Below are 70,594 nucleotides of genomic sequence, written 5' to 3' on the forward strand. Positions count from 1 at the left end.
GACAAGATCATTAATTAGCTCTATTTTACGGACAAGAAAAGCAAATGACAAATCTGGTCCTGAACATGTTCGGTCAAAGGTCTCAAGCTCTAGTCTTTAGACAGAAGTCATTCCCCCAGTCCAGTTCCCACGGTCCCCTCCAGTCCCAAGCTAACTTGCAAACTCGCAGCGGGAGCCAGAGCCCGCTTCCACGTACGGCGTCGTCACGTGCCTGCGCGGGGGCGGAGCCCGCGTACGGACGCTGCGCGCCTGCGCGCCTGGGGCCTCCGCCGCTGAACCCACTGTGGCGGAGAGGTTGCCCGCTTCCGCCGCGTCTTCTTCGGGCCCCGTCACCTGCCGGGGCTCGGGCTCGGGCTCGGGCCCGGGCCCCCGGGGCATGGCCCTCCGGAGTGCTCAGGGCGACGGTCCCACCTCCAGCCACTGGGCTGGCAGCGCGGAGAAAGCAGGTATGGAAGGCAGCCGGGGCTCCGGCGAGCCACGGGCGAGGACGCGCTGAGCGGCAAGGGGCAGCCGGTGGGGCCTGGGGACAGCTCAGGGAGGACCGGAGCCGAGGCGGTGATGGCGGAGGCAGGGGCGGGGAGGACAGGAGAGTTAAAGGCGGAAGGGTTCTGGGCAGGTCTGAGCGGGACGAGGCCGGAGTCGGGGGCAGAGGCGGAGGAGGCCGGACGAGCTGTGCTGGCGGAACTGCGTCCGGGACCCGGAGGGACGTGGCCGCTCCGGCGCTGACCCCGGACCCCGGGCTCCGGGCTGTTGGGCCACATCCGCCCACTCCTGATGCCTCGCCCTCGGACAGTCAGCTCTTACTCCAGGCACGAAACCTCATTCATTCACCGACTTCTGTCATCACGCCGTGTCCGTGTGCCCCTTATTTTTAAAACAAACAGATGCGATTCAAATGCTCCCAGACTCACCTGTCACAGTGTGCGATTTGGTGGTGGTTAGTACGGGCTCAGGGATGTGCCACCATTGTCACTGGCAATTCCAGGTCGTTTCCATCAGCCCCAAAGTGAAACTCGTTGGCACTTGACTCTCATCTCCCCTGCCCTCTATCCCCTCCGGCCACCAAGCTGCTTTCTGTTTCTGTCTTGTGTCGCTCATTTTCACAATTATTTGCTTCTCCGAAAAGTGATTAATTTTAGTTTCGTCCCGAGCACTGGATCTTATGCAATTATCATTTTTGCGCTGCACTGTCTTTTTCAATAGGGAGCGCTGGTGGTTTACTGGTAAGGAATTGGGCTGCTAACCTGAAAGTGCTTGGTTCGAATCCACCAGCTGCTCTGTGGGAGAAGGGAGGACAGTTTCTTCCTGTGCGGTTTACAGCCTCTGAAAGCCCGCTGGAGGGTCAGCTGTGGGTCAGTTCCCACTTGATGGTGCAACAGCAACATATTTTTAAGTGTCTTAACTACAGTATGTGGCAGTTAAAACTGTGACTGTTCTTCACTCCAACTAAATAATACCAACTAAAATAATCTTTTGTGCCCTAGGGGAAAATGTTCCCACTTCCAGGTCCTCTAGTGAATAGTGCTCATGATAGAATTAATCTTTGGATCCTATTTAGACTCATTTTCCTGTTCCTTTCCCTGCCTCTTCTGATCTCCGGAGGAAGTGAAACTGACTCGGCATATGACTTCTCTGGGCCTTTAGCATCATAACCCTTTGCTGGTGTTTGTGTGACATCTGGCCTCATAGAATAGTAGTGCTCAAGCAGGAAAGATCTTGTGACCTGTTGCAGTGCAGCTGTCCCTGGTCCTTTTGGGATGCAATACTTGATCCTTTAGCCCGTTTACTTTTGTTCCAGTGTGTGAATGGAAAGAATTTAGATGGGGAGTATTGCTGTTCTTATTTAGCTTTGGTTTTCATTTTTTTTTTTTTTTTAAAAAAGGAAAGAGTTCTGGCAAATTTGATCACTAGCTCTGCATTATGTTGCAGAAGCAAGGAGAGTAAGGTTTGTAAAAGTAATTGTGGTGACAGAAATTTTGTAACCTCAGGAACTACTGAAGTGGCCCATTCTGTCTTTCTCACCACTGGACCAATTGGCAGCATCATGATACATGGTGAAGAGATTGAGATTGTTGACAGCTTTAGTTTTCTTGGCCCTACAATCAACACACTTGGTCCCAGCAGCCAGGAAATTAAAAGATGAATTGCATTGGGACAGTCTGCTGTCAGAGACCTCTCCAAAGTACTGAGGAGTAGTGATGTCAGTCTAGAGACTGAGGTGTGCCTGATACAGGCCATGGTCTTTGCCATTACTTTGTGTGTTTCAGAGAGCTGAACAATGAGTAGGGATGATAGAAGGAGAATTGATGCCTATGAGCTTTGGTGCTGGAGAATAGTATTGACTATACCATGGACTACTAGGAGAACAAACAAGTTCGTCCTGGAGAGGGTGAAGCCAGGCTGCTCCTTGGAGGCAAGGATTCTAAAGCTCCGTCTGACATACTTTGGACATGTTGGAAGGGGGACCAGTCATTGGAGAGGGCCGTCATGCTTGGGAGGGTGGAGGGACAGCTCAGGACAGGAAGACCCTCAATGAGATGGATTGATTCTGTCACTGGGGTAATGGAGATAGGGGTGTCAGAGACAATATAAGATTGGCGAGAGATAAAGCAGGGTTTAGGGCTGTTGTACATAGGGTCGCTATGGGTCTCCAGCAGCACAACAGCACGTAACAACAACCACCATTCTATCTTAATACAATGTGTCTGTATCTCTAAGAATTCTTGGTAATTACTAGAAGCCCTCCTCTGTAGGGGTGTGTGTGTGTGTGTGTGTGTGTGTGTGGTCAAATTGGATCTAACTGGTACAGAAGGAGATTGCCCCTCCTTCTCCAGCCGAGCATCTGGTGGATTCAAACCACGTACCTTGGGGATTGCCGTGCTGCTTCTTGCCACTAGGCCACCAGAGCTTCCTTGTATATTTTTTAAATTTTATTTTATTATTTTTTGGTGTGTGTACCATTAAATTTGATTTGACTGGTACAGGAGGAGATTGCCCCTCCTTCTCCAGCAGTGTCTTTGTGGATTGAAGCTCAACATCAAGAAAACAAAGATTCTCACCACTGGGCCAATTGGCAGCATCAGTATGGATGGTGAAGAGACAGATAGTTAACAGTTTTAGTTTGCTTGGCTCCACAATCAACACTTTTGGTAACAGCAGCCAGGAAATCAGGAGACAAATTGCATTGGGAAAGTCAGCTGTAAGGGACCTCACAAGAGTACTGAAGAGCAGCGATGTCAGGCTAGAGACTAAGGTGCGCCTGATCCGGGCTATAGTCTTTGCATTTACGTGCTATGCATCAGAGAGTTGGACAGCGAATAGGTTTGATAGCAAGAGAATTGATGCCTTTGAGCTTTGGTGCTGGAGAAGAGTGTTGAATATACCATGGACTGCTAGGAGAACAAACAGGTTTATCCTGGAGAAGGTGAAGCCAGAATGCTCCTTGGAGTCAAGGATTCTGAAGCTTCGTCTGACATACTTTGGACATGTTGCAAGGAGGGACTTGTCCTTGGAGAGGGACATCATGTTTGGCAGAGTGGAGGGGCGGCGAAGGACAGGAAGACCTTCGATGAGATGGATCAATTCTGTGACTTGAGCGGTGGGAATAAGTGTGTTTGAGATGGCTAGGTTGGCACAGGATAGAACAGCGTTTAGAGCTCTTGTACATAGGGTCGCTATGAGTCGCAAACGACTCAGTGGCACATAACAACAACAATAAAATTTAAAGTGTTTTCCCCCCCATTTCTCCATTGTTGGGGTAAAACCTTTCTCTGTATGTTTATCTTTATATTTCAGGTAGTTCCTGAATTTCTGATAATATGGGCACGGTTTTATAGAAACTAGTTGTTAAATACAATTAAATTGGCTCCAATACCTGACAACTCAACGTGTACCAGAATGGAATCTAGTTTTGTGTCGTCTTCAGTGCTCAAGTCCATTGCGGCCATTGTATATTTTTAATATCTTCCAGCCTAGAGGTTCATCTTCCAGCCACCTTTTGAAGGCTGTTCTTTGTGATCCATGGGTTTTCATGGTCCTAATTTTCAGAAGTAGGTCACCAGGTATTTCTCCCTACTCGATTAGTCTGGAAGCTCCATGAAAACTTGTCCACTCTGAGTGACCTGCTAGCCCTTGAAATACCAGTGACATACTTCCAGCATCATAGCAACACGTAGTCCACAAAGTATGACAAACTGACAGGTGGTAGAGAAATTCTAACCTCCAAAAATAGAGACTACTTTGTTTAGTTTCATTTTAAAGTAGGAAATTCAACAAGGATAAGAGTAAGATTTTCCTCTTCACTGTCTGGCACAGATATAAAGTTCAAACCTAAATTTTTAGGTTATCCATTGTCAGAGTGAGTGGTTCAGGGGTGAGATAGGGTGTATCTGTCTTAGGGCATCAGTCATTCTTTCTCTTTCTGACTGACTCATTGTTTTGGTTAAGGTGAGCATTGTGCATTGCTTAGAGTTTAGCTTCTTTTTAAACTATAAAGCTTTCTTAATATCAGATTTAAACCAGATAATCAGAATGCAATTTTATACTCTCACATAAGATTCTATTATTAAAAGTAACTAATTTACTTGATCTGAGTCACTTTTTTCCTTTAAATGATAGAAAAATTTTTAGAGGTCATTTGTAATAATTTTGCTTGTCCTGTTTATTAAGTTCCTCAGGCTTGGTGGTTTTTTGGAGGGTACTTGTTGCTTGGAGAAGGCAGAAATCTTTATATTGATTGTGTAGCCAGACTTGTAGGAGATTGAAACTGTTAAAAACTGCAGTTTCAATATTGCTTATTAAAGTGATCATTTTAATTGAAACCAGGCCAAGGTAGTATTGATAGATTTCTTTCTTTCCTTTGTTGAATGAATTACTTTACATTCATTAGAGGATTTATAGCAGAATCTTGTATTTTACAGTCAGCTGTTGACAGAGCCATTGTTGTGAGCTTTAGATAAAGGATGTATTTTAAGTTAGTTTTTCACTTGAGGCTCTACTTTTTCTCTCTTTTGTACTCTCATAATTGATCCTGTTACTCTATAGTTAGTACATCTCTAGCTTACCTGAGTTACTGTTTTTTTTCTCTCATTTTTATGTCATATTAAAAGCCTGTACATTAAATGCTATAAAATATTTCCTGGGGCTTGGCCAAGGAGCTGATGGTCACATAGCAGTGCCTTCCATATTTACTATTAACATTTAATACAACAGTTCAGTTTATGTGAGGTTAAGGAAGATGGTATTCAGCTTGAATAGATAGTAGCTAAAAGAAATATTTGAATGCACACCCATGTTTATTGCAGCTTTGTTGACAATAGAAAAGAGTTGAAAACAACCCAAATGCTCATCAACAAACAAAATGGATAGAGAAGCTGTGTTGTATTCACACAGTGGAATACTACACTGCATTGAAAAGGAACTAATAAATTATTATACAACATAGATGACCCTTGAGGACATTATGCTGAGTGAAATATCTTGGTTACAGAGAGACAAATGCTGCATAATGCCAGTTTTGTAAAGCGGGACTGACATCGGTGTTGGGGGAGAATGAGAAAAGAGGGAATAAATTATGTATACTGTATTGAAACAGATGAGGGAGAGAACTGTTTAAAAGAGATATATGATTAGGTATTATTGTCATGACAGGAGTCCAGAATGAAGGCTGCACAGTGGAGTGGACCCGCGAGGAGGGATTATATAACAATGAAAGAATTTTTCTTTTACTTTTTAAAGAGAAGAGCAAATTGGGGGGAGGGGTTGGCAGGGTGAAAAGTGCAACAGTGAATGAATGGAAACCCAAAGTCTCTGTAAACTTTCATTAAAATTAATTAAAAAAATTAATGTTACAGAACAAATTTTTTTTTTTTTTTAAAAAAGGAATATTTGAGTTGTATTCTGCTTCTTGGGAATCACCACTAACTTTGGAAATAGGCTAAAGAGTATACACTTCTATTTAGGGTTTTGCATTAAACATTTTAAACAATAATATGGGAGAAATTATGTCATTGACTCCAAAATTTCCAGAGAAATAAGAGCTGTTTAAAAGAATTTCTTCTGTTCAACACACACTTCCTGAGTGTCCACCCATACCTACAACCACTGCCACGGATAGAATCAAGACTTCTAGGACAAAGGAGAACTGCCCTGTAAGATTTCCAAGGCTGGAGAGAGACTGGAGCAGCCGTAGATTCAAACTGCAGAACATTTTGGCAGCTGGGGCCTCAGCTGCCGTGTCACCAAGGCTCTGCTCAGTGCCCTCAGAGTGCCGAAATGAGAAGATTATAAACTTTGAGATGGGGAATTAAAAATACAAAGAAAAGAGAATTGTAACAGAAACTTATTGGAGCTGTGGTTTTGGTTTAGAGTTAGTTAACCTGGCAAATTGTCTGCCACAATCTAGTGGAAACCCGTGCTGATTGCTGCTTTTTCCCCCACCCACACCCACCAACGGGCAGGCGGTGACTTCCCTCTTCCCCAGATTCAGTGTGACACTACTTATTAGCTCACTTGGAAAGGCAGATGCAGTGAATAAATTCAGGGAAAATTTCCACATCTTAGTGAAAAAGCCTCACGGAACTTTGTAGTAGGATATTTCAGTATTATAAGTTTTCTTAATTTGTGATTTGTAGAAAATGAAGGGCAGTCTAAGTTATAAATCTGTGTAGGTTTCACCTTGCTGTCCCCCAGTTAAATTTTGGGTTTTGTTTGGGTTGGGTTTTCTTTTTATTTATTTTTTTTCTATATCATTGTAGCTTGGGTAGAAATCTGCAGAACAAAGTAGTTTCCCATTCAACAAGTTGTACACATTTTGTTCTATGACAAAAGTTGTAGTTGTTTAAATGTAACACCAAAAACCTGCTGGAGGGTCAGCTGTAAGTTGGAACTATGAATTGATTCTGACTTGATGATACACAACGTGTGACTCCAGACTTCTTTCTTCTGCTGAGTTCTCCATTTCCATTCCTCCTCCTTTCCAGCATTCCGAACTTTCTTTTTTGGCAAATGCTGACCTGTTAGTCTTGTGTAGTTGATTGTTCGTATTCTCACAGGCATTTTTGTTCACTTTATATGCCAGTCTGCTATTTGTCTCTTGGGAGTGAGCTCAGCTCCAGGTTTGAAGGGTGGCTAAGGGCCATAACTTCAGGAATTCCAACAGTTTCTGTCAGATCAGAAAGTTTCACCTTTTTATGATTTTTTAATTTTCTTCACCTTTCTTCCAGGCCAGGACCCTCATTGTGGTCCTGATCAGAGGTCAGTAGTATCAGCCAGGTACCGTTGAGTTCTGATCTCAGGATAGTGGAAGCTGTGGGACGTGTAGTCTGTTGTTCTTTGACTCATTGTGTCCTGGATTCTTTGACATCCTTCACTCTTCTTTGCTCTGAACAGGAGTGACTAATAGTTAAATCTTTGATGACCACTCACAAGCCATCTTTTAAGACTTTTTGCTACTTCTCAAAGTAGATAGAGACTTGTCTTATGGACAGTATATTCCAGTTTTGACCTACTTGTCCCCTCAGACTACGGTTCTAAGCTTTCAAGGCCAGTGACTCAGTCCCTCAAGGTGTTTGGTTATGCCACTTGTGTTCTTTACTCTTTACCTCGATATATTTATAACATATAAAATGTATGTCACTTTTTACACAACTCTGTATGCTCAAGGATATACTCACCTGCACCTGTCCCATGTAGGTGTACATTCTACATCTGGTCAGTTTACATATATATATATAATTATGTGTCCACTTATAGTTTATTATTACTGCAGGATTATGTGTGTGATAATACTTACCATTATTACCTTTTCCTCTTATATACGTCCCAGTGTCTTCCTTTGCCTTAGTCAGGTTGTGCTGACCTTCCCATATTGTGTATTGTCTTTTCCTTCACTCAGGTTAATACATCTCTACTATCTAGAAATTTCCCCTCTTCCCTTCCCATCCTTGATAACTATCAAAGAGTGCTTCTTTCTATGCATAGACCTTTTGACTTTTTATATAGTAGAAGTGTCATACAATATTTGCCCTGTTGTGATTGACTTAAATAACTTAGCATAACATTATCCCAGTTCCTTCATGCTGTCAGATATTTCATAGATTCATCATTATTCTTTAATGTTACATAGTATTCCATGTGTCTATTACAATAATTTGATTATTTCTTTATCCATTAATAGGCATTTAAATTGTTTTCCCCTTTTTGCTTGTAAATAAAACTGTGATGTACATGGGTGTGCATATTTGTGTCACAGTACTTATTTCCCTCGGCTATATGAAACTGAGGAGGACCTGAAGCACTTGCTGCAGAGAGTCAAGGACTGCACCCTTCAATATGGATTGAAGCTCAACATAAAGAAAACAAAGATTGTCACCACTGGGCCGATTGGCAGCATCATGATAGATAGTGAAGAGATTCAGATTGTTGACAGCTTCAGTTTACTTGACTCTACAATCAACACTCTTGGTCCCAGCAGCCAGGAAATTAAAAGATGCATTGTGATGGGAAAGGCTGCTGTTAGGGACGTCTCCAAGGTACTGAGGAACAATGATGTCAGTCTGAAGACTACGGTACTCCTGCTATAAGCCATGGTTTTTGCCATAATTTGCTATGCATCAGAGAGCTGGACAATGAGTAGGGATGATAGAAGGAGAATTGATGCCTATGAGCTTTGGTGCTGGAGAATAGTATTGACTATACCATGGACTACTAGGCGAACAAACAAGTTCGTCCTGGAGAGGGTGAAGCCAGGCTGCTCCTTGGAGGCAAGGATTCTAAAGCTCCGTCTGACATACTTTAGACATGTTGGAAGGGGGACCAGTCATTGGAGAGAGCCGTCATGCTTGGGAGGGTGGAGGGACAGCTCAGGACAGGAAGACCCTCAATGAGATGGATTGATTCTGTCACTGGGGTAATGGGGATAGATGTGTCAGAGACAATAAGGTTGGCAAGAGATAAAGCAGAATTTAGGGCTGTTGTACATAAGGTTGTTATGAGTTGCAAGTGACTCAACAGCATATAACAACAACAAGAACTGTTGTATATGTTTATACCTAGCAGTAGGATTGCTGACTGGTCACTTGTCTCTATTTCTGACTTTTTAAGGTTGTGCTATGCTATTTTACCATTTTCTGGTAGGTGTTTTGTTGTTAGAAATTAATAACAATTCTTGCTCATATTTTGTTTCATCCTGCATTGCTACCAACAAAGTGTTCTCTGTTTGCTGAGAACCTGTAACACTTCTTGGGAAAGATAAAGTCTAACTTCCTAAGGATGGTCTTAGGGCCAAAGTAAAATGCCTCCCTGACTTCACAGAATGTCAGTTTCTTGGATATGGTGCTTCTTTCCTGTGCCAAGGGCTTTCCACTAACTGTACCTTAAATGCTCCCTGGCTCCAGCTCTTTTCCACAGGGCAACATTTTCTTAAGGAATGTGCCAGAGGATGTTTTAAGTCTTTCCTTTTTGTAGTCATTTGTTCCTCTGGACTTTGACAGCTGCCCAGGTTTATATTTCTATAATTGTTTGTTTCCCGCCTGGCTGTGGACTTTTTAAGGAATAGGAACTGGATTAATCTTTTCATCCTCTATGTAGTATTTATTCTTAGTATACATTGTGTAAATAATGGACTAGTGTATAGAAGGATAGACTGATGGACAGTTGCACAGTTAGATGGACGGACATAACTTTATCAAGGGCTTGAGGCGTCTTGTAAATAAACATTGACTACAGGCAGTAGTTAACTGACACTTGATCTCTCACAGTTTGGGGTAAAGTAATCATCTATTTTCAGGGAACTCTGGTGACTTAGTGATAAGGACTTGTGCTGGCAACCCAAAAGTATATGGTTTGAATCTTCCAGCTGCTCCATGGGCGAAAAATGAGGCAGTCTCTAAGTGTGTGATTAACTGCCTCTGAAGGTCAGCTATTGGTCAGTTCCGAGACTGTGGTACACTTGACAACAATAGTAATCTATTTAATTTAGCATTCAGACTGGGATACTTTCGAGAGTATAGGATTGGAAAAGAAGGATTTGCTTTAATAATCACTTCAGAATTATTCACATAATTGTTGTTGTTGTTAAGTGCTGTCGAGTCGAATATGACTCATAGTGACCCTATGAACAAAAGACCTGCATCCTGTTCTATAACTTATCATTTCTCTATATTCATGGAGTTTCCAGAGGCATGTGGTTTAGGAAGTGGATGCCACTCCTGCTTCCAAACCTGAATCAACCTGGGAGCTCCACCAAACACTGTCCACGATGGGTAACCATTATGGCATTTGACACACCTGTGCACAGCGTTCAGCATCACATCAACCCCAAGTTACTTCAGTACAGCAAGTAAACAAGACCACTGCTGTACCACTTAGAAGAATGTTCATCCGAAACAAGCAATTATTAAAACATTTATAAGACAATTTACATTAAAGTGTTTTTTAAGTAAAAGAAATGTTAAAATTAAAATGATACCTAGGTAAGCTATAATAAAATTAGCATATATAGAGAACAAAACTAAAGTTCCAAGAGACCACTTATCTGCCTCTGATTTGATTCATATGAATGAATCCTTGATCCTGTCTTAATGTTACCATTTTACTTTCAGTTTCTAATATGTTCAAGAGTATGTTCAATTTTTTACAGATTTCTTCTTTTAAGTGGGCACATTATATTTAAGTGGTTAAATATTTAAGATAAATCTCAGTAATAGGACTCTCTTTAAAGTACAGCAGTACGCTGCTAGTTTGTCAGGGAGCTCTGGTGGCTTAGTGGTAAGAAGCTGCATTGCAATCCCAGAGGCACTCAGTTTGAATCCTCCAGCTGCACTGTGGGAGAAAGATGGGCAGTCTCCTGTGTGATTTCTGCCTCTGAAAACCGACTGGAGGCTATGGGTCAATTCCGACTTGATGGCACAGAACTACTAGGTTGTCAAGGAAAACTGCAACTGTCAAGCCAGGAGGACAAGTTTAACTGGGTGAGAAGTCACAAGTGTCAGTTATTTCCTGTCTACACTTCCTCTTCCATGTAATTCCAAACCACTTGGTGCCTCTGTTTATATGGGTTCTGCCACAGTTCTCATATATAGTTACCCAGAGTTTTAAGTGCCAACTTTTATGTTAATAATGTGTGGCTTCGTCATGGAAAAACTTTGTGGGTAGTATTACTAAGGAAAGCTGCTTAGTTTCTCTGTAAAGCCTGTTCCACCTTCCAGCATTATCTTCCACTGTACATTAACTTTGGTGCCTTGGCTTCATACTGTTGACGTGCACCATCATTTTGGAGCCAACCCATAGGGTTTCAGAGGCAGTTAAATCACATGGAAGGAGATTGCCCATCCTTCCCTGTGGAGCAGCTGGTAGATTCGAATTTGGTGGGGCATTTCATAGACACTACCTAAATAGTTTTGAGTCTTCATACTGTCAAATGAAAGCACTTTGTGTTCTCTCCTATCCTTTCTTCTGCCCCACCTCTGAGTCTCCCCACTTTTCAGGTGCACTTTTCTCAGGTTAGGCTGGCGCGCAGCCGACTCTTTGAGCTCTTGCCACGTGTTGTCTGCACAGACATTACTGGGCAGTTGGAACGCACTGCCTTATGACATTTCTATGTGTTGTGCAGTTTAACTTTTCTTGTCTTTATGGCTGCTTAATGCTGTAGGCAACCAGAAAGACTCTGAATCTAAGCATTCTCTGTTTAAGAAAAGTGAGTCATTCCTAAAATTAGACATTCTGCATGAAAACACTAATCAGGAGCCTGTGACCCGTTATTTTAAATAGAAAAACTCTAGCCTAGTGGCAAGGAGCTGCAACTACAATCCCAGAGGCTCACGGTTCAAATCCACCAGATGCTCTGCTGGGGAAGGAGGGACAATCTCCTCCTGTACCAGTCAGATCTGATTTGATGGTACACTCACACAAAAATAATAAAATTAAAAAAAAATTAAAAAAGAAAAACTCTATCGTGACATGTCAGCAACAAACCCCTAACCAGTTTCCTAAAGGTAATTTAAATAGCAAAGTGCTTGTGTAAATAACCGGTTATGACATAAAGATGTAAAACAATTAAAATATTACTTCCTGATCACTAGTAGTAAATTTATGTACTGTATTGTGGCTTCTCTTGCCATCAGCCAAACTGAAGACTTAAGTAACATCCTCTGCTTTTCAAAGTATCTCTTATACTGATACATCACCAGTTCTGTTGATATATGGTTTTCTTAAAAATGTAATACTGTATTTTGAGGATATGTACATGTTTTATACATAAACTATAGTGAAACATTATTGCACAGAGAGATGTATTTGCTCTTTGCAGTTTAGGTATTATAAAGGGAGAGGCATTCTGTTAGGAAAACACATTAGCTACTGGATGTGCTTGAATTTACTGAACATTTATTATAATTGTAGTTGTTACACATTGTGTCTCTAGTGTTTGGCACATTATATGCTAAGTATCTGTAGGTTGATTTAAAAAATCCGTTTTGTCTCAGAGAGAGGAAAACCAAGCCTAACTTGTTGCTGTCCAATTAATCCAAGTCTTGGGGACCCCTTGCATGACTGAGTAGAAGTATGTGCCAGGGAATTTTTCCGAAATAGATCTCCAGGCAGACATCTCTCAGGGAATTTAATCTATCCTGTCAGTTAGTAGATGTTTGTATTACTCAGGGATTACGTGGAGTAGTTGTTGCAAGTATCTATGTTAATGGATTTCAACACGTCCACTGCCCTCCCTCCATAATTAAGTGGTTTATTAAAGAAGTAACTTGGCACAACTTGTCATCTGGAGTAGGAGTCATGTAGGAAAAGTCTCGAAGGCTCCCTGAAGTGGAGACACATCCTTCTTCCTCTGCTCCTCTGCTCTCTCAGCTCCTCTTAGCAGTCCATGCAGGCACGCTGTACACACCACTCCCTGTTAGCTATGCAGGCCTCTCTGCTTGCAGCCTCCCTGCTTTAGGCCTCTCCATTACAGCACATGGCCTGGGCAGCAGTTTGCTCAGCTCTCTTAGCTACTTTCCTGGCCCTGGTTATCCGCTGTCATAGCTGGCTCTACCGCAGGGCCCCAGCCAGACCTGTCATTTCTTACTACCACCTTTGCTGTGAGGCCCTTCAGGGCTCCTTGTTGTCTTCAGACCTTGAGCCATGTTACAGCTTTTTTAGAAGGTTCTTCACCTCCTTCTTTCTGCCTAATCTCTCTTTTTGTCTCTAAAATTTTTGCAGCACATCCATTTTAAACTGCATGGGTTTTTTTTGAGAAAATCTTATTATTTCTAACATATGTCTCTGATATGTGTTTTAGAACTACAGAAAGGTTATCTTTTAAAAATAGTCTATTTAAAATTAATCTTACAATGAATTTTTTCTTATCTGGTGAAGTTCGGTGAACTGATCCTAAATTAATAGTGCGTCTTGGAGTTCTGGTGACCAGCTGGTAAGGAGCTACCCAAAGGCACATGGTTTGAATCCACCAGCTGCTCCAAGAGAGAAAGATGGGGAATCACCTCCCAAGCGATTTACTGCCCCTGAAAACCTTTGAGAGAGTCAGTTATGCATCAGTTCTGACTCAACAGCATGGAACAGCTAGCTGTAGAATTGTATGCAAACACAGAGCTGTCTGTCTGAAAGGTGACACCTGGTTTACCTTACACAGAATAAAGGTGTGTGTACCTGCTGAATCTGGGTCTAATGCCTTTCTCCACTTTGTTTTGCAGACTTTAGTGCCAAGAGGAAAAAGAAAGTGGCAGGTATATACCAGGCTCTAAACAGTGACCCCATTGATGTGGCTGCCCTTAGACGCATGGCCATCAGTGAAGGAGGGCTCCTGACTGACGAGATCCGGCGAAAAGTGTGGCCTAAGCTCCTCAACATCAACACCGATGACCCACCTCCTTTGTCGGGTAATATGGCCACTGTCAGAAGAGCTTGCCTAGGGAGCAGGGAGAACACCACTCCAGAATCCTTTATTTGATGCCCATCTCAAACCATATAGTTGAATAAAGTTAAAACAGTTGAGAATAAGCTTGGGTTCTCTCTATAAATAAGATCATACTGATAAATTTTATTTAGAAGTGAAGTAGACTTTTTATCAGGAATTAAGGTATTGACTAGGTAGGAGAAGTTATTTAAAATGTCTGTTCCAGCCTAGGTTGTCTTGATTGGGGGTGGTTTGTAGGAATCCACGTTATAATGAGCGCTCTAGCTGATTCTGATGCAGATGAGCTACAATTTGAGAAACTGGCATAAGGAGAGACAGAATGCCACTAAGGTTTTTAAAACCTAGTAAGAAAACCTTTTTGTTGGGGAATGCTGAGATCCTCTTCAATTCTTAAAATCTTTTATTTTATGAAAAGCTTAATATTCAAGGTCTTTGAAATACAGACTCCAGAGGAAGTGTTGGAGAACAGTGAATCCTGCTGTGTTGTTTGTTCATTCAGCAAACTTTTTGCATTCATGCTACATATGGCAAAATGCCAGGTGCTGGAGATTCAGTCATTTGGCAAATATTAGTTGTGCTCCTGTTGAGCACCAAGTACTGAAGATGATTGAAACGGAGCCTCTCCTGCTCGAAGGCTCTCAGTGACATGAACAGCCACATAAGGTGTTAAGTGGCAACTTGTTACCATCTTAGGAACTGGCTGCCTCAGAGCAGTGAGCTATTGTTTAGAAGGAAAAAGCATTGTCTTACACTCAAAAGCATGAGATGCTGTTTTTCTGTCAGATTCCAGATTTTTCATAAAATGAAGTTGGTGTGCAGAATTACTACACTGAATCTTCTGGTAGCTTTTAATTTGGATTCTAAGGGAATTCCAGATAATTGTTACATAACAGCTAACGACTGCTCCCTTACTTTCCACACTGTGTTGGACTTGTCAGCAGAAGATAGATGCTATTTCCTATATATCCTAAAGAGAGAAGCAATTAGGCTCATTATGTGGGTTTATCTTGAGACTTCTTTCTAAACAGCTCAGTGCTCACTAGATTCTATAGATGTTAGAATTTTCTCTGTGGTCTGTGGTTTTTACATCCGTGATTTTAATTTAGTCTTTTAGAGTAATGTAGGAGGAACTTAGAAAAGAGAGTATCACCATCTTACAGATGCAGACCCTGAAATTCAGTTCCCCAGTGTTGCTCAGTGGAACCCGATGCTGAACTGCTAGGCCCTTGAGTTTCTCTGCGGCCCACAAGCTCACCATCTTCCTTCCTGGGCAGTCCATATTTCCTCCTGTGTTCATTGTGACCTACATGACACAGCACATGTCTTGTCCTACTTAAGGAGAAAACCTGAGGTATGCCCTCCAGCCTTTGGTGTCGATCCAGTGTGCTTTGCTTCTGATTTGGTCTCCCTAAATTGCTGAAATAACAAGTTCCTTTTCCTCCAGTAGGGAAGAACCTAAGGCAAGTGAGCAAGGACTACCAACAAGTACTGTTGGACGTCAGACGGTCTTTACGGCGGTTCCCTCCTGGTAAGAAGCTTTTCAGTCCAACTATGATCCAGACAGATGTATCTTCCTCTCTCCCTTGTATTCACGTTCTTGTGTTGGTTCTTGCCAACTCAGAGAAGTTTAAGCTACTGAGCCATTGTTTGGTTGACTCAGGAGCCTTCAGACCTCTACTATGAAAGCCTGAGTCAAAGTAATTTCTCTGGGCCTCAAAGTAGCAAAGCAGGAGTGTTTTTACTTTTTTTTTTTCCCTTTCCTCTTCAGAACCACAGAAGAGACTTAGTGGGGATTCTTGTGTCACTGGTCTGGCTTAAATGAGCAGATTGGCTTAGAACTAGTAACTAATAGAAATTAATATCTTTAGTTGATGAGATTTGTAAATAGAGATAGCTTACATGTGTTTGTATTGGCCCTTAACTTGAAGGGAGGCTAGTCTTTGTGTGTTTTATTGAGTTTGTTCTTAAATGTCCTCTCTGTTCCCTGAAAGAAGAATGTCTGTTATCTCCATTTTTTCCATTGGAAGAAACTGAGCCACAATCCTCATGTTTTTGACCTATTTCTCTTCCTCTGGTAACTCCAGCTTTTGGACTGTGAAGAGGAGAATTACTAAGGGAACAATAGCCTCTAAACCCATTGCTTCCCTTTTCAAAATGAGACTGGCTCAGATTTTGTCTTTTAAAGGGCCTGCTTTCCTGACTGTATCCTTGCTCCCTAGAGATGTTTGTGTGAGTCCCATGTAGCCAGTACTTGGCCAAGTTGTTTTGGATAAAAGCATATGCCCGTGGTCCAGTCCCCTTTTCCTGTCCTGATAGTTTTGGATGAGACCACCCAGAACAGTTAGATGTACCCTTTTTTTCTCCACAGGTGACCTGTTTTCCACCTAAGCACCTTTTCCGCTTCTGTCTGTGTGAGGCATCTCTGGGTGGTACCAACACTGCATGCTCAGCCACTACTCAGAAAGTTGGAAGTTTGTGTCCACCTAAAGACACTTTGAAAGAAAGGCCTGATGACCTGCTCCCACAAAGCAGCCACTTCAAGCCTTTTGGAGTGCGTTTCTACTCCAGTGCACAGAGTTGCCAGCAGTCAGAGTCGCATCAGCATTTGCTTATGTTTCAGCTTCTGTAACGTCCCTGTTCGTCCTCTCTGCCTTCTGAATTTTGTGTAGGTTTTATGTTTATTTCCCATTTATGTTCTTCTGGACTTGCTGAACGCTCTTTACTGAAAATTTGAAGAGATTTCATTTTTTTCCTTTCACATTGTTTACCCTTAGTACCTTGGTTTGTTCGATTTTTTCTTATTTTATCCTTTTTAGAGGATGTCTTTCTGAGAAGTGTTGAATAAATAGGAGCAAGAGGGACAAGATTTGCTTTTACAAACTTAAACCCTTTTTTCTATCAGCTGCTTTGTTTCAGAGTATCTGTTTTAGCTGACAGAGTAGATCATACAGAAGCAGTGTCTTGAGTGCTAGCCTCCTAAAATGATAAAAACAGGACCAAAAGCTGTGTGAACTGAGAAGCCAGGCTGACCACAGGCAGAACTGACCCCATCTCTGGAAGAATTCCTAAGAGGGGCTCCCCTGTTTCCAGTTGCATGTTTGGGTCAAGAAAATCAATACTTCCTGTCAGATTTGCTTTGGTTTAGGGGAAAACATGCAGCTTTTAAAATTTATAGATCTTATATGAATTTGCAAAAATAGAACAAGGAATTGTCAAATACCTTTAAGCCAGATTTCCTTATATGTTACCATTTTACATTGGCTGTGCTACTGCTGTCTCTATCCTCCTGTAAGTACATGCAGACTTTTTTCTGAATCATTTAAGAGTAAATTGCATGAAAACAGCCTAAGTGCCTTTCAACAGATGAATGGATAGATAAATAAAAGGCAGTGTTAGGTGCCATTGAGTCAACTACAACTCATAGCAACCCCCTAAACAACATATCTGAACTTTGCCCTATCCTGGGCTAGCCTCATGATCTTTTAAAAATAATAATAATAAATTTTTTAAATTTTATCTGGTTTACTTAAAAAGTTTGTGTATATTGTTTTTCATACTGGATCTTTCCCATTTCCTTTACATACTCTTCATCCTCATGATCTTTGATAAGCTTAAGCCCATTGTTAAATTCTTTATGTCAGTCTATTTATTGAGTTTCTCTTCTACCTTTCTAGCATGATGTCTTTTTCCAAGGACTGGGGGCCTCCTGACACTGTGCCCAATGTATGTGAGACAAAATTTTACCATCTTTACTTCTGTGGTGCATCCTGGTTGCACTTCCTGCAAAGACACATTTGTTCTTTTGGTAATCCATGAGATATTTAGTGCTCTTCACCAAAACCACAATTTAAAGGCATCAGTTCTTTGGTCTTCCTTATTCATTGTCCAGCTTTTACATAAATATGAAGCAATTGAAAATGCCATGGCTTGAGTCAGGTACACCTTAGTCACTAACTTGATTTCCTCCTTACTTCAAGATGTCCTAGAAACAGATTTTCCCAGTATAACACGTCTTTTGATTTCTTGACTGTTGCTACTATAGATGTTGATTGTGGATTGTAGTAATGAAATGGTTGGAAACATCAATCTTTTCTCCATTTATCATAATATTTATTGCCTATTGCCTCAGTTGCGAGGATTTTTATTTTTGTAATATTGAGATGTAGTCCATATTTATTCCTGGGAAAATGCTGCTTTCTTGATCTTACAGAGTTGGGTTTGTTTAAGGAGGGCGTGTCTGGTTGGTATTCTTGTTCATTTATACACTTCTCTATTATTTGCCTCATGAGGCCTGATGGTGTAGTGAATAAGACATTGAGCTGCCAGTCAGAAAGTCAGCAGTTCACATCAACCAAGTGCTGTATGGGAGAAAGATGAACAGTCTCCCGCAAAGACTTACAGCTTTGGAAACTCACCATCAGTCAGAGTTGACGGCTTCAGACTTGACTGGTTTGTTTTGTCTTTCATTGTTATTTGGCTGAAGATTGAGCTATCAGGGTGAATTTTGTCCCAGGTTGAAAAAGTGACTGAGGGCTGTAGTCTTCCAGTCTCTTACCAGATTAGAGATTCTACCAGTCTCTTATCAGACTAGTAAGCCTATCATTTTTAGACTTTTCTATCCCTTTCACCAACTTGGTCCAGACCTTTGTACTGTGATTCGTTTTAGAGTGGACAGCATTGGTTCCCCGGCACCATTTAGTTCTGGTCTCATTGTCCTGGAGATTAAAGTTCATGTTCTCCCTCCTTTTCTATAGGCAGAGAGAAAACAGTAGTCCCTTAGATGTCTGCTTGCATGACTTTTTAAGATCCTAGCTGCTACTTGGTCAAAGTTGTTGTGTGCTGTCGAGTTAAAAACAATCCATAGTGGACCCCAGCAGGTTTTAAGAGGCAGTAAATCTCATCAGAAGAGATTGCCCATTCTCCTGCAGAGGAGCTGGTGGATTCCCACCTGTTAGCCCTACTGTGTACATGAGTACATTTATATGCTTTGCTAATATGAGTATAAAACTACCATCTACCAAATATGCATGATCGAAAGTGTAATCCTATTCACCTTCCATGACTGTTAGACTCGGCTGTCTGCCTGTCCACTTGTACATTGATGTTTATCATTGCTGATAATGTAGAGTTGTGCATATACTAGTGGTCACCTTTGTTAACTTTGTGTCTTGTGCATCTCTCCATGTCTTCCCTTTCTTTAGTGATCATTACTCATCATCTCTTTATTGTATATATTGCCTTTTCCTTCACCTGTTTCAGTATGTCCCTGTTACCTATTCCTTCATTCTTTTTCCCCACTCATCCCTCATAATCATCAGTGTTTCTTTCTGTGTATAAACCTTTCTTTAGTCTCTTAAAATAGTGGACCCATACAGTAGTTCTCCTTTTGTGACTATTTCCCTCAGTGTAATGCCCTCCAGATTGATCCACATTATATGGTTATTTGCAAATTCCTCATTATTTACTAGCAGTTCTTTAAGATATTATTGTTTAAAAACCCAACTGATGTTAGAAAAAAGGTAGGGAAAAGTAAACTGCCAACATAATACCCCCTAACCCTTAAATACATTAGTGTGTATTCCTGAAAACAAGGCTCCAGCATAACTGTAGAATAAATATTAGAATTTGTAACAACATTGATACTGTCATCTTTAGATTTTATGCTGATTTTACCAGTTATCTCAGGGAAAGGAAATACACATTTATTCATTTCCCGTTTGGTTGTCTTTTTAATCTCCTTTAATTAGAGAGCATTTCTATTTTATGACTTTTTTTAAAAGACTAAAAATCTTCAAAATTTTTGTTTTGACATTAGTTGGTTTGGACTAAAGTGACCCGGACGAGTCATAGTAGAGCTGTGCCCGGTGACTGATGGGTCAGCAGCTGTTCCGAACACTTTTCTCCCAGGTGCCTCAGGTGGCTTGGCCACCAGCCGCTCAGTTAGCAGTTCACACCTCTCAGGTGCTCCTTTTCTGAAGAATTAAAGAAGCAAGCCCAACCCATTACCGTGGAGTTGGGTCCAGCTCATGACAGTCCCATGTGCAACTGCTCCAGAGCGCTCTCTTGACTAATTCTTTTCAGAAGCAGATGGCCAGGCTGTGGTGCTGAAGGAGGATTGAAACGACTGTCTTTTCCCCCCCATATTATATATGTTGTTGTTGATTGCCATCAAGTTGAGAACGACTCCAGCAACTCTATGAACAAAAGGCCTGAAGTCCTTCTACAACTCTCGAGATTTATCGAAGTTTATAGAGTTTCCGGAGGCATATTATGTAGGAAGTAGATGCCACTCCTGCCTCCAAATATATGTGCGCGTGTGTGTGTGTATGTGTATATATATTGGTTTGGTTATTTAGTTCATTTGTGCTCTTGTGAAACCTAAACTTGGACTAGGAAGCAGCAGACAGAACCAGGCAAGGAAATACAGCATAGTTCAGGATCAAGAAAAATGTGCATCAAGGATATATCCAATCTCCATACCTTTTCAATCTATATGCAGAACGGATTATTCAGGAGGCTGGTCTTTTTGAGGAGGAATGTGGCATCATGATTGAAGGAAGACTCTTCAACAACCTGCGTTATGCAGATGACACGAACTTGCTGGCTGAAAATGAGGAGGACATGAAACGTTTGCTGCAGAAGGTCAAAGACGATAGTCTTCAATATGGATTAAAGCTCAACATGAAGAGAATGAAGATTCTCATTACTGGGCCAATTGGCAGCTTTGTGATAGATGGAGAAGAGATTGAGATTGTTAACAACTTCAGCTTGCTTGATTTCACAGTCAACACTCTTGGCATTAGCAGTCAGGAAATCAAAAGACAAATTGCATTGGAAAAGTCTGCTATCAGTGACCTCTCCAGACTACTGAAAAGAAACGATGTCGGTCTGGAGACTAAGGAGAACTAATTCAAGCCATGGTCTTCACAGTTACTTGCTATGCATCAGAGAGCTGGATTAAGGATGATAGAAGGATCGATGCCTTTGAATTGTGGTTTTGGAGAGGAGTTTTGAACATATCATGGACTGCCAGGAGAACAGATGGGTCTGTCTTGGAGAGGGGAGGTGAGGATTTTGAAGCTCCATCTCATATACTTTCGGCACATAGCCAGGAGGGACTAGTCCTTGGAGAAGGACATCATACTTGAAAGGGTAGAGGGATATAAGAGAGGAAGACCCAGGATGAGATGGATTGACTCAGTTACTAGAGAAATGGGAGTAAGTGTCAGAGACAATGAGGTTGGCTCAGGACAGGGGTAAGGTTCAGGGCTAATGTACACTACAAGTCACAGGTCACTCGATGGCACATAACATCAACAACATTGTGTTTCACACTATCCTTCATTCACATTGTGTTTCGTACAATCATCCCCATTCATTCTGTTTTATAAAATTAATCACCATTGAGCTTTGCCCACCATTACTGTCTTCCCAGATGCCCTCTGGATCTTTCCCATTTCCTTTATCTATGCCTTTATCCATCAAATTGTGCAACACTATGATTTCCCCCCTGCCTATTCTCATCCCTCTGCTCCTCCCCGCCTCCCCTTAGATCCTATACATGTTTTACTAGTTCTCTATTTCTGTCATTATGATCTTGTTCAGTATTTGTCCTTATGAGACTGAGTTGGTTCACTCAGCCTAATGCTCTCCCTCCCAAGTTACAGAGTAATTTTCAAAATCATTGTTCCTGAGTGCTGTGTAATATTCAATCATGTGAATGTACCACAGTTTCTCAATCCATTAATTTATAGTTGGACTTTGGGGCTGTTTCCATGTTCTTGTGATGGTGAGTAAGACTGCTGTGGACATTGGTGTACAGATCTCTGGTGAGTAAGACTGCTGTGAACATTGGCGTACAGATCTCTGTTTATGTTTCGGTTGTAATTTTCTCAGGGTGTGTTCCAAGCAGTGGAATAGCTGGGTCATAAGGAATTTCTATGTTTAGCATTTGAGAAAATGCCACACTGCCTTCTAGATTGGTGAACCTTTAGAGTAGTAGAACAACACAAACCATTTGCACCACCCAGGGATCTCACTTTGGTGAGTATAGGCCAGTTGTTCTATAAAATAGCCATCATTTTAGGATTATCTAGAATTTCCTCCTCATCAGATCAGGTTTGTACACATTAGATAGGAATCCAGTGAGTTCTTTTCAGTGTGTCACATCTAGAGAAGGTGCTGCAGGCCCGTTACTGGAAGGATTCAGTTTGATTGTATGATCATAGATTTAACCCCTTTCAGCTCTCATACCTGTTGGTCCTTGTTAAAATGGTGTTTGCCAGGTTTCCCCACCAGGAACTTACAAGTCCATGACTCTTCCTGTCTGCCAGGTGATGGCAGCGGTATGTGTATCTTCCTGTGTGCTGCCAAATTGTTAGTAACTCATTGTCTTTTTTTTTTTAAATTTATTTCTTTATTTTATGTGTGTACCATCAAATTGGATCTGACTGGTACAGGAGGCGATTGTTCCTCCTTCTTCAGCAGAGCATCTGGTGGATTTGAACCGCGTACCTCTGGGATTGCAGTGCAGTTTCCTGCCACTAGGCCACCAGAGTTCGCCAGTAACTCATTGTCTTTTATTGAACTCTCTTCAGATCCCTTGTTGGTTTTCCTCCTTACCACTAATTATGTACTGTGTACCCTCCCAGGGATGCCAGATGAACAGAGAGAAGGGCTCCAGGAAGAGCTTATTGACATCATCCTCCTCATCTTGGAGCGGAACCCTCAGCTGCATTACTACCAGGGCTACCATGACATCGTGGTCACATTTCTGCTGGTAGTAGGCGAGAAGCTGGCTGCATCCCTGGTGGAAAAACTGTCCACCCATCACCTCAGGTACCAACACAGGGACGTGAAATGATGGCTGTTGCTCGACAGGCTGCCCCAGGGGTAGCTCCTCAGCCCTTTTTCCGATCCTTTATTTTTTTTTAAATGATACACCCTTCATTCTTGATCTGACTTTTCTCTGATCTAACCAAGCTCTTTGAATTATCTCCCTCAGGGATTTCATGGACCCAACAATGGACAACACCAAGCATATATTAAACTATCTGATGCCCATCATTGACCAGGTGAATCCAGAACTCCATGACTTCATGCAGAGGTATATACATGTCTACATATGTGTTCACACGCACCTTACACACTGTCTTAGCCCTTATTCCTTCCTCTACAAGTCTGGTTCAATTCCATCTTCAATTTATGTTGTTCTATGTTAACATTTTTCTGAGTTGTGTATCCAGTTATAAGCATTCTAGACAATTCTGTTCTATACACAGTCTTGAGCACTCTTTTAGATGCTATTTTGCAAAGAGGAAGGGATACTGGAGATAATATGATCTGTGTCCTTGAAGAATTTCTGTTTGGGAGATGGAATAAGAAGCTGTGCCAAAGTAAACGTGAAGGTTAATGCCATGGAGGAGCACAGTGTCTTACAGGATCCAGGCGAGAAGGACTCTGATCTGTGGGTGCTTTTTTATTCCCCAAATACCCAGAAAGAGAAAGTATTTCTTGGCAAATGTCATAATGGCTTCATTTTTATCTCTGTTTAGTTGAAACTTTTCCTAAGCTAATGTCTCATTTTTTTAAAAAAAAAATGTTTATGTCTTAAGATGTTTCATTGTTTGTTGAAAAATTGTGTTTTTGAGCCTGAGAAAATTGACTTGTACCCTTTAAAAGGGTCTCTGAGAACATCCACTTCCTGTCCCTGTATTGACATTTGTTGACAGTTAGGAGAATACTCTTTTGTGGTATTAATGTCATGGTTTTGGGTGCATTTTAAAGATATTTAGTGCGAGGAGAAGCTGATTAACTCCAGGTGGCCAGATTTACAGAAGATATTTGCCACATACTTTATTCTTACCAGTGCTGAGACAGTAAAGCCCAGGGAGAGGCAAGGGGTGGCCCAGCAAGGAAACTAACATCTGGATTTCCTTTGATCCTAGTGCTGAAGTGGGGACCATCTTTGCCCTCAGCTGGCTCATCACCTGGTTTGGACATGTCCTGTCTGACTTCCGACACGTGGTGCGGTTATATGACTTCTTCCTGGCCTGTCACCCTCTGATGCCCATTTACTTTGCAGCTGTGGTAGGTACCTTGCACAGGCCTGTAGCTAGGATGGCGTCCATCATTTCTCTGAAAGGAATGCTGATGACTTGGGACGGATCTGAAGGACTGCAGCTTTTCCACTTCCCAGCCTGGTGTCCCTGGGCACCCCACTGCACAGTAGTCAGTGTGGTACTTGGAAAACAGATTCCTTGTACACAGAAGGTTGAGAAATGCAGCCTAAGTCAAGTTACACAGATTTCTTTATTGCATGGAACCTTTAAAATGCTAATACACATTGTGAATTATCTGGGTTTCTCTTGCCATCTTATGGGATGCTGCTCTCCTGTTGACCACAGTTAGGGAGGGAGACAGTGGTACAAACTCCCAACCCCAGGTTTAGGAAGAGAAGAGATCTGGAATGAAGATAGGAAATTGAAAGGACTGGTGGTAGAGGTGGGGTGTCAGTTATGAGAAAGGCCTGAATTGGGGTGAAGGGGACAGTGCGCAGGGACCTCTTAGTGCTCCCTGTGGAACGTGTGTGTTTGGGTATCGGTGGTCTGAAGAGGGATCTCTACGGGAGGAAGGAGCTATTTCTTCGCTGTTTTAAACTCTTTCTTCTGTACACGAGCTCCAGAGTCTCTTTAGACCCTTCCCACCCCCCTCATTGCTTTCTCCAAAAAGAATCTTCTTCATTTCATTCAAGGTTTTAAGAGACTCTAGTGCCAGCAGGTGGCTGGAATGACTAGAGTTTAATTTGATCAGCCTTTTGCATTATGGGTTGGAAGTTTCTTTCCAGCAGGAAGGGCACACCCAATCAGAAAAGCCTCCAGTCTGTCCACAGTATTGCCTTCTAGATGAATATAGGAACTTGCTAAAGATTGGAGTGAGTCCTGTCTGTGACCGTTTCAGTTCGTCTCAAAGGAGAATGAAATGCACGTGGCCACAGCCCTGTGTGCCTCTGCCTCTGATGCACGGTCTTGGTCTCTGCAGATCGTGTTACATCGTGAGCAGGAAGTCCTGGACTGTGACTGCGACATGGCCTCGGTCCACCACCTGTTGTCCCAGATCCCTCAGGACCTGCCCTATGAGACGCTGATCAGTAGAGCAGGAGACCTCTTTGTTCAGTTCCCCCCATCTGAACTTGCCCGGGAGGCAGCTGCCCAACAGGAAATGGAGAGGTGAGTGGGGCCACAGTGCAGCTGAGCTGGGAGCATTTGTAAATAAGTGGTGGAAAATCTGTGTCTGGGAAGGGTGTTTTCAGAGATCTGAGTTCATGTCCACAGAATCCCATTGGTGACTTTGAGTCTTTACCAGGAAGCGTTTTCTGAGCAGTGAATGGTTCCGCCCCAGCCAGTTGAACTCTTATTCCCGCCTCCTCGGTTTATGCTGTTTTCTTCTCTTTTTCTTCTCTGCAGAACGGCAGCTTCTACCTTCAAAGACTTTGAGCTGGCATCAGCCCAGCAGAGGCCTGATATGGTGCTGCGGCAGCGATTTCGGGGGCTTCTGCGGACAGAAGACCCAACAAAAGATGTCCTGACCAAACCAAGGACCAACCGCTTTGTGAAACTGGCAGTGATGGGGCTGACTGTGGCGCTCGGAGCGGCTGCTCTGGCTGTGGTGAAAAGTGCCTTGGAGTGGGCCCCTAAGTTCCAACTGCAGCTGTTTCCCTAAAAGCCAGAGAAGATACTTCCTATTATGTTACATTAAGGTCTCACCCTTCCATGGAAGGATGGGGGTGGAAATTCCTTTATTAAAAGGGTTCTGAAAAGGGTTTTCTATTCCCGCCACCTTTCCCTGCCTGTCTCCACGGTGGGCCTTTGCTTCAGAGGCCAGCAGCAGAGCCTGCCTGAGCTGAAGGCACGTGGGGTCCTGGGCACGGAGCTTTTCCACTCCTTACAATGAGCTTCTCAGCGAGCTTTAGCTGCCTCCCCTGTGTCTGTCGGAGGAAATGGTTTCTGACGTTCCAGCTGCCTTTGGAAACGGCTTGGCCTGTGCTGCCCTGATGACAGCCTCCTGGCTGCCCAGTGGTCCACAGCCTTCCGCTGACCTCACTCCTTGCAGCTCTGCGTTCTCTGCTTCATGTGGACAAAGAAGGAAGGAGCTGCTATTCTAAAAGCCAGACCTGGGGATGAAAGTGAGGGCAGAGGAAATCTAGCCTGAAAACAAGATTGTCCCTCTTCATAGTGGCTCCTTAACTGATCTGAAATCAAAGACAAAGAAGTGAAGCAGATTTCTGGTTAAATGCTACGTATTTCCAGCTTAGAAATCATCTGGGCATTTCCAGTCAAGTGGAATCTGGAATTTTTAAATGGGTACATTTTAGGGCTCACACCTCGATTGGTGTTAACCACTTTTCTCTGTTCCCTATTCCATAAGGCACATGGCATTGCTTATGAAAAAAATATATTTTTATTGCTATTTTTAGAATTCTATATACTTAAATGCAAAGTGGCCTCATTTGAAAGAACAGTTCCTTAATGGACAGATAGTTCTCGTTAGGAGGCTGGCCTGAGTTGTTTTTTCTTTTTTAATTTCTTTTATTTGAGTGAAAGTTTACAAATCATTTTGATTTTTTCATTCAATCATGCATAGAACTTCTGTTTTGCAACATTACTTATGATTAACGTATAGACCGTGAGGTTTTACTCAATTACTTACTATTTCACTTTGGCCAGAGTTGTGAGCCATAAACAACTCCACACTTGCAGAGGATCCACTTCACCTCCTCAGCTTTTCTTCTGTTTTCCTTGAATCCCCTCTCGTCCCAGACAGTTGTATTTGGTCCGTCCCTCAGTCATAGTTTCTCCGGCCTGCCTGGGGACATCACTGGGAACGTGCCGGCCCCACAGACACCAAGAGTGGCCCACGAGCTTAGTGGGGGCCAAAGCCGCTCCCCACAGCCCACAGCCCTGCAGGCCTGGGGTCCACGCTGCACTGGGCGTTTAGGACAGCTTCCCGTCAGTGAAGCCGGGTGTACTTCACACTAACTCTGGCTTGAACAAAGTGCCTTTTCCTGCTTTAGAGAATTGGGTGTGCAGTCTGCAGCAGCCACGTCCTGTTCACCAGGTCACTCCCAAGCACGCTCTCCTGGCAGGCGTTTTCGTCAGGTGAACATGCCAGCAGCTCACCACTCCACGACTTCCCCTCACACTGACATCCCTGCCCAGACAGCCCACGTCCACCACGTCCGCTGTGTGCTGTGCTGAGGACCTGACAGCCCAGCGCGGTCACAGAGGTGTTTGTGCTGAGGTACACGGAGCACTTTAAACCCAGACAAGTTCGGCGTGATGAGGCTGCCTCAGGAGGAGCTCAGCCTGGGTAAATGGTATGGATGGATCTGTCCAGAAAGTGGTGGATTCATCAGGACAAAGGAAATTCTGCCAGGACCCACTGATGACCGTGTGGCACGGAGTCTCGGCCTCCTCCCATAACTGTGCCCCCCTTGTCGCCTGTGCCGATGGGCAGCAGTATCCGCCCCGCACCAGCTACTCATGCTGGTTCTAACAACAGGAGGAGTTGATGGGGAAGAGGGAGGGGAAACAGGTGACTGGGGTCCCACAACCAGTTTTTCAGATCCCAGGGTGCACAGGGAATTTGCTTCTGAAGAAAGGTCATCTGTTTTCATAGCTTTGCTGATACCAGGATTCTCCCCAACAGTGAGAAGCAAGCGTTCTCTTTTTACCGTCAGGTGGTTTACTTATTCTGTAAAGAATATGTGTAAATATTTTGTACAGAGCCCTGTATGAAATAATAAACAGCCATACGTGGTTATTAAGCACGTCTGTGTCTTGTAGCTGTTCACCTGTTAGTGGGGAGTGGGCTCTGTTGTCCCCACCTCCCACCCAGGCCCCTGTTGAGTGGTAGGAATGGCAGTGACCCTCGAGTAGAGCGCTTCTGTTTCACACACTGTTCTAGGATGCACACATCCGGGTGGAGAGAAAGCCACTTGGCCTCAGTCTGTCATTTCCATTTACAAAGGAGTCTTTAGAAACTGCCAAGCTCTTCCCACAACCTAACATACCCCGCTGCGGTGCTGGGAGCCCAGAGCAGGGTCAAGGGCCTGTTCCCTCTCTGGGGATCCATCTAAGAGCAATGATGCATGCAGTCGGTGTTGAATAATGTTTGCTTGGACCCGAAGTAGGTGTCAGGGGCCATGAGGCTGCCCCCCCCCCAGGCTGGCTACCTTTTGATTGGACAGTCATCGAGGACAGGGCTGGCCAGTACAATGCCGGGAGCTCACACCACAACTGAGTGGGAGAAGCAGTTTCGAGGGAAGAATCAGGCCAGCAAAGTAGGGGGGTTGAAGTTTAGGGTCTGACACTATGGCACAGTTTTTGTGGGGAACATCAGTGGAAAGCTATTTGGGGGCTACACGGAGTGCTTATGCACGAGGTACAGAAATTTAAATCCTTAGTGTATGATTTGCAGATGTGAGGGTGGGCTAGCCACACCTGGGCTTGGGGAGGGGATTGTTGGTGGCTCTGTTTGATTTGCTGTTTGAACAAGTCCCTACAGGTAAACCTTGAAAAGCTCACAGGTTGGTTCCAAACCATGAGTGCTAGGATAAAGGGAGTGAGGTGAACTTATTTTTTCCAGGTGCACGTGAAGTTCTGCTGCAGCCTGTGAAGGGCGCAAAAGCATCATGTAAAAGTCTGAAATATTGTGAGAATGACCGGAAGAGCAGAGACATGAAGCAAGAAGGTGCTGTCGACAAAAATGACAATGGACTTGCTTGACGCAAGGCAACAGACCAATGACTCTCATCTGTGAAGCACAATGCAGTACACAACACGGATCGTCCGTACCTGTCCAAGACATGTTTTCCAGAACAGTCCGGTAAGAGTTCCTGTTAAATGGAGGGTTTGCTAAAATACCTATGAAGATACAAAGTGAACCTGTTCAGGTGTTTGTCTCCTTTCAGTCAGCAATGACTTTGACCAGGCCTGTGCTGGGCCTAGTGCTTAGTGCACCGTGACTGAAGGGCGGTCTCACAGGCTTTTCCAGGTTCGACTGAAATGAGGCCTGAGGCCAGCTGCTCCTACAGCGCTTGCTGGGAGTCTTTTTTCCTCTAGATATGCATATGGTTGGAATTTTCCCAGCAGCTTTTGTGAGCAAAGCTGTGGGCTTCCCTCCAACTTCCTGCCAACGAGTGTGGCTTTTCTGCCAGCCCAGCACTCGAGACACGTGTCACCCTGGCACAGGCCGCCGGGCCTGTCCTGTGTCCTCCCCATACTAGCAGCGGCCAGTTATCTGAAAAGTGGGCTTCCGCAAGGCACCTTCCCCCTTTTCTGTCGAGCAATTGCAGCTGGCTGGCTGCTGCTTCCTCAGCTGGATGGTTTTGGCTCCAAACTGGGGACAGGGGTAGCAGGGGGCTTGAAATTTGGCCTCGAGAGCTGGTTAGTTGTCCAGTGGTGTAACCTCCCTAACGCCCTGCAGGGGGAGCCCCTGAGCCGGCCCGCCTGAAGTCTTCAACCCACAAGTCCAGGAAGGACAGAGCCAGTAGCTAGGAGCCCAGGACAGTCCTGCCTCTGTCCTGGCCCTCCCTGTGGCTGCGGCAGACCCAAATGCACTGCCAGGGTTGGTGTAGACGCCAAGAGCCAAGACGCTACAGTCCTGCAACCCACGCTCTGTTCCCCTTTGCAATAGTTTTCAATAACTACATTTCCCTCTTACTGTTCCTGAGGAAGAGCAGTGTGAAGACACTGATGGGGTGACAGGACTCTGCTATCCTGTGGGGCAGTCTCGAAATCTCCATGAAGCCTTGGTGCTCAATCCCACCACGTGGAAACGAGGGCCTGAGATTACCAAGCTTTCATTGTTCTCAGAAGCACCTTGATTCTAATACAAGATCTATGTAAAAATATTCACAATAAGGAACCATAGCTTCTGCTAATAGTGAAGGGCAAACGCTAATAAAAATTAACAGTTCATATTTTTACTGAAATAACATAAAATGGCAGATGTTTTTAGATTATTAAAAAAATCTATTCATAAACATTTCTATATTTAGTAAAAGTTCTTTATTATCATTTACAATTTTTGGAAACTAGCAAACCAGTTCAAATTTCAGAAACAGTATTGGGTGGACTGGTTAGACCAGTTTGAACCCTCTGCATCAAGTGGTCTCTCCTACCCTGGCTTCTGAGAGAAGCTGAGACAGGTGTCACCAAGATGCACAGGCAGGTGATTGAGGCCCCCATTGTGCCCTGACCAGGGTCCCATCCCTCCTGTAGCCTGGCTGGTCAGCAGTCTGTTCCCTCTTCTACCAGCCAGGAGCTCTTCTGGACATCGCTTGCTCCTGGGGCTGGGGAGCTCCCAGCAGGCCTCCAACAGCTGAGAGGACCAGGAGCTGGCAGGGCGGACACAGGCTGTTCACCCATCTCCACGTCCACTCTCAGGGCCAAGGGCCAACTGTCATCTTAGCATCCAATTTCCAGGTGGTAATTTCCTTTCAGGCTCTCCTTTCTCAAAACCACATGCTCCAAATTCAGGAGCCTGGAAGCCCAGCCTCGAACAAAACAAAGGGTCCAGTCTGTTGTGCACATCAGGACACAAATGTTTTGGCCTTAAATTGGCAGATTTGAACAGAAAGGCAGTTAAACAACGGAGAGTGTGTGTGTGTGTGGGGGGGGGGAATCTAAGGAATGAGCAGCTGAGAATCTCACTTTATTCATGTGACCAGCAGAGTTCTGGCTCAATGGCTTTGCTGTTTTGCCAAGGATGTTAAAATCAGGTTCCACAGCCTGACTTTCAAGTGCAGCAGTTACAACTTCATTTATTACTGAAATGTATGTCCCCCAATTCCAGATGACCCAATGTAAGCCTTTCGCTCCAGCCCTGACCTCCCTGGCTCCCGGAAGCCCACGGTCGCCTGCAGCCTCTTCCTTGAAGCCCTCCGACACACTGCCGGCATCTCGGGTCAGGCTAAAGTTGGCCCAGGAGCACCCCGCCCCAGAGTTGGGCACAGAGGCTCCAGGTCTGGTGCAAACATTCTGGTCTCGGCCACATGTTCTTTCTGCCACTGAACACTGAAGCCTGCTGCCATCGTGTTGATTCCAGCAAGTGGCAACCTCGTGCACAGAGCAGAACTCTGCTCTGCGGGGTTTTCAAAGGCGATTTCTGGAAGTGGATCGCCAGGCCTTTCTTCTGAGGTGCCCCCAGACAGACATCCGCTGAGTGTTCCAACTATCTGCACTCCCCAGGGACACTGTTCAAACGGACTAATGCAGTAACTGCAATTCCCAGGGTGCAGGGACCAAGTCCATGACCATTTCACTGTCTCAATCACATCACACTCAGCAACTCCTGAAAAACCATTTTACTTCGCTTACAGTCAGCTGGGGAGGGTGGATGCAGACACCAGATCCAACGGCTGTGCTTTCCAACAGCCAGGTCTCCCTCCCAGCCCTGCCCAGGATTAGCAGCAGTTCTGTGAGGCTCTAACATTTAAAAAAGCAGCGTCACCCCCAGAAAGTCAAAAAGTGAGGCAAAGAAGGAAGGTGTGAGCGCTTGGCGGGTGGGCGGCAGACCAGCGCAGGGGTGGGAGATGTGGGGCCCCACGGGTGCCAGAGGTGGCACCCACCAAAGCCTCCAGCTCCCGGCCGGTCCGTGAGGTGGGCTCAGGCAGAGCTTGTAGCCACAGAGAAGCGGGCAGAGGTCCAGCCTGCGAGTCCTGGAGGAGGGGCAGCCCCCCTGGGGCAGCTAAGGACAAACCCCCTCATCCTGATGGAATGAATCCAGCCAGGCAGCTCAGGGGCCGTGGACTCTCCGCAGGGCCCAGGGCTCCACAAGCCCAGAGGCCGCTCCCAGGCCAGAAATCAGAGGCAAAGCTCCACTAGCAGCCCTGCCCCAAGCAGCCTGTGGATATGGGCTCAGTCAATGTAGGGCCAGGGCAGTCCCAAGTCAGTGGCAGTTCTGACAGCTAGGGTGGCAAGGGATCCCATTCAACCGGCAGCGGCAGCCCCCACTGGTGTCTCCTGGGCCCTAGAAGACAGAGACGAGAAATGGTGTCAGTGAAGCCTGGAGACCCTGTGCTGTCCCACTGAGTCCCCAGGGCAGGCCGCTCTCCCACTCAGGCCCTCTGCTCCAGGTGGAGGTGGCCATCCCAGCATCCTGAGGGGCACCCCATCCCTGACTGCCCACTCTTAGCCTGCCTTCCCCCAGACCCAGAGCAGGGTGGAACCCAGCAGATCTTTGCATATCTGGCTGCACAGTGCCCTGCAGTGTGAGGGCAGCCTTCTCTGCCTCCACCTGCCCACAGGAGCCCCCCCACACAGTGGGATACACACTGATGGCTGCCATTACGGGGCGCTCCCATGGGAAAGGCACCCTGCTGGACAAATGTGTCACCTACTTCTGACAAGCCAGAGACCAGCCTGCCATCATCCCCCTTATGTGCTTAAACAGAGGCTCTAACAGGTGACTGACAGAGACCTGCAACCAGTAAATGCTGGGGCCAGGCCAGCCCACCTAACGCCAGGCTGCACGTGATCGCTGTCCTCTGGGGCAGGAGGGAGCAAACTGTCTATAAAGGGCCGGCCGCTTCGGCTTCGATGGCCATCCTGCACCAGGAGAGCACAAAAGCAGCAGCCGCTACTGAGATGCTCATTTCCCATATTACTCTCCTTTCAATATTTTCTCACCATTTAAAGATGTAAAAACAAAAACCACCTTAATTTACAAATCACACAAACCAGGGGCCAGGGTGGACCTGGCCACTGGGCTATGGTTTTCCAACTCCTACTCCAGGGCAGAGGCCCCTGGGAGCACAGAGAACAAGCGCTCAGCTCAGTGGAAGGTCAGACCTTTGAACCCCCCAGTGGCTCCGTGGGAGAAAGGTACACATCCTTCCCCGTGATAGGCTGGGCAAGCTGGTGGGCACTTCCACCTGTCCTACAGGCGACTTACGGTTTCAGCAAAGGGTCCAAGCGGCAAGGCTCACAGCTGGAGGCATACCCCCACTCCACCACCACCCACCCCGCCCGTGATCCCCTTCTGAGAAGCCACAGCTGTAAATGTCCCTGGATCACCCTACTCTGCACATGTGAGGATGCCAGGCATGGAGGGACTAACACACGAATGGCACTGGAGGAGGCCCCCTGACACCCTCCCCACACCTGCTCCAGAGGACTCACCCCGGGGCCCCAGCGAGGGCCCTTGGTGACCCAGCAGATCTCGGTGCGACAGAGGGTGCAGCGGATCCAGTCGCAGCCGTCCTTCTTCTGCACCACGATCTGGCACTGTGGGCAGTGCATGGCCTCGCCCTGCTGCAGCATCACCTAGGAGAGAAGCAGAGCACCTGCTGACCTGGGGTGCATGCCCGACCTGACCCACCTAGTCCACCCTGCCTAAACCCAGCACATGACTGATAAATGCCACTGAAGTCCCCCTTCTATGCTTCACTCCTCCACACAGGCCAAGTCCCACCTCCGTTCTTATTCCTCCCTCAGCTCAGACCCTGTCCTGCTGCTCGCCAACCCCCCCCAGCCCCGTCCACTCTGCCCTGAAAGGAGCGACAGCTGGAAGGGGCCAGTGCTCTGGGGAAGCGCGGGATGCAGCTTTTCTGAATGCCAGAGCCCAGATCCCTGGGCCCGCCTCACCTTCAGCATCTCTGTTGTCTGCCGGGCGGCCACGTCATTCTGTGCCCGCAGCGCCAGGTCATCCTGGTATTCCTTGCAGTTCATCTTCTCGTGGATGGCCTGGAGAAGTGGGGGCTCAGTGAGACACTCCCCTAGGGGGTGAGGATGCTGGGAGGAGGCTGGGGCAGAGCAGGGATCTACATTAATGCCTCCAGAGACAGTCCCTAACAGAGCCTCTAATGGTAAACCATTCATTCACCCATTTGACAGAAGACAACAGCGAGGCCAGGGAGGTGCAGCCAGGTTTTCATACAATGATGGTAACAACTCACATCTTTCTATTCAAACGCTGTTGGCACACAAACCCCTTACCTTCCTCTCTCCTGGCCTGCAGCTCCCTCCCCACCAGGGGTCCGACTCAGTCACAGGCCCAAGGATCAGAGACTGAGACTGTAATGGTCACATAAGGGACCAGGCGCTGGGCTGCCTGTGTTAAGAGTCAGCACTGCGTTTAGCACCAGGGCTGACATGAGGGCTGAGGCTAAGGAGAGATCAGGACCGGGGCTGGTTACACACCAGGACTCTGTGGAGCAGGGTGAATGCTCAGCCCAGAGCTGGGACACAGTCAGTGACCAAGGCCAGGGTGGGACTCCATCCAGAGCCAGGACTCCGCATGGGGTCAGAGCTAATCCCACGACTGGCCCAGAACAGGGGGCAGGTTTGCTACCTCACTGACCACACAGCCAGAGAGGCCAGCATCCCTGTTTGGGCCTGACGACTGCACTTCAGCGGAGCCAACGCCAGAGCTTCCAGCAGGTCCCCACCTTGCAGAGCAGGCAGTTGACGTGCAAGCACACGGGGCAGGTGAACTCGTTGACGTCGTCCTCAAAGAAGCACCACCCTCTGCAGTCGGGGGTCTTGCAGTGGTAGCTGAGGGCGCTTCGGTTTTCGGCAATGGAGACGCTGAGGTCCAGAAACCGCTGGTAATCCTCGGGGGTCAGGAGCTGCCAACACAATGTGTGCTTGTCCCTCAGGGCTTGGAACCCCTGACGTAGGACCTCCTTCTCAGTGAATCCCCTCCGGAAACCTTCATCCCATAAACACCAACCCCATCCAGGCACTTTCGTCAAGTAACCTTCACTGTGTTTAAAATTCTATTAAAAAATGGACACTCAGGGAGCTCTGGTGGCCTAGTGGCAAGAAGCTGCATTACAATCCCAGAGGCGCATGGTTTGAATCCACCAGATGCTCTGCTGGAGAAGGAAGGGCAATCTCCTCATGTACCAGTCAGATACAATTTGATGGTATACCCACAAAAAATAATATTAAAGAAAAACTTTAAAAAAAATGAACACTCTGTAAAACAATGAAAGAATTTTTTCTGTTACTTTTCCAAGGAGGTAGTGTACTAGGGGGGAGGGTTGGGAGTGGAAAAAAGTACAATGAATGAATGGAAATCCAAAGTCTCTGTAAATTTTCATTGAAATTGATAATAAATTTTTAAAAAATTGAAATTAAAAAATGAACACTCACCACCGTTGCTCTGAGGCGCCCTATGAACAAAGATCTGAATGCTGTCCTGTTCTGTGCCATCCTCGTCATCTGGGACACCTGAGCCCATTGCTACAGACCCTGTGTCTCCTCCTCCCTTTACTGACCCTCCATCTTTCCAAGAACGACGTCCCTTTCCGGCGAATAGCAACACACCCAAAGTATGAGGCAAAGCTATGTCATCCTCGCCTCCAAGACATGTCCGAGACGTGCAAATCAAAACCACTGCAAATGAGATACCACTTTACACCAGTCAGAAAAGTGAAGAAGACAAACCAAATTGAAAACAGCAAGAGTGAAGGGGTGCCCTGGTGCCCTGGTCCACAGGGGCTTGTGCTGTTGACTCTGGAGGTTTGAATAATCCACTCATGGGTCCATGAGAGAAAGACAGGAAATCGGCTCCTGTGCAATTCAGCCTCAGAAACTCCTGGAGGGTCAGTTATGAGTCAGTCTGACTTGATGACAATGAGTTTCTGAGTAAAGATGTGGAAAAACTGGAGCCCTTGTGCATTGCTGGTGGGAATGTAAAATGGTGCAGCCACTGGGAAAACAGGTGGGCATTTTCTTAAGAAAGAAGGGAAAAATGTTAACAGTCTGATCTAGCAATTCCACTCCTAGAAGTTACTACGCTCCAAAGAACTCAACAGCAGAGCCTCAGAGACGCCTGTTCCAGTGTCCACTCAGCCACATTCATCATCCACGCGCCGCCAGCTTGGCACAATCCAGTAGATGGACAGACACAACAAGCTGCACATGCGTACAAAGGCACAGTATTTAACTACAGGAATGAAATTCAGGCACATGACGCTACATTAACAAGCTATGGGAACACTAGGTTGGGTGAAATGAGTCACACATAAAAATATCACAACTATAAAATGATGCTTACTTGAATTATTTGCAAGAGGTAAACCCACCGAGACTAACTCTCAGTGGCTCAAAGCAGTGCCACAAAGGGGAAACGGGGAATTAAAAAAAGGAAGGAAAAGAAATGTTTAAAGATGACAGAAAAATAGTAACACACAATGCTTGAGCCTCTTTGAGATTCATTTCACTAAGAAAACATACAAGAGGGGGAAAAAAAAGAAAACATACAAGAGGGAAGATGCACAGTGCAAAATGTTACTTGGAAAGTTACTGACAAAAAACCCTGAGAAAACTGGAAAGGAGTATAAACAGGGTATACGCCATGTACATGTGTAAGACTATTATTTAAAATTCTGCAGCAAAGTAGCATAAAGCTTTTTGTATCTATGCGAGTCACAATGAGGTAAAAATTCTGCGTGAATTCTCTATCTCAGTGACATGTGTTACTGTAATCAGAGTTTACCATGTAAAGAGGTAAAAAGGTTAACTTAAAAGGGGGGAACTGTCTTAGCTGCCCAGAGACCCTATAGGAAACAGGAGAAAATACAAAGAGACTTCCTAGGATGGCTGGGTATGGATGGTTTTTTGTTTTTCCAGCTCTGGTTCTATGGGGGTTCAACTCTCACTGCCATCGAGTGGGAGCCAACCCGCAGCTGGTGTCAGGGCAGTAAATCCCAGGGCAGGAGACAATCCATCTGTACCCTACGGAGCCACTAGTGGATTCGAAAAGCCAAAGAGGCACAGCCTTCGGGTTTGCAGTCCAACTCCTGAGGACCCCTGCCCCCAGAGCTCCCTGGAAGCAGGTCAGCCATGTTTTGCATTTGTTTATTTTTGCTATCTTCCCTTTGTTTTAGCACTTGTTGTTTTATTACTGTGTAAAGGACATACTGGACCTCCCTGTGCTACTCTGGCGGCCTGCACACCTTTCTCTCTCTGTTGTTTCACCATTCTTTAAAGTTGGGGTCAACGTCCTATTTCAAGGAAAATATATATACTCTGACCCATCACAGTGTCGCTTAGCAGGAAAACCTGGGTTCAGTGACACATGATGACTCAGTCTCCTGAGACCTCTGCAGAGAGGCCACCAATTCTCCAGAGCTGCCTCTGGAGTCCCAAGGATGACAGATCAAACAGGCTGCTCCCCCATCTCCAGTCTCTCCTCCTCCCGAGGCAGAGTCCCCTCCCCTAGGAGTCCAGGAAATGCCTGGTGAAGTTGGAGGGACCTGGGGAGAACAGAGTCACAGGAGACAGGCTGAAGTGATGGGCAGAAACAGCGGTGCTTGTGCATATCTGCAGGGTCTCCCATCTAGGCCTCAGCCATCTCCAATCCAGCCTATGCATTCTGGCCTGAGGATTCCAAGGGGCCCAATTTGGGGAAGGCCAATTCCCAGCAGCTTAAAATCCACCAATCAGAAGGGAGGCGAGAATGGTAAATCAAGGTCACGGGACTGTACCTGCAGAAACTTTCAATCAGTGGGTTTTGCTGTGTCCATCCCCAACAATAACCACAAAACCACATTATCAAGGCCAACAGACAGGGAAATGGAAGCCCAGAGAAAGGAGAGGGCTTGCCCATGATGGCCATCCGTCAGCGTAAGGGACTGACTGATTACAGGACAGCAATCCAGCATAACAGCAGCAGCGGGGTGTGTAGGCACATGTGGCTCCATGGAAGACTGCCACAGTCACAGGCCCACGTCACGGGGAGGGCCCCTTCCACAGAGAAGCTGCATGAGCCTGGGACGTGCTCTGGCCAACAACAAGACAAATGAAATCAAGGCTTGGGAACTGTTTGTGCACTAGGACTCCCATCTTGCTGCCCTGGGATCACAAAGGCACCCACAAAGGCCCTTGGCCAGCCAAAGTGCAGAGAGACCCAATCTGGCCAGCCACCGCAGCCCCGGTCCTCACAAAACTGTCCCAGGAGACCCAGAGCTGAGCCCAGATGAGCCAAGCCCTGCCCACACGACAAGAACCATCCTGCAAAGCCCAACCCCAACTGCAGAATCACAAGCAGTGAGAATACTGAGTCACTGGGGAAATCTACCAGTAGGGACCTCTCCAAATTACTGAGGAGTAATGATGGCAGTTCAAGGACTAAGGTGCATCTGATTCAGGTCATGTTCTTTCCGATCATTTGCTATGTATCTGAGAGTTGGACAATGAGTAGGATGGAAGAAGAATCGAACTTTTGAACTGTGGTGTTGGAGAAGAACACTATGCCTTGGAGGGCAAAAGAACCATGTATGTCTTAGAGAGGGTACAGCCAGAGTGCTCTTTGGAGGCAAGAATGATGAGGCTTCACCTCCCATGCTTTTAGATGTGTTCTAGGAGGGGCTATTCCTTAGAGGACATGATGCTTGGAAAGGCAGAGGAAGACCCTCAACCAGGTGGACTGACACAGTGACTGCTGCAATAGGTTCTAGTGTGTCAGGAAGTGTGAAGATGGAGCAGGATAGGATGGGGGTTCAGATCTGCAGTTCATAGGGTCGCTATGAGCCATACTCGACTCAACGGTACCTAACAACCACCACCACCACCGAGTCTGTAGCGATTTATTACACATCCAAAGCAAACTGATACATGTGATCAGCAGTTTGGGGCATAAAATCTGCCCTCTAATCTTTGCAATAGAACCCGATTCTAACTTGGACCTTGACTACAACAAGACAATAAAAGCAGCCGTGTGCGGTGTCTAACTTGAGGACCCACACCCAGCCCATCTGACACCATATCCACTCTTCTTCCCGTCCTTCACAGCGAGCTCTGGTGGCCTAGTGGTTAGGGACTATGTTGCCAATCCAAGGGCATGTGGTTCAAATCCACCAGCTGTTTCAGAGGAGAAAGACAATCTCCTCCTGTGCAATTTACTTTTGAAAACTCACTGGAGGGTCAGCTATGGGTCAGTTCCAACCTGACTTTCATGAATACCTTTCCTTACCAGGGTCCTCCTTTATTCCCTATGTGTCCTAGTTCCTGTCCTCTTTGCTGCTGAGGCCCCTAGAACCCCACAAGAGAAGGTTTTGATAGATGCCCTCTGCCTGGGGCCAGCCCCAAGTCAGTGCCCCCAACACCCAGGCCTTACTGCTTGCCCAAGTCTCCCTCTCAGCAGTTCCCCCTGCCCAGGCCTTTCCACCCACCCATATCTCCCTCTCCAGAAGCTCCCCCTGCCCAGGCCTTAATATCTCCCTCTCCAGAAGCTCCAGCCTTCCTAGGCCTTACCGCCCTTATCTCTCTCCCCAGCAGCTCCCACCCACCCAGGCCTTACCGCCCGTATCTCCCTCTCCAGCAGCTTTCCCGAGCACGAGTAGGTGCTGTCAATGAAGGGGCAGGAGACCTCCGCCTCCTGGCTGTTGCGGATGGTGCCCTGCAGGCACTCCCTGGGGAGAGCAGAAAGAGGGATGGGGGTTAGGATCATGCAAACCTGCCCACCACACAGCCAGGCCTGACCCCATGGGCCTGTATCCGCCACACCAGGCGGGCTCCTCTCAGTGGCCCCTTCCTGTCTTAATGACCACAGCCTCCCCACGTCCTGTCCACCCACCACCTGGCTGCAGTAGTCTCAGTGGACTCCCAGCACCCACCTGGCCCCCAAAGTCTATTGTCAACACAATAGCCATTTCCCTCGCCAACAGCTTCCTGAAGGCACAGAAACCAGAATCTCTCATTTCCGCTCGGAGATCCTCATGAACCCCCCAGCCCCTCCATTCTCATCCCACCACCTCTGTTTCCTACTCAACTCTGGCCACCTGGCCTCTGCTCTCCTTAAACAAGTCAGGCAGCCTTCAGAGCTTCCTCTCAACCCTGCTTTTGCTCTCTGCTCAAACATTACTGCCTAGGGGCTTTCAGCTCAGTAATACCTAGGTCCCCACGAGCCATCAAATCAAAGGCAAATGGTCCAGGGGTTTCCCTGACCACCTTCTCAAAACGGATCCCCTGATGTTTTAGCATCTGACACAATATCTATACAGTCTATAGATCAGCCTAGCATCAGCCTCCCTGTTGGTATGTAGATTCTAGAATGCAAGAACTGAGGGTTTTGTTCACAGCTGGCTCACCAGTGCCCAGCAGTCCCTGGTACTGGGGCTGTTCAACACTTGTTATGGTGAAGAAGGCATGTTCTCAACAGCCCAGATGGAAGGGCCATAAAGAGGTTCAGAAAGGCACAAGGGCGTCACCAGGCCACCCAACCAGGCAATGGGAGTCAGCACAGGCTGTCACCACAGGCCACCTGGGATTTGGTTTTATGTGTGGGCTTCTAGTCCCGGGAGCTGAGTGGCCTTGGCCAAGCTGCCTCTCTGTAGTCACCTGGCTATCTGCCTACCTGGAAGGTTTCTGTGGGGGTGGGAGGCCACAGGGCCCTGCCCACGTGCAGTCCTGGGTAGAGGGCACTAGGGCAGTGGCGTTCCTGGGGCGGGGCTGGGGCCGCACCTGCAGAAGGCGTGCAGACACTCCCGCAGCACCACGGCCTCGCCAGGCCCCAGCGCCGAGTAGCACACCGGACACTCGGTGGGCTCGGCATTCAGCACCAGGCTCCTCTGATCCAGCTGGACGTGCTGCAGGTAGTTCCCCTCCTGCTGCTGCTGCTTCCGCTGGACACATGGGGTGGGCCATGGGGCAGGTCAGATGGGCAGGGGGGCTGGGAGCCAGGTCAGAGTGGAAGGTAGGGGTGAAGCTTGGAGAGAGTCAAGACCCCAGGGGGTGGCCAGGAGGTGGGCAGGGGTAGGAGTGGCTGGGCTGAGTCAGGGAGGGGGCAGTGAGGTCAAGGGCGGGCACATGTGTTGATTGGGGCCACAGCCTTGAGTGGAGATGCGGAGGGAAGAGTGGCAGAAGTGAAAGGAGGAAGGCAGGTGGAGAGGACAGTCAGGGGAGCTGGGGCCAGTGGGCAGGGCAGAGCCAGGTCAAGGTGACAGAGCAGGTCAGGGGTCAGCAGTGTGGTGTTAAGAGCAGCAAGCTGGGTGAGGGACAGGGATCAGAGCCAAGGCCATGGGTGGGGGGGCATGAAATCTGAAGGGAAGAAGACTCAGGACCTAGAATTCATGTAATCAGTGTAGGCACATATGTATGTGTGTCACAATCATGCATGTCATAAGTCGGGGCAGGACCGGTAGGACAGAGACCCTGTCAGCAAACCATGAAAAACTGGGGTCAGGGTGATGGGGGGTCCGCAGTGGGGAAATGGCTGGGGCAGGAACGACACATGAAGGTCACGACTGGCTGCACCTGGGTCAGGTCATGGTCAGGGGAAGCAGATCTAGGTCACAGGGGTGGGTAGGTGGTGAGGGGAGGTATGGGCTGGGGTACAGTCAGGATCAAGGTCAGGATGTGAGGGTCACAGCCAGGAACACTTATGTGCATAATGGATGTGTCTCACAATCATCAGAGCCACAGCACACATGTGAGGCATGTGTGAAACACACAGGTTGTGAACACAGGATGCAGGATGTGTGTCTGAGTGGCCAGTGTCTCTGTCAGTCCCTGACCTCAGGACAGAGAGGGTAGTAACTAGTTTGGGGTCACCCTAAGGGAGTGTGGTAGTAAAAAGCAAGGCAGAGACAGGGCAGGAGTGGCATTTGCGGTGTCACCCTTCCAGGCCTAGCCTCCTCCCTGTTCAGGGGTCTGCAGGGGACTGCCACACCCACCTGCTGGTACTGGCGCAGGGCCTCCTCCTCGCCGGCCAGGCGTGCTCGCTCCTCCTCATCTGGCTGGTACGAGGCGGGGACCTGGTAGGTCTCAGGCCGTGCCCGGCAGCACATCTCGCAGCCTGGCCGTGTGGGCTTGTTGATGAAGGTGCACCCAGGACACTGCCAGCCCACCTGGAACAGAGATGGGATGAAGTGTGGGAGGCGGGGCCTGGGGTGGGATTGGAAGGTTGGGGCGGGGCTGGAGGCGGGGCTAGGCTGCAGTGGGCGGGGTGCGGGAGCACTGGGGCGGGCTAAGCGCAGGGCAGGGCTGTGCATGAGCGGAGTTTGGGGGAGACGACCCGGGGAAGCAGCTTACTGGCTGGGGCTCAGGCGTGGCTTCCGGCAGACCCCGTCCTGGCTCCTGGGGCGCTCCGGGGTTGAGGGCAGCTGGCTCCAGCGGACCTCTAGGCTGCAGTGTGAGATCCTTGAAGCCCAAATCTGCAGAGGAGCGTTAAGGGGGGGTGGTCCCAAGCAATCCACCAGACCTGACCTGCGCTGGTGTGCACATGCCTCACTGATCCGCCTTCCACGCTCTCCTGGCTTGGAGGGGCTCCACCAATTGAGTGATCTCAAAGATCTGAGAACCTAGCCACCTATGAATGCTTCTGGGCCCCAAAAATACTCAATCCCTGAGGGCGGGAGCACAGGCAATGCCAAATTGTGAGGCTTCTGCAAAAACGGAGAAAACAGCCTAGCCTCTTCAGAGTGCCAACACTCTGAAGGACAGTAGTGACACAGTAAATGGCATGCCCATAAACCCTGCAGCTTAATTTCTTAAATGAAACCTTTCTTATTCTTTGGAGAAATACACACTTAAGTTTTTAGGAGAAGAGGTCTTCATGTATATCATTCTCCAAATATTTTCTACATGGACAGAGCGATAAAGTAAGTATTTGACAACAACTGTCAGTATTTGAGGAATCCTGGTGAGGGGTGTACAGGAGTCTTTGCATAATACTGTAACTGTTAAGTCTGAAATATTTCTAAGTACCGTTAAAAACTGAAACACTATTCTGATCATCACACCCAACTGGCAGGCCAGAAACCTGACACCGAAGTCTGACCTCTGACGGCTTACCTGACGCCCTCCTCCCTGGCCCTCTGTGGCTGCAGCCAGGGAACAGGTCCTTGATGGGCAGTCCATGGGCTCCGCCCCCTCTTGCCCTACGACCTCAGGTGGAGCCTCACCTTCCAGCATCCGCAGCTGCCTCTCCCTTTGCAGCTCCTGGCGGTTGAGCGAAGTGTTGCAGGCAGACAACAGGTAGAGGTAGGCACTGTCCCCATCCCGCCGCACCCCATGGGAGTGCAGGGTTTCCTGGTCTCTTGTCAGCCGCTGCCCAATCACCCACCTCTGCAGGGCTGGCGGGAAGCCGTAGTCCAGGAATACCTGGCAGGGAGCAGCAAGAGAAGGCGGCTGGGAAGGGGAGACCAGTGTGGAGAGGTGGGAACAAGGTGGGAAGCCTCCATCCTGATACACCCCTTCAGGGAGGGGGCCCCCCTTCACTCACCATGTCCTTGAGGGAAGCCACGGTCATGTCAGGGCGCACAGTGAGCCAGATGGTGACAGTGTGCATGTGCGCATCCTCCACGCTCACCCACAGCCTGTGAGGAGCAGAGGCACAGCCAAAGGCTCTGGTCACCCATCATGGGGTCAGGCTCAGCTACGGACACGTATGCGTGTTCTACCCCAGTGGCACTTAGGGGCCTTCCATTTCTTAAAGGCCATTGATAAAGCTTCTCTAATGGCTTCACCAAACCCAAACTCAACAATGTAAAAGGACTAAATTCTCCAATGAAGAGACAGAGCATGGCAGAAAGGGTTATTAAAAGAGAAAACACCCAACTCTAAACAGTATTTACAAGAGACACATCTTAAAACCAAGGAAGCACACAAAAGGTTAAAACTGGAAGGATGGGGCAAAAATAATCTATGAAAGTTAATAATCCAAAGACCATTAGGGTAACAATCTTAATATCAGAAAAAAGTAGACTTAATATCAAAAAGTTGTTGTGTACCTGCTGAGTTGGAATCGACCCATATCTGACCCTCCAGTGGGTTTCCAGAGGCAGTTAATCGCATGGGAGGAGACTGCCCATCCTTCTCCCTATCAAGAAGTAGACTAAATATGGAGCTCTGGTAGTCTACTGGTAAGAAGCTGTGCTGCAATACTGAAGGCACACGGTTCAAATATACCAGCTGGAGAAGGCTGGGCAGTCTTCTCCCGAGTAATTAACTGCCTCTGAAAACCTGCCGCAGGGTCAGCTATGGGTCTGTTCTGACTCATGGTACACAGCAATAACAATAACAAGATAAAATCTGTTAGAATAGATAACAATAAGACATTATGTAGTGATAAAAGAATCAATTAATCAAGAAAATATAAAATCAAATCTATCTACACCCAGTATCTGGGCACCTAAATGTAAATTACAAATACTGAGAGAACTGAGGAGAGAAAGAGATGTTGTTGTTATGTGCCATCAAATTGACTACAATTCATAGCGACTGTATACACAACAGCTCTAAACCCTGCCCTATCCTAAGCCAACCTCACTGTCTCTGACACTCAACCCATTACCCCAGTTACTGTGTCAATCCTGAGTCTTCCTCTCTTATGTTGTCCCTCCACCCTTCCAAGCAAGATGTCCTTCTCAAGGATTGGTCCCTCCTGGCCACATATGCCAAGGCATATCAGCAGGAGTTCTTTGCCTTCAAGGAGCAACCTGGTTTCACCCTCTCCAAGCCAAACCTGTTTGTTCTCTTGGCTACAATAATAGCTAGAGTCTTTAAGATACCACTTTCCATATTAAACATCTAGAAAGAAGACCAGCAAGGAAGAAGATCCCAATGATACTTTAAACTGTCTCTCTCACTAGCACAGAGTTGGAATCGACTTATAGTTGACACTCCATTGGCTTTTCAAGGCTGTGAATTGCACAGGAGGAGACTGCCCATCTTTCTCTTGCAGATCTGCTGATGGATACAAACCATCAGTGAGACCTTTCGGTCAGCAGTGAAACTGCTTCTGGACTATGTCACTAGACCTCCCTAAAGCAACAATAGCTATCAGATATACAGCACATGCCACTCAGTAACACAACAGGCCTTCTCCAGATTTCCTTTTCAAGGAGGAAGCTCTGTCCCCTTGGAATGTAACTTTCTAATTAAGTTTATCATTATTACTCTTTTTTCTTTCTTCCTTCATTTTAAAAGGGCTGGGTAACACTCACGGGTCCTGATCAACTCTAAGGCAGTTTATGATACTTTGTTGAAGGAACCACTTTGCTAAAGCCAGCCCATGTTTATCTTTACATTTTATTCTTATAAAACTCCAAATAGTCCAGAATTAAGGTTGCATAGTGGAGTGTCTCAATGTCAAGAAGACAAAGATTCTCACCACTGGACCAACTGGCAGCATCAGGATAGATGGTGAAGAGACTGAGATTGTTCACAGCTTTAGTTTGCTTAACTCCACAGTCAACACTCTTGGCACCAGTAGCCAGAAAATTAAAAGACGTATTGCCATGGGAAAGTCTGCTGTTAGGGACCTCTCCAAAGCACTGAAGAACAATGGTGTCACTCTGGAGACTAAAGTGCATCTGATACAGGCCATGGTCTTCACAATCACTTGTTATGCATCAGAGAGTTAGACAATGACCAAGGAGGACAGAAGGAGAATTGATGCCTTTGAGCTGTGGTGCTGGAGAAGAATATTGAGAGTACCATGGACTGCTAGGAAAACAGATTCATCCTGGAAAGGGTTAAACCAGGCGGCTTCTTGGAGGCATGAATTCTGAGGCTCCGTCTAACATATTTTGGACATGTTGTAAGGAGGGTCTGGTCTTTGGAGAGGGACATCATGCTTGGGAGGGTGGAGGGACAGTGCAGGAGGAGAAGGCCCTCTATGAGGTGGACTGACTCAGTGACTGGGGTAATTGGGATGAGAATGTCAGAGACAGTACGATTGGCACAGGACAGAGCAGAGTTTAGGGCTGCTGTACATAGGGTCACTATGAGTCGCAAGCAACTCAACGGCACATAACAACAACAACAAGTCGGGGGTACTCGGGGCGGCGGCAGTGCGGGGGGATTGTATACCAATGCAAGAATTTTACTTTTCAAAGGGGGGGTGAACTTGTGGGGAGGGCTGGGCAGGGAGAAAGTGCAACAATGAATGAATGGAAATCCAAAATCTCTGTAAATGTTCATTAAAATGAATAAAATTTAAAAAAAAAAACCTGGAAGAAAAAAAACCAAACCGAAAACTTCAAATAAAAACAGGGCATTTCATTCCAGTACATCGTCTAGTCAATCATTCTCTAAGACAGACAACGTGATAGGTCACAAAACAAGTCTGGATAAATTTAAATAAACTAAAATAAATAAATAAATAAATAAATAAACTGAAATTATACCAGTATTTTCTCTGACCACGCAGAGTGAAGCTACCAAGCAGGAATAGAAAACAATGTAAAATGCACAAACACAGAACTCAAACAACTCACTAACAAACTACCAATGAGCCAAATTCTAGATGAGGTGGCTTCACTGGAGAATTTTACCAGATCTTTCAACAAACTGATAATATTGTTTAAACTCATTCAATGAAAAAAGAAGGAAGAAATATTCTCTAATGTACTCTATGAATCTCTGACCCAAACCAGACAAAGTTGCTACAAGGACAGGCCATTGTCACTTATAAAAGCAGATGCCAAACTTTTCAGCCAAACTTAAGCAAATAAAATTCAACAGAATAACCCTGAAACCTACAGCGTCCCTTTTCAGCAGCAAGTAGCTAAGAGAATACACCATCCCCTTTTCCTTATGAATCAGGGTGAAGTCTCTCAGGGAGGAGTGATAGGGAATGGCAAAGGACACACTGACAAAGGAGATTAATCAGAACTGGCTTTGACAAGCACTGTGGCAACTGGACAATTAAAACAGACTTTCAAGGGGGGGAAAAAAGAACGAACTGGGGAGGAGGGTACAGAAAACAGTGCAACAATGAATGAATGAAAACCCAAAATCTCTGTAAATGTTCATTAAAATTAATAAAATTTAATAATTAAAAAAATTCAACAGAATAATGGAAGAGTCATACACTATGACCAAGAGGGATTTAGTCTAGAAATTCAGGCATGGTTCACTAAACCACCACATTAATAAAACAAAGACAAGGAACCGTATGATCATCTCTATGGATACAGATGTAAAAGATATTGTGTTGGGCAAATGTGCTGCACAGGACCTTTTTAAAGTGCTACCAAGTAAGGGTGTCACTTAGAAGACTAAGGTGTACCCAACCCAACCTACTGAGTCACTTATGACTCAATATGTAAAGAGCAAAACTCCTCCATACTGGTTTGTGACATAACTGTCTGTGACTGTTTAGAAGCAGACCACCAGGGCTTACTTCTGAGATGCCTCTTTGTAGGTTCAAACCAAAAAACTTTTGGTAAATTTTAAGCTTAGCCAATGGTACTAATTCAGGGACCTCAATGACTCTACACTGTCACTAAATCCAGTCTCCTGAGTGTGGCCAAGAAGGTGCTCTATGATTTGGCCCCTCCCTGCCTCTCCAATCATCGTCTCCTCCCTCCTTTGACCATTCGGCTATCACTAACTATTGTGTATCAGGACAATTCAAAACACTTACCAGGTTGTCAAATTGTTTAATCCTCTCAACAAACCTATGAAGGAGGTACCATTGCTACCCTATTGTACAGATTTTTAAAATGAGGCATCACTAAATGACACTGACTCTCACATGTCAAAGAATTAATAATAGAGACAGGATTCAAATCCAAACACTCTTAACTCTAAAGAAAGTGGTCCTAAGTACCAACTTTCTCAGGGCTCAAAAATATTTTGAAGACCAAAGCACGAAAAGGAGCTCTGGTGGCACATTCCACAGGGAGTGGTGTTGCTGACCCAAAGGTGTTGACTAGAGGCTCCAATCTGTCCGCTGCACAAAGGAAGAAACAATCTCTTCTGTGCAATTTTCAGCCTCTAAAACCTCAATGAAGGGTCAGTTATGAGTCAGTTCTGACTAGACAACAATGAGATAGTGAAGATGAAATAGAACTGATCCCAAAGGAAATGGAAAACTTAGGGAACAAAATAGTAACAGCAAAGTGTTTTTATAATTAATGCCTTCAGGGAGATTTGGGGAAACATCATATCACATTGAGAAACAGAGGAAAACCCAAACAAAAACTGCTGAGCTAATCAAGCCTTCATTCTGATCTAAAGATCAGTTCACATGAAATTGGAGAAACAGAAGAAATTAGCAGATGAAAGCAGGAAGAAGCAGGCAATCCAGCAACTACAGTGTAGAGAATTTCTAGATGTTGAAAAGCCAGGTTTCTTTTAAAAAAGGAACTGAAAGAAAAGAAACTTAAGTGACATATTCAACCAAATACTACCTATGGATCTTGTTTAACCCTTAATTTGAAAAGGTCAGCTGTAAAAAGGATTACACAAAGACTCAGAAATCTGAAAAGAAACTGTATATTATTGGGTTTGAGGAGCCCTGGAGTATGTTGTTGCTGTTATGTGCCATCAAGTCGACTACAACTCATTGAGACCCTATGAACAATAGATCTTAATTCTGCCCTATCCTGTGCCACCCTCACCATCTCTAACACATTTGATTCCCCTGTTACAGTCATTGTGTCAATACACCTTGTTGAATGTCTTCTTCTCTTAGGCTAACTCTTCACACCTTTCCAAGCATGACATCCCAGGCTGTCCTTACAATATGCCCAAAATACATGAGATGGTATTTCATCAACCATCCCTCCAAGAAGCACCCTGGTTTCACTGTCTCTTGGACAGACCTGTTTGTTCTATATTGTTTGAACTACATCCACAATGCGTCATCTATGGTTTCCAGTTACAACTTTTTAAAACAGGGGAGCAAATACACACTCTTAAACATTTGAATGCAGGACTTTGCGGAATTTGTAAACTCTCAACTTAAAATACATTAGCCTAAGGCAGATGGTTCATACTCACACAGCAGCATCACAAAAGGGAGGCCAGGTCAGCTCTCCTAGGATCACAGCAACAAAGCCCACGGGGCAGCTTTCTGCTGACACAAGGTCAGAATCAACCTATTAACATCATCACCATCCTACAGTGTTTCTGGTGAACTACAGAGAACCAATTTCCTCTTCGCACTTGCATTTTAGTAAGCAACAAAATAATTATCCAAATTCTTACAACTCCTATAAACAGCTTGAAGAGTTCTGCTGAGTTAGTGTAAAGAGCTGTGCTGCCAACCCAAAGGCACTTGGATTGGATCCACCAGCTACTCTGTGGGAAACAGATGGGCAATCTCCTATTGTGCCCCTGAGAACTCGCTGGAGGGCCAGCTATGAGTTGGTTCTGACTAGAAGGGATACAACAAGAAATAGTTTAGGGAACAAATTCAACTGCTGATGAGCTCTGAGCACTGAGGAGAAAAACAGTCTCTCAAAATGCAAGTTCGAAACCCAGCTGCCCTGAGGTAGGGCTGCTGATCACCGGAACACACTTCAAATAGCAAGTCACTGGCTGAGCTGTGAGTCTATGTTTTACAGCCCAGTTTTACCCACAGTAAACCCACAGTGCCAGTTAATATGGGGGTTTGAGAGGAGGTGAACAAGGAGAGCATCTACTCTGATACTTGGCAAAAGCCAGGAAAAGATTGGAGGTAAGTATGGGAAAGTGACTTTGCTTCACAGATGGAAGTCCACTGTGTTGAAACATCAAGAAACAGATCAAAGGAAAGCCTTAATACCAGCAAGACGGAAGCCGGGAGTGCAGCATCTCATCTCCACCCAGATCTCTCTGCCAGGAAGTTCAATGACACAGGGGAAGGCCAAGCCACAGGGGGCTTGCCAAGGACTGACTTGCCAAAGGTGCTGAAGGAAACATGGAGCTTCCACCAGACCCAGAGGCCCTGGAGGCAGCATCTTGAATTTGGACTTCTAACCGCAAAAGGTGAGGGAATAAATTTGTTTGTCAAAGCCAAAATAAATAAATAAATAAATAAATAAATAAATAAATAAAATAAAAAAATATATGTACTCCATTTAAAAATCAAAAGGCCAACTGATATACAGAGTCAAGGTAATCCCTACCAAAATCCCTGATGACTTCTTTGAAGAAACTGACAAGATGATTCTAAACTTCATATGGAATTCAAGGGACCCAGAATGGCAGAAACAATTTGGAAAAAAAAAGAATAAAGTTAGGAGATACATACTTTCTTTCTAATTTCAAAATATACTACACATTACTACAATAGTCAAAACAGTATGGTTCTGGCACAGAAAAGACCTCTAGGTCAACAGAATAAAAATGAGGAGTACAGAAATGCCCTGTCACATTAAGGCACTTGAATTCTGACAACAGTGCCAACCTGGGGAAGTAGGGAAAGGACTCACGTTCCCAACCATTGGTGCTAGGACCCCTAGACAGCAGAGAAAAAAATGAACTTAGACTGCCAATCTCATCCCACATATAAAAATTAATGCAAAATGTACCGATGACCTAAATGTAAAATTCTTAAAAGGAGATATAGGAACAAATACTCATGACCTTTGATTAAGCAATGGTTTCTTAACACATTGCCGCAAATGACGGCAAAATGTGTTTCTAAGCACGGTCATCAATTTAAAAGTGTGCGGCAACATGTTAACTATGACACCAAAAGCACAGTGAGTGACAAAATAAAACAGAAGTGAATTAGCCATCCAACATATTTTGCACCTGATTAACAGTTGGGGACTGGGAGTCTCTTGTTTAAAGCAATTAGGACCCAGAAGGTAGACTTTTGTGATTAACAGTCATATGGAGGCTAGGAGCCCCCAACTACATCTTACTTGATCCACAATCAATACCCTTGGTATCAGCTGTCAGAAAATTAGGAGATATATTGAACTGGGAAAGTCTGCAGTCAGGGATTTCCCCAAATTATTGAGGAGCAATGGTGTCAGTTTGAGGACTAGGGTGCATCTGATTTGGACTATGGTCTTTCCAATCACTTGCTATGCATCTAAGAGCTAGACAATGAATAAGGATGAAAGAAGAATTAGTGCCTTTGAGCTGTGGTGTTGAAAAGTATACTGAACATCCCATGGATGGCCAAAAGAACAAACAAATATGTCTTAGAGAAAGTACAGCCAGAGTGCTCCTTGGAGGCAAAGATGATAAAGCTTCACCTCACATGCTTCGGGTATGTTGCTAAAACAGGTTATTCCTTGGAGAGGGACACCACGCTTGGAAAGGCAGCAAAGGAAAGGAAGTCCCTCAACCAGGCAAACTGACATGATAGGGTCAGCGAAGGGAAGGAACAAACACGGTAACTGCCGCAGTGGCCTCTACTGTGTCAGGACATATGAGGATGGCAGAGGATAGGACAGGGTTCAGATCTGTTGTTCATAGGGTCGCTATAAGTTGTAGTCAACTTGACAGCACATAACAATAACAAACTATAGACAAGACAAAATGTAAAACTAGTGTGCTTTCAGGAACATAACAAAGTGAAGGGAAAAAATAGGACAAAACACAATGGGAAAGAAAATACTTACAAATCATTTCTCTAAAGAAGGATTCATTCTAGAATATATAAAGACTTATTATGAACTCTGACAACTCAATAATAAAGAAAATTAACCCATTTACAAAATGAACAAAGGATCTGAATAGACAGTTCTCCAAAGAAGACATACAAATATGCCACCAAGCACCTTCTTTAACGATCAGGGACAGGCAGACCAAAATTATAATGAGATGTCACTGTAGTGCTGTCTCTCTCTCTAACTGCCACCATCAAGTCAAGTCCAACTCATAAGTCACCCGCCACTGAGTTTCCAAGGCTGTAAATCACACAGGAGGAGACTGCCCATTTTTTTCCTAAGCAACAGCTGGCAGATTTGAACCATAAAGTACGGCCTTTGGCTTAGCAAGCAACTCCTTACAGACTATGATACCAGAACTCATTCTCACTAAGACAGCTACATAATCTACACAAAAATCACATCTACACACATATATAAACACACACACACACACATACATTTTTAAGGAAATATGGACCCTAGTGGTATAGTTTAATATATATTTCATTGTCAACAGGAAAGTCAACAGTTCAAATCCACTACATACTCTGACGGAGAAAGATGGACAATCTCTTCTGAAAAAGACTGTCTTAGAAACCTTGTGGAGGGTTGGAATGAGTCAGAATGGACTTGATGGCAATTGAGTTTGGGGCATATATACATTTTACATATTCATATAAATAAGTTACCCATGGTGGACAGTGTTTGGTGGAGCTACCCAATTAAAACAAGCTTGGAAGCAGGAGTGGCATCCACTTCCATAAAAGCTTGCCTCTGGAAACCCTATGAACTTGGAGAAAGGACAAAAGTTATACAGGTGTCCAGGTCTTTCATTCATAGGGTCGCTATAAGTCGCCTATGACTTGATGACACTTAACAACACAACAACATAAGTAAATTATACATAAGGGGAAAAAATGAAACAAGGCAAATGCAGTGAAATGAAGAAAATATCTGGGGAATCTGGAAAAACTGTACATGCAAGTATTTTGTACAATTTGGCAATTGCTCTTTAAGTCTGAACTATTTCAGAACAAAAAGCAAAAACTTAAACCCCATATATTATTACAATTCCAACTCTCAGGTTAGAACACTAAGGCAAAGGAAGCAGGGACTTGTGCAAGGTGACACAGCTCTTAAATGCCAGGGCCAGGGCTGAACTTAAACCCTCTGCCCCAAACCAGCTGGCCTCGAGATAGTACCCTAAAACGGCTCCCTTCCAGGAATCTTCTTCCTCACCTGATGTGCTGTGTTTGGATGACCTTGGGCTTCAGTTGCACACTCACAGGTATCTTTTGCTTTGCCAGCCAGATGGCACACTGCATGGCCGCCTGCTCATCCCCACCTGCCACTGCCCGGGTGAGGCTCAGTGCCATCTCCTCGGCTGAAAATAAGCACAGCGGGAGCAGGTGAGCACCAGGGTTTACCTTTCAAGATCGTGGCACGAACTGACACATATGTAAAATATGATAAAATTCAACTGTTAGAAAATAAATTTAAAAAAAAATGTGAGGGTGATGGACTAGGGAAGGAAGAGATCTGTTGTGCACATTCTTCCATCTCCCTGGTGAAGGCTAACACATCCTCCAACACCACCTTCTATGACATTGTTCCCATTTCTCTGCTTTCCCCAGTTGCTGCCTTGGCTGCCTTAACTTTTTCTTCATATCTCCATTAATTTCTCACACAAGCATTTACTAAGCTCCTACTGTGCTCTAGCCATTACCTCAGGACAGCAGTAAATATGATAAATGGGGTCTCCGCAAGGATTTCTCAGCCCAGTGGGTCAGAGAGACACACAATGAACAAGTGTAACAAAAGAAGAACAAAAAATTCACATGGTCATCCACACTCAGAAGGTGAGAAACAATGTAAAGAGATCAGGGAGGGCTTTTGGGAAGAGGTCATACTGAAGCTGGGAACTGCAAGAGAAGGAACCCGACATGTTCAAGATGCAGTGACAAGTGGTCGAGGTAAAAATAAAGGCGAAGGCACAAGCCTTGAGGTGTGAAATGGTCTCAAGCTAGTGAGGTCTCAAGCTCCCTGGGGCTAAGGTCCGCTTAGATCTCTGTCCCTCCACGAGCAGCAGGGAGGTCTCTCTGCTCCCGGTGTTCTACGACACCCCCCCATACACACTCAGATCTCCGCAAAGAACCCGCCCACCTGGTCTCCAGGTTCGCGAGTAACTCGCCTCTGGAAGCCAGAGGCTTCCCAGGGAGGAAACGGGGGCCAGGCTGGGAGAGGGAAGGCCCTTGTGGGCGAGGGGGTCCACCTCCGAAGTCTCCCATCAGTGCCCACCTTTCTTGTTTTTCTCGTCCATCTGGCTCGGGTGGGTCCATCCCCCCAGGCGGGGGCTGCAGATCCTGGAATATGCTACCTCCGGGTCATCTGGGGAAGGGCGGGCGACCAGGAACAACTCAGCCCCAGTCGAGTGGCCTCCGGCGCGGCCTGAGCCCTTTCGGGGCTGCGCTGTCTCCGGCGGCAGTCGGGCTGCATCACAAGACCCGGGGAGCGGAGATCCGGTCTGAGAAAGGGCACCCGGCTGCGACCTCGCGTGGGAGGGTGAAGGGCAGGGGGCACCGGACAAGGCCCGCATAGAGGGGCCAGGACAGGGCCGCGGGGGGAGGGTCCTCCGAGGGGCCCCCTGCCTCTCCCCGCGGGACCGCCCCGCCCCGGCTTGCAGGTCACCCCTCCCCGGGAGGTCTTCGGAAGGGAGAGAAAACGGCAGAAGAGAAAGTGAAAGTGGCGGCCCCGGAAGTGGGGCGAGGCGGGGAGCGAACGGAAAATTGTCTCCCGAGCCGGACCCCACGAGCGGCCGACCAGCGGCAGAGGCCTAGGCCGTCCCTGGCACCGCTGCCCCGCCGCGGGGCCTGGGCGGTCCCGGTGCTCAACCCCCCGCGCGGGAAGCCCCACCGCGCCTGCGAGAGGACTCTCCACTCCCCGACCCCGACTCACCCGCCGGGCCCAGCGCGCCACACCAAGGGAGGAGGGAGGGCGGGGCTGTCGGTGGGGAGGCGGGGCGTCCGGGGTGCGGGGCGGGCTTCCTGGGGCGTGGCTACGCGGGACGTACCCTTCAGGGGAGTGGTTACGCGGGGAGGAACACCTGGGGGCGTGGTTACGCAGGGCGCGGCCTGCACGGAGGCGGGGCCTCCGAACCTGCTTGTTGAAAGGCTTGCTCTGAACCCACTCTGGCTCTCTCTAAATCTCAATTCATACTGGCCATCCCTGTTTGCAGGAGAGGAAAGAAATACATTTTGAGACTGCTAAAGGTCATACAGTAGGGATTTGAATCTGGGTCTGGTGAGCTCAAGAGCCCATCTGTCTTCACGGTCACGGCCACACTCCACGTGTTTACTTACTCGCTAGTGAAGCTTGTATGTACTTGACATAGACAGGGAAACAGCCTTCAGGACTCTGCACAACATCTCATTTGAAGTCAAAGTCAAAGCCTCCACCTCCAGCACCGCCCCTTCTCAAACTGCTCAGTTCACTCCCTCCAAGTTCACTGGCTTGGATCCTAGGGCAGGTCAGGATCACTGGACCTCTGCTCTGGGAGGGCAGAGACATTTGTTTATTTTCTTTCTGCTTGTTTGTTTTGTTTGCTGTGTTCCTGGTTGCACAGGATTGTTTGCTGGATGAATGAACATTTGAATCACCTGAGTAGCTTTATTTATGTTTTTAAGAGAATCTGACTGAGGAGCTTAAAATATTTGATACTTAGGAGCTCTGGTGACCTAGTGTCAGGAAGCTGCACTGCAATCCCAGAGGTACAATATTCCAGTCCACCAGATGCTCTGCTGGAGGAGGGGCAACCTCCTCCTGTGCCAGTCCGATCCGATTTGACAGTACACAGTCAAAAAAGAATAAAAATTTTTTAAAATAATTTTCATGAACATTTACAGAGAATTTGGATTTCCATTCATTCATTGCTGCACTTCTCTCCCCGCCCAGCCCTCTCCCCCTGCCCCCCAGTTTGCTCCTCTCTTTCAAAAGTAAAAGACTCCCTCCCTGGTACACAATCCCCCCGCACCCCTCCCACCACCCCAAGTACATTCCACTATGCAACCTTAATTGTGGACTCTTGTGATAACCATAATACCCTATCATACATCGCTTTTAAATAATTCAGTCCCTCATCTGTTTCAGTGCAGTATACACAATTTATCCAGTTTTTCTCAGTCTTACCCCCACCCTGATATCAGTCCCATTTTATAGCAGTGGCACCATGCAATATTTGTCCTTTTGCAACTGAGATATTTCACTCAGCATAATGTCCTTCAGGCTCACCCATTTTGAATAATATTGAATGAGTTCCTTGTTTTTCAATGCAGCATAGTATTCCATTGTGTGAATATACCACAGCTTCTCTACCCATTCGTTTGTTGATGGGCACCTGGGTTGTTTTCAACTCCTTGCTATTGTGAACAGAGCTGCGATAAACATGGGTGTGCATATATCTGCTTGGATGTCAGTTATGGTCTTTTTGGGATATATTCCCAGTAGTGGAATTGCTGGGTCAAATGGTATCTCTATTTGCAACTTTTTGAGAAAGCGCCATACCGCCTTCCACAGTGGTTGTACCATTTTACATTCCCACCAACAGTGAATAAGGGTTCCAGTTTCTCCACAACCTTGCCAGCATTTGTTGCTTGCTGTTCTGTTAAATTTTGCTATTCTGACTGGGGTGAGATGATATCTCATAGTTGTTTTGATTTGCATCTCTCTTAGAGCTAGGGATTTTGAACATTTCTTCATGTGCTTGTTGGCCATCTGAATGTCTTCTTTGGTGAAGTGTCTATTCATATCCTGTGCCCATTTTTCAATTGGATTATTTACCTTTATCTTGTTGTGGTGCTCAAGTACTTTATAAATTCTAGATATAAGTCCTTTATCTGACATGTCATTACCAAACACTTTTTCCCAGTCTGTGGCTTCCCTTTTTACCCTGTTGGAGAAGTTTTTGGATGTGCATAGGGATTTGATTCTTAGAAGGTCCCATTCATCTATTTTATCTTCTCCTGGTTGTAGATAAAAGAATAAAATTTTTTTTTAAAAAAATTGATACTTAGTCCATATTCCAGATCAAGTGTTCAAGAATCTCAGAGGGCAAGGTCCTGGCGTGAAGACTTAAAAAAAAAAAAAACCCAAAAAAAAAAAAAAAGACAAACAACTCCTCAGTGATTGCAATGAAAAGCCCAATTTGAGAATCACACTTTCATAATTCCCTATAAAATGACAATTTCCTGGTGACAAAGTCTCTCAATTTTTATTTGAGGGAAGTCTTTACGTAGACCTCAGATTTGAGGTCAACAAGACCTAACAATCTAACTCTTCTCTCCTTAGAAGAATGTTATTGTTTGGATGAAAGCTGAGGGGATTCATTTTCCAGTTCAAGGATGTCAGAGGGAATTTCATCAGTTTCTGTCAGACTAGGAAGTCTGGCTGCCTTTTATTATTTTGAATTTTGTTCTACTTTTTTTTTCTCTGCCCAAGACCTTCTGTTGTGACCTTGATCACAGCAGTCAGTTATGGTGTCCAGATCCCACCTGATACTTCTGGTCTTGGGCTACAGGAGGCTGCCCAGGTGATAGGAGAAGGGTAGATGTCAAGGAATGTCACATTAGAGCCTTTATACAGTAATGGTTTCATTCATTTCATAATCACCAGGAGCTAGGCCATATTCTGTGTAACGCACGGTAGAAAAATGAGGCTGACTTGACCCTCTCTGTGTCTTTTTTGCTGTATAACAAAACACCCCCAAACCTAATGGCCTAAGACAACAGTTCTTTTATTTAACTCATGGTTGTGAGGGTTAGCTGAGCAATTTGTCCTGTCTTCAGTATTTCCAATGTGATACTTTGGACTGCTCTAGCCATCACACTGATATTCACAGAGGTAACAGAGCAAACAGATAGGAAGGACCCGGACAACCTGGAGAAGCAGCTTTGGGAGCCCACCTCCCCTGACTTCTTGTTGTGTCTGAAGATATACTTTATTTTTGCTTAAGCTACTTTGACCTGGGCTCCCATGATTTGCAACCAAGGACACCCAGATGAGAAACCAGCACCTGAGAAGAAACAGAGGAGTGCAGCTGCTCATGGGGCGGTGGGGGTCTCCTCTCACACACACCATTCAGCTGAGACATAGGCTTCTAGCTGATCACCACCGATGCTGCTTTGGAGGTAGAGTTGGGGAGGAAAGGAAATCCGGAGAAACAGAAGTGTTTTATAACACTCTTTTATTAAGGCACAAAGTAAACATACGTACTCATGTATTCAAGACCCACAGGGTTGCTGTGGAAGTCCCAGAGTAGGACTGGATGCTTCCCAGGTGAGGGCATCCCCTTGACCAATCCTGCCCCTCAACCCCTGTGCTCAAGTCAGGGGTCACAAAGGTGGATAGGCCTGTAAGGCATTCCTTGAAATAAATGAGGACCAGCCTCATAGTTTGATCTCTTGCTCTTCTGGTCCAAGTCCTTGGCTAAAGGATCTCTGAAGAAAAAAGGCTGGAGGCCTTTGGCACAGGGATGCTTTGCTTTCTCAGAACAAGGTGCTAGACACCAAGGCAGCTGGGTTAGTGGTGGAAGAAACCGTCTGTCCGAGGGACAGAGGCACCTCAGCACCAGCATGAAGAGGGGCTGCTGACGCATGCTGGCCGCTGGGCATGGAGAGAGGTCATTGGCTCAAGAGCAACAATATGTCAACTCCGTGAGGCTGGGGTTTCTGTTTCTTTTCTCTGCTGTGTTCCTAGCACTCAGAATAGAGCCTGGCACCCTACAAGCATCCAAGATGGACTTGTTGCATGTCCAAGCCTGTGAGTACAGGTGTGTGGACAGCAGAAGTGTGCAAAAGCATGTTCAGGACATGTGTCCCCCATCTCCCTCCTCAAAGGCACTTAGGTATGGCTCAGTTCAAAGAAGAGGGACTGTTGGCAGCTGAGAATCTCCTCGGGTGTTCCTAGCCATACAGACCCACTTCCCTGGCTCCTTCCTCTTCCTCAGCCTCCTCAGAGCCTGGACCATCAGGGACCACCTGGTCAGTCTCCTGGTATCGGGACCGGGATGGGGCTCCGGGGCGCGGGTCCTCCCGCAGCCAGGGGTGCAGCAGGATGTCCGTGGCCGTGAGCCGCTCAGCCGGCTCCCGGCGGAGGAGGCAGCGGATCAGGCAGCCGGCTGAGGCCGAGAGGCCCTCGGGCAGGGCGAAGGCCCCTCGCCGGATCTTGGTAAAGAGCAGCGCGGGTTCCGAGTCCTGGAAGGGGTAGTGGCCAGCCAGCATGGTGAAGAGCGCCACGCCCAGGCTCCAGACATCCGCCGCTCTGCCGGAGTAGGAGGCCCGCGAGCTGAGGATCTCGGGCCCCACGTAGGCCGGGCAGGCGCGCTTGTCCCACAGGCTGTCGTCAGGCCCGCTCAGCACGCACGCGTCCTCCAGGTTCTCCAGCACCAGCTTCGTCCTGGGGGCGGCGGAGAAAGACAGGGTGAGGTCCTATCCGGACTCCCACACGGCCACCCACATTATGACCCCTGGTGGCCTGGTGGTAAGAGCCTACGCTGCAATCCCAAAGGCACGCGGTTTGAACCCACCAGCTATTCTGCAGGAGAAGGATGTACAATCCCCTCCCATGTGATTTACTGCCTCTAAAAACCTGCCGGAGAGTCAGCTTTGAGTCAGGTGTGACTTGACGGCACACAACAAGAAGAAGGGTGCCTTCCAAGGCCGATGGTTTTACACATATGAAGAAGCTTTGGTTCAGAAAGGGTAATAGAAACCCATTATTGTAAAATGAGTATAAGAATTCAAGGGGGCAGGGAGCTCTGGTGGCCTAGTGGCAAGAAGCTGCACCGCAATCCCAGAGGTGCACGGTTCAAATCCACCAGATGTTCTGCTGGAGAAGGAGGGGCAGTCTCCTCCTGTACCAGTCAGATCTGATTTGATGGTACATGCACCAAAAAAATTACGGGGGCGGAGGGCGGGAGCAGAGCGATGAGGGTGTGCAGGGGGAGGGGAGGATTAATCATGGAATTGCACAATTTGATGGGGAGGAGGAGGGAAATTGGAAGAATCTGTTCTGGAAAACAATGTATTTAAATTTTGTAAATAAACTAGTATAATAAAAAAAAAGAAAGGGTAAGTCATTTCTCAAGGTCACAGAGCAATTGCATTTAAATTAAAGCTTAGAGAGATGCACATTCCCCAGGAAGTGCCTTGGGGAGAGGACTGAATGGGTTAATTATCTCGTAAACCAGACACAAACTCAGAGTCTAAATAGTAATAAAGTAAGAGAAGGAGTGGGGACAGTGCCAAGAGCTCAGCACACACCTGCCCGACCAGCACACACCTGCCTGACAGCACACACCTGCCTGACGAAGGCACCACTAACAGCATGGAGTCCTCAAGAGTTCAAACAATTAACATGCTCAGCTCCTACTGAAAGGTTGACGGTTCAAGTTCACTCAGAGGCACCTCCAAAGAAAGGGCTGGTGATCTACTTCCCAAACATCAGTCACTGAAATACCTGGGGAGCACACAGCTAATTCCACAAGTTGAGACTGACTCAAAGGCAACATGTGTTTAATAATAATAGCACAATCTCATAGTGGTCAGGTGTCCCCGGAGCACCTGGCACTGACTCTGGTGCAATGCCTGGCTCACTGTCTCCTCATTGCAGGCTCTGAGAAAGACAGCATCTTACAGAATGAGACACTGCAAGTGAGATTTGAAACCATGCTGTCAGGCTTCAGAGCCAGAACTCTGAACTTCTGTGTAGGCTCAAGAGAAGATAAAAGTCTATATGTCAATGAAAAAAATCCCAGTCTTTAAATAATGTTGGCAACCAGTTCCAATTTAAAACACAAGCAAACGCAAGAGAGAAGAAAAAACAAACAGAACTGAACAAACTCCTCGTGGTCTGCGTTTTGTGACCTTTGCCTTAAACAAACCTCACAGGTCACTCTGTTGTTGTTATGTGCCATCAAGTCATAACCAACTCATAGGTGACCCTCTAGCGGGTTTTCAGAGGCAGTTTAATTGTAGGGAGGAGAGTGCCAATCCTCCTGCAGAGCAATTGATGGATTTGAACCGGCATGCCTTTGAGATTGCAATACAGCTTCTTATCACTAGGCCACCAGAGCGCATAGTTTGGCTACTTTAATAACAACTATTGTATTATTACTGCCATTAATCTTCTTCCTTAAGCTACTCACTTCCTGGGTGCAGACCAACATTTGGCCAATCCTGTGAATCACAGCACTTTTTGGGACAGCATTGTGGGCCCATTATACAGTTGAAGAAATCAAGAAATCAAGGCTCAAGCAGATAAAATCACTCTTCAAGGCCAAAGAGCAGAAAAGAAATAGAGTCAGGATTTGGACCCAGGTTTGTCTGATTTCACAATCTGTCTTCTAAACCTACTAACATTCAGTTGATTTCAACTCATAACCATCCTTTAGGGAAGAACAGAATAAGGTTTCTGAGCTTGTAAATCTTTTATGAAAGCAAACTACTACCTTGTTCTCTCATGGAAGGTTGACAGGCTCAAACTACCAACCTTTCTAATAGTAGCCAAGCACTAAACTACGATACCATTAGGGCTCCTTTACTACAGTGCTTCTCAAACTATTGCCCTAAGGAGAAAAGGAAGCATGTGGGTGTCACAGTGCCCCTAAGAGGCAAACCTTATTTACAGTTGTGTGCCAGTTTAAAGCTAGTTCTAACACTGACATTTTGTGTCTTATTGAAGGCTTGTTTGTCTTAATCTAAAATGCCACGAAGAAGGAAAGGAGGAACAGATCACAAAGCTAACACCACACTGCTAAGAGCTGCAGGCAAGAGGGCCTCCTGCCAGACCTAATGGGTCAAAGTCTGAAAGTCTGCGGAGAAGCAGGATGTTTATGTAGCCTCAAAATAACTCCCCAGGATACCTATTAATTTAAAACCAAAGCCAAGACAATTGTGTGAAGTCGATTCTGAATCCTGGGGACCCCCATGGGTGAGTGAGTAGCAGTGTGATCCAGAGTGCTTTCTTGCATGTAATCTTTACAGATTAGGAGCTCTGGTGACCTAGTAGGTAAGGAGTTGTGCTGCCAACCCAAAGGCAGGCAGTTTGAATCCAACAGCTGCTCCACAGGAGAAAGACAAGCAATCTCCTCTTGTGTGACTTATAGTCTCTGAAAACTCACTGGAGAGTCAGCTATGAGTCATCTCTGACTTGACGGCACATAAAAACAAAAAAAAATAACAACAATCTTTATAGAAGTGGATAGCTGGAGGGAGGGAGGGCTGGGCAGGGAGAGAAGTACAGCAATGAATGATTGGAAATCCAAAATCTCTGTAAATGCTCATTAAAAAAAATTTTTTTTAAAAAAAAGAGAAGTGGATAGCTAAGTCTTTCTTTTGTCTTATTATAGCAAAGGTCAGAACTGCCAAACATTAGGTCTGGCTGCACTCCCCAGGGATCTTATTGTTAATTACAAAGGGGAAATAAAGACATGTTCGCCGGAGAAAAAGCTCGCAGATGCCACTTCAACCAAGATAACGACGCTGGCATTATGAGTAATAAAACATATTAGCACTACCTATGTCCCGATCTGACGACGACTCCTGGGCTGTTCTTGCCCAAAATTCATAAACTCAATTTAATGATGAGGAAATATCTGTCAAACCCAGGTTGAAGGACATTTGGCAAAACAACTGGCCAGTGTTCTTCAAAGCTATCAAGATCGCCAGAGACAAGAACAGACTGAGCAACTTTCTCAGGTTGGAGGGGAGAGAGACAGAAAGGCTATGGACGGGCTACAAGCCAAAGGGCATGGCGATCTATTTCTGAGACACTGCTGTTGCTGTTGTTAGGTGCCACTGAGTCTAGTACTACTTCAAATAGTGACCCTATGACCAATGGATCTGCGTCACCCTCAATCATCTCTGATCTACTTTGAGCCCACCGTAACAGTCACTATGTCAGTTCATCTCCCTGAGGGTCTTCCTCTCTCTTGTTGACTGTCCCCCTTTCCAAGCACGACGTCTTTGTCCAAGGACTGGTCCTTCCTAATAACATGCGCAAAATACGTGAGACGAAGCTTCACCAGCCTTGCCTCTCAGGCACGACATACACTTGCTGGTTCTTTTGGAAGCCCGTGGGCTGTTCAGTATTCTTCTCCCACATCTGTTGAACCCTATGTAACACACCTCTACTTTGTAGAGAGGGGCCAAGATTAGGAGTTATCACAGTTTGGTTTGTTTTTAAAAATTGTTCGTGACCCACAGGATATATACTATTCATTTCAGCCTCTCGGGTTTCTTGGGAAGCAGCTAACCCTATACATGCTTTGCCTCGTGGGGATCTGCGTAACTTCATGAATCTGAGGAAGTGAACCCCTCTTTACCACTCCTACCATCAGAGTCCACTCGGGACATGTGTGTCCCACATTAACTGTCTCAAAACTCATGTTGTTGTTGTTGTTATGTGCCATCAAGTCGCTTGCGACTCATAGTGACCCTATGTACAAGAGCCCTAAACGCCGTTCTGTCCTATGCCAACCTCGCTGTTTCAGACACACTCATTCCCACCACTCCAGTCACAGAATCGATCCATCTCATCGAGGGTCTTCCTCTTATTATCTCCAAAAATTTTCCTTTGATTTCAGCATGCCTTCTACTTCTGAAAACATGGAGTCAGCAACAAAGCATTCAAAGCAGAAAATGAACTGGCCATGAAGAGGTTAAAGAGACACAACTAAAGTAAGATCCTAGATTGGATCCCGGCTAGAAAAGGAAACCTCAACAATGTTTGTGGTTTAGTTAGCAGAATTTCATCGCGGTCAGTGTGCGCTGTTGAGCTGATCCTGACTCATAGCAACCTGACAGGAGAGAGTGGAACTGCCCCCGTAGCGTTTCCTAGGTTGTCAGTCTTTGTGAAGGTGGATTGCCAAGTCTTTCCTCTGCTCTACAGAGCAGTCGGTGGGTTCAAAATGCTGACCTTTTAGTTGGTAACCAAGTGCTTATACAGGAGCTCCCCTCTCCTCCTCTCTGCCCCCTCCCTCTCTTTCATTGCTGTCGAGTCAGAACAGACTCAGCTGACCCTTCAGCAAGTTTTCAGAGGCTGTAAACTGCATGGGAGGAGACTGCCCATCTGTCTCCTGAGAAGAAGGTGGTGGGTTCAAACCAGCCACCTTTGGGTTGACAGCCCACAGGGCCACCAGAGCTCCCTATTGTGTCAGCAGGGCTCCTTAATAAGGATGATATCAAGGTTAATGTTTTAGTTTTGATCCTTGCTTTTTGGTTATAAAAGATGTTACTATTATGGGATTCAGTGAAGGAAGAGGGAGTTCTGGGGTCAGAATTCAGAGGGAGCTGAATTATTAACCCAAAGGCGATTCCTAGGATCACAGTAACAAAGTCCCTGTGGCAGCTTTCTCCTGCCACAGAGTCAGACTCAAACTGGGTACCTGTTAACACCATCACCATCCTACTGTGTTTCTGGTGAATGACAGAGAACCAATTTCCTCTTATCACTTCGGTCAGTAATAGATGAGCAACCTTCTCCCTCTGATTTACAGCTAAGAACTGGCTCCGACTGGACGGCCATGAGGTGAGAGTTGTGCGGGAAATCTGAGCTCCAATTTCTCTGAATGTCTAAAATAATTTCAAAATTTAAAAATGCAAAGGAGAAGGATAACATTTGGGCCAAAAGAAAGTTCAAAAGGCAGAAGGAGGCAGGGAACGATAAATGGAAACAGGGAATTCACGGAGGAAGTGGGGAGAGTGCTGCCACTCTGGGGATTGCAATCAACATCACCAATCAAAATCTGTATGGACGGTTGAAATGAAAGCGAATTTGCATTGTAAACTTTCACCCAAACCACAATAAAAAGTGGATGCGAGGGGAAAGCTACAGACGCACTGTACCGTCCCTGTAGAAGAAGTCTGAAAGGAAATTGCTGCCCCTGGTTAATGTTCATATGCACCAGCACCTCAAACTCATCCTATGCTCCCAGGAGTCTGGGGAGGGTGCAGGGCCAGCTCTCCTCACCCACCAGCACAAAACAGCCTTGGGAATTCTAATAATAATCCATCCATTCTCAGTGATACAGAAATAGAGTCCATGTGGATGGAACCTCAGGGATCATTCTGGATGTTGTCTATGAGTTGGGAATTCCGGAAATAGCCTGATAGTCCAGATCTTCCCCTACTAGCAGGGAAACTGAGACCTGACACCTCAAGTCAACTAGAGTCAGTAGAAACATCAGCCCAGCAACCAGGCTCTGCCTCTCAAGTTCAGTGTGAACTGGGGTCCTGGCTCTGAGCTCAGACCTGGGCTTGAATCCTGGTTCTGTTGCTGAACTGTGGGTTCTTGGACAAGTTACTTAACCTCTCTGGGCCTCAGTTTCCTCTATCATGTGTATGAGGATCCAGTGCACGAGGGCACTGTGTGCACCTCAATGCTGTTGGCCACCATGACCATCACAGTCCCATGCTCAGCCTTGGGGACTCCCAATAAGCCTGGGCAACTAGGTTTCTCTACTTTCTGCATGCTGCTTGGCCATCTCGTGCCTCAGTCTCCCCCATCAAGGATGCTCACCTCTTTGGCAAGTTGATGGGTGGGTCTCTCTGGCCACACTCACCTCTCACTGTTGGAGAAGACAAAACGGCGCAGTTTGAGATCCCGTAGGACTAGTCCGTGCTGGTGGCAGTGTGCCAGGGCGGCGGCCATCTGGCGGAAGAGGGCAGCGGCCTCGGGCTCAGGGAGACGGCGGCGGCCACGTACCAGGCTGTGCATGTCCCCGTGGGAACGTGGAAAAAAGGCATAGAGGAACTGAGTGTCCACCAAGACATCCGAGGGCCGGGCCACGTGCTCATGTGGGGGCAGCCGGGCATAGGGCTCCTGCACCACCAGGGCCTCCCTGGCCGGGTACACCTGTGGGCAGAGAATGGTGAGAAGCAGGGGTGAGGCCACGGAGACTGAGCTGGGCTGGGGATGGTCAAGGCCGACCCTTCAGACATCCACTGCTTCCATAATCCACAGCCTACTTTGGGCATGTTGCCAGGAGGGCCTAGTCCTTGGAGAAGACCATCAAGTTTGTAGAGGTTCAGTACAGAAGAAGACGCTGGATAAAATGGAATGACATGATGACTGTGACAATGGGTGAGGTGTATGAGAGGTGGTAAGGTTGGCTCAGGATAGGGCAAGGTTCAGAGTCATTGTTTATAGGGTCGCTGTGAGTCCTAGTCAACTCAAAGGCACAAAACAATAACAACAACAACAACAACAGGGAACACTCTTGGCTAGCCTTTTCTTCCATCACATGGAATAGAATTGACTTGATGCCTCCCAACAGCAACAATGAGCCCAAAGTGATTTGAATTAGTACATAACCCTGTCCCTGTCTTGACCTGTGCCATCTATTATGGGTTAGGCCCAGTGACCTCAGGGTCCCCACAAGTTCTGTCACCTACTTCACCCTCTCCAAACACCTTTCGTGGCTCCCCATAGACCAGCAGAAGCTCACTCATGGTTTCTTAATCAACCACAGACAAGTATCTCCTGGTGACCCCCCTCCTCTGGCCACTGTCTTATTAATTATCTGATTTTTTTCTCCTGTTTGTACCCCCTCCAGGACTCCCCCAGGCTAGAACCCCCACATCCACCTGGCAATCCTACCAACACCCCCTCTCTCTAATACAGTAGAGTCTTCCCTGTGTTCCCCTGGCCCCTGAGCTGCACCTGAAGCCATTACCACACTTTAGTCCAAGAGTTGGAACATGTTTAGTTACCTCTCTGGCTCAGCCCAGTTCAGGCCTGAGAGCACTGGAAACTGCTTCCCTAATAAATGATGGAATAATGAATATAAGGGTCCTCCAATCGCCCTGAAAACCTTCTGGAGCCCCTACTCTCTGCAGACCCTGTGCCAAGGGGGAGCAGCCCCTGGGGACTTACCTTGCAGGTGTACTCAGTGGCTGTGGGGCGGTGCAGGGCACGGTAGGCCCGTCCACCCTCCTCGGGCTCCAGGAGCACATAGGGTCCAAGTCGGGAGGCAGCAGCCTCAGCAGGTGCCGGATCAGGAGCCGGAGGTGGGCTCAGGGGCTGCAGGCACGGGGGCAGCCAGGGCTGGGGCAGGCTTCGAGTCCGTTTCTGGGCGGGGCACTTGGCTTCTAGGTCACTGTCCAACTCTAACCGTTTCTTCCTGGAGGGGGTGCCCTCAGGAGCAGTCAGAGGGGTGGCTCGCATCTGGAAAGAAAGGCAGAAGGGGGCTAAGCAAGGCCGCTGGGTGGCCACTCTTCTCACCTGCTGGGACGGTGGCACACTGGAACCGCCTCAGCTGAGAGGAGGTGGGTGTGTGTCGCTTAAAGACTATGTGTCCCACTTTTGGAGAGTTATCTTCACCTAAACAGTCCACAGAAGCTTGTGTCTAATAGCAGAAAACAAGAAATTTCCCAAATGTCCAGCAGGAAGGGGCTAGTGAAACTACTGCAGTGGAATATTACAGAGCTTTGAAAAAGTACTAGGAAGCTCTTTACATACTGATGAGGTCCTATCCAAAAGGTATATTATGAGAGGGGGTAAGCATAATACAGAACTATGTGTGTGCGTGCTGTTTAGAGAAAATATTTACATTTATTATTATTATTTTTTGTGTGCATATCATCGAATCAGGAGGAGGTTGCCCCCCCTTCTCCAGCAGAGCATCTGGTGGATTCAAACTGCGTGCCTCTGGGATTGCAGTACAGTTTCTTGCCACCAGGCCATGAAAGCGTCCTTAAAAATTTTTTATATAAAATAAATCTTTGTTTATATATGTATAATCTGTCAGAACCAGGAGGAGATGTATATACTTTTTGTAAAAAAATTTTCAACTACTTATTGTGTTCCTTAATCCAAATTTTTACATTTAAAGAAACAAGAAAACAGCGGGTTCCTAAAAATCACCAAATAGAAAATTAATTTATTTCAGATTCTGTGAGTCTAATACATTACAAACTCAAATGACAAAGGAAGTTCTGGTGGCATTGAGGGTAGAGAGCTATGCTAGTAACCTGAAGGGGGCATCCTCTGGCGGTGCGAATCCACTAGCTGCTCCTCAGGAGAAAGATGGCCAGTTAACTCTCATGTGATTTACAGCCTCTGAGAGCCCACCAGAAGGTCAGCTACCAGCTGGTTCTGACTTGACAGCACTGAGATGGAGAGAACATTCTAAGATGCTGCAGAGAGAGATGCCATCTCCTCCCTTCATTCAGCACTCCCTGGGAGCTGTCCTGTGCCTGACCCGAGGTGGGTGCTGGCCAAGACAGAGGACTTGGACAGCGTCCTTGCCCTTGGGATCATCCAGGCCAGCTGAGGGCAGATGAGTAATTATACAATTATGTACAGTCTGATCACTAATATGAGAAGAGGGGCAGGGAGGCCTGGGAACCCAGGATTCTGGGAGCCCAGAAAGGCTTCAATCCCAGACTGGAAGAAACAGTATCCAAAATGAAACCAGAAAGAGAGTAGGAATTAGCCAAGCTTATAAAGAAGCTTATTCTAGACCAGTAATCTCAAACTTGAGCAAGCATTGACATTACCTAGAGGGTTTGGTGAAACACATTGTTTCTGAATCCTATCTTTAGAGTGGAGCTCTGGTGGCCTAGTGGTTAAGAAGTTGCACTGCCAACTCAAATGCATGTGGTTAGAATCCAACTGTCACTCCATGAAAGAAAGATGGACAATCTCCTTCTGTGTGATTTACTGCCTCGGAAAACTCAATGGAGGGTCAGCTATGCGTTAGTTCTGACTCGAAAGTATATAAGAACAACAACAAAAAAGATTCTTAGAGTAGCTGACTCAGTAAGTCTGCACCATAGCTTGAGAATCTGCACTTCTAATACGCTCTCTGGTGAGGCTGCTGCTGTAGGTCTTATAATTATTGTCTCAGGGGGAGGGAAGAATCCCTGCATGGTGCCAACAGTTAACACATTCTCTGCTAACCAAAAACTCAGAGGTTCAAATCCAACAGGAGACACTGTGGAAGGAAGACTTTGTGATCTACTTCTTTTTTTTTTAATTTAAATTTTTTTTTCATTTTAATGAAAATTTACAGAGACTTTGGATTTCCACGCATTCATTGTTGCACTTTTCTCCCTGCCTGCCCCTCCCCCCAGTACACTCTTCTCTTTGAAAAGTAAAAGCTCCCCCATTGTTTTACAATCCCTCCCCGCAGTAACTTTTTTAAAATTTTGTTATTTTTCTTGTGTTTTCTGTCAAATCAGATCTGACTGGCACAGAAGGAGATTGCCCCTCCTCCAGTAGAGCATCCTGGTAGATTTGAACTGCATACCTTTGGGATTACAGTGCAGCTTCTTGCCACTAGGCCACCAGAGCTCCCTACTGACCTACTTCTGGATGATCCCTTGTTGAAACTCAATGGAAATTTTGACCATTATGCTAAGTGAAAGCCAGCCACAAAAGACATGTCGTATGATTCCCACTTGTATGAGCTTTGAAAATGAGTCAGAAGTGAGTGCAAGGCGATGGGTTTGACTTGGGGGTTTTATACAGACAGAAAGTGCATTTCTTAGGGCTTGAAGATGTTAAGAGTTAAAGGAGTGGAAACTAATGGGGGTGAGGCTTCTTTTTGAGGCAATAAAAATGTCCTAAAATTGACTACTATGGTGGTTGCACATATCTTGATGTTGTTATTATTGTTAGGCACCATCAAGCTGACCACAACTCAGAGCGCCCCTATGAACAACAGCTGCACCCTGGCCTGAGCTGCACACCCTCACAGTTTCTGATGGCCTTGAGCCCACTGTTCCAGTCACTGTGTTGATCCATCTCATTGAGGGTCCTCCTCTCGTTTGCTGACTCTCCACCTTTCCCACCAATGATGTCTTTTTCAAAGGACGCACACATCTCTCACTATGTTAAAAACCAATCGTTTGTACACTTTTAATGGCTGAATTGTGTGACCTGTGAATACATTTCAATAAAGCTGCTACGTAGGACAACAATTCAGCGGAGCACAGTTCTCCTGAGACACACATGGAGTCACAGTGAATCCACAGCAACCATTGTGTGGTTGTTAGGGAGACAGAAAGGGCAAGAAAGCCAGACTGTAATTAGGGGATGAGTGTGGCTGCAGTTAAACATGCAAAGGTTGCAGGAATGAGGCCGGTGAAGTGAGCAGGAGTGCTGTTCTGAAGGACTCTGTGAAAGCTGGTGTCCCTCAGGCTCCGGTCTCCCTTTCTTATGAACATCAGGAGCCGAGGTTTATAGATGAGCGCAAACACCACTCAGAATTAAGATTGTTTCCATCTCCCTTGCAGCATCTCTCCATTTTCTATTTCCCTTGAGCATCTCTGCTCAACCTACCAGGTTCTAGGTGAGGATGTGGACACCTGGGTCTTACTCTCTTAGAGCAAGCCAGGCTCTACCCTTACTAAAGACTGAGCCATCCAAGCAGAGCCAGAATCTTACTTAGTGTCCTTTCTGAAACTGAGACCCACTCTTTTAATCACATAGCTGTCAAGTCCACAGGATGCCTCAGGAGAGAGTGGTTCTCCAGTCCAGCGACAGTCTATAACCTCTTTGGGGGAAGAATGTGTCTGGGGATACTGGCATCAGCTATTCCTGTTTGCTGAAAGCGTAGAGGACTTAAAGCTTCCTTACTCTAAGCAAGAGAACGAGGAGGCTTCCTACAGAAGATCAAGTACTACAAACAGCCTTCATTATGGATTACATCTCAACATCAAGAAAACAAAATTCATCATCACCGGGCCAAGAGCCAATATCATGGTAGCTGGAGAAGAGACAGAAGTTGTCAATGATTTCATCTTGCTTATATTCACAACCCTTAGATCTTGCTTATATTAACACCCTTAGTACCAGCAGTCAAGAAATCAAACCACAAATCACACTGGGGATAATCTCCTGTCAGGGACCTCTCCAGAATACTGAAGATCAATGATATCAGCTTAAGGACTAAGATGTGCTTGATTCAAGCCTCTGTCTCAATTGGTTGCTATGCAACTGAAAGCTGGACGATGACTAAGGAAGACAGAAGAACCGATCCCTTTGCTTTTTGGTGTTGGGAGAAGGGTACTGGCTATCTCATGGACTGCCACAAGAATAAACCACTCTGTCTTAGAGAAAGTGAAACAAGGGTGCTCCCCGGAAGCAAGGATGGTGAAACTTCTCACATACGTTGTGTATGTTGTTAGGAGGGGGCCGGTCCTTGGAGAAGGATATCATGCTTGGAAAGGTGGATGGTCAGCAAAGAGAGGAAGGCCTACAACAAGGTGGACAGGCACACTAACCACAGAAAGGAGCTCAAGTGTGTTGGAAATGGTGAGGAAAACAGGATA

At 46.3% G+C, this 70,594-nt stretch overlaps 3 protein-coding genes across 3 annotated transcripts; 1 reads left to right on the forward strand and 2 right to left on the reverse strand.

Annotated features, from left to right (window-relative positions):
* Positions 1-313: 313 nt before the first annotated feature.
* TBC1D20 (TBC1 domain family, member 20) lies at positions 314-25,691 on the forward strand. The gene is made up of 8 exons (XM_006881408.1): positions 314-446; positions 13,701-13,886; positions 15,372-15,452; positions 22,576-22,762; positions 22,929-23,030; positions 23,872-24,013; positions 24,965-25,152; positions 25,390-25,691. The coding sequence occupies exons 1-8, from the start codon at positions 377-379 to the stop codon at positions 25,643-25,645; spliced, it is 1,212 nt and encodes a 403-aa protein (XP_006881470.1). The 5' UTR covers positions 314-376; the 3' UTR covers positions 25,646-25,691.
* Positions 25,692-31,876: 6,185 nt separating this feature from the next.
* On the reverse strand, positions 31,877-53,768 carry RBCK1 (RanBP-type and C3HC4-type zinc finger containing 1). Its single transcript, XM_006881409.1, has 12 exons — positions 53,562-53,768; positions 52,503-52,647; positions 43,163-43,256; positions 42,843-43,041; positions 41,971-42,092; positions 41,613-41,786; positions 40,402-40,562; positions 39,239-39,350; positions 34,377-34,556; positions 33,574-33,672; positions 33,109-33,252; positions 31,877-31,957 (listed from the first exon to the last, which is right to left on the reverse strand). The coding sequence occupies exons 1-12, from the start codon at positions 53,581-53,583 to the stop codon at positions 31,877-31,879; spliced, it is 1,533 nt and encodes a 510-aa protein (XP_006881471.1). The 5' UTR covers positions 53,584-53,768.
* A 4,451-nt stretch (positions 53,769-58,219) lies between these two features.
* TRIB3 (tribbles pseudokinase 3) lies at positions 58,220-66,482 on the reverse strand. The gene is made up of 3 exons (XM_006881410.1): positions 66,192-66,482; positions 64,879-65,171; positions 58,220-58,712 (listed from the first exon to the last, which is right to left on the reverse strand). The coding sequence occupies exons 1-3, from the start codon at positions 66,480-66,482 to the stop codon at positions 58,220-58,222; spliced, it is 1,077 nt and encodes a 358-aa protein (XP_006881472.1).
* Positions 66,483-70,594: the final 4,112 nt, after the last annotated feature.

Source organism: Elephantulus edwardii, unplaced genomic scaffold (assembly GCF_000299155.1).
Source record: "Elephantulus edwardii isolate Elephantulus edwardi_28Jun2011 unplaced genomic scaffold, EleEdw1.0 scaffold00015, whole genome shotgun sequence".
NCBI classification, from domain to species: Eukaryota; Metazoa; Chordata; class Mammalia; order Macroscelidea; family Macroscelididae; genus Elephantulus; species Elephantulus edwardii.

Excerpts from the sequence above, each read along its gene's own strand:
- RBCK1 (XM_006881409.1), bottom strand. The coding sequence starts at position 53,583 with ATGGACGAGAAAAACAAGAAAG. Across the intron at positions 43,042-43,162 it reads TGGCTTCCCTCAAGGACATG|GTATTCCTGGACTACGGCTT; the intron begins GTGAGTGAAGGG and ends GCTCCCTGCCAG. Across the intron at positions 39,351-40,401 it reads TGTCTGCACGCCTTCTGCAG|GGAGTGCCTGCAGGGCACCA; the intron begins GTGCGGCCCCAG and ends TGCTCTCCCCAG.
- TBC1D20 (XM_006881408.1), top strand. The coding sequence starts at position 377 with ATGGCCCTCCGGAGTGCTCAGGGCGACGGTCCCACCTCCAGCCACTGG. Across the intron at positions 15,453-22,575 it reads TTTACGGCGGTTCCCTCCTG|GGATGCCAGATGAACAGAGA; the intron begins GTAAGAAGCTTT and ends GTACCCTCCCAG. Across the intron at positions 22,763-22,928 it reads CTGTCCACCCATCACCTCAG|GGATTTCATGGACCCAACAA; the intron begins GTACCAACACAG and ends TATCTCCCTCAG.
- TRIB3 (XM_006881410.1), bottom strand. The coding sequence starts at position 66,482 with ATGCGAGCCACCCCTCTGACTGCTCCTGAGGGCACCCCCTCCAGGAAG. Across the intron at positions 65,172-66,191 it reads CCACTGAGTACACCTGCAAG|GTGTACCCGGCCAGGGAGGC; the intron begins GTAAGTCCCCAG and ends CTCTGCCCACAG. Across the intron at positions 58,713-64,878 it reads GTCTTCTCCAACAGTGAGAG|GACGAAGCTGGTGCTGGAGA; the intron begins GTGAGTGTGGCC and ends CGCCGCCCCCAG.